At 28.6% G+C, this 72,089-nt stretch overlaps 5 protein-coding genes across 5 annotated transcripts; 4 read left to right on the forward strand and 1 right to left on the reverse strand.

The window, feature by feature from the left end:
* Positions 1-2,551: 2,551 nt before the first annotated feature.
* LOC132926545 (probable G-protein coupled receptor Mth-like 5) lies at positions 2,552-28,136 on the forward strand. Its single transcript, XM_060990906.1, has 6 exons — positions 2,552-3,226; positions 20,513-20,738; positions 22,453-22,753; positions 24,272-24,544; positions 25,951-26,086; positions 27,288-28,136. Exons 1-6 carry the CDS (start codon positions 2,910-2,912, stop codon positions 27,580-27,582), a joined length of 1,548 nt encoding a protein of 515 aa, XP_060846889.1. The 5' UTR covers positions 2,552-2,909; the 3' UTR covers positions 27,583-28,136.
* Positions 28,137-37,323: 9,187 nt separating this feature from the next.
* LOC132924786 (dynein axonemal heavy chain 6-like) lies at positions 37,324-44,549 on the forward strand. Its single transcript, XM_060989231.1, has 10 exons — positions 37,324-37,385; positions 37,461-37,560; positions 38,347-38,437; positions 38,527-38,864; positions 40,324-40,569; positions 42,322-42,765; positions 42,879-43,048; positions 43,843-44,069; positions 44,159-44,333; positions 44,408-44,549. The coding sequence occupies exons 1-10, from the start codon at positions 37,324-37,326 to the stop codon at positions 44,547-44,549; spliced, it is 1,995 nt and encodes a 664-aa protein (XP_060845214.1).
* Positions 44,550-44,653: 104 nt separating this feature from the next.
* On the forward strand, positions 44,654-46,934 carry LOC132924787 (dynein axonemal heavy chain 6-like). Its single transcript, XM_060989232.1, has 4 exons — positions 44,654-44,709; positions 44,789-44,938; positions 45,360-46,169; positions 46,272-46,934. The coding sequence occupies exons 2-4, from the start codon at positions 44,900-44,902 to the stop codon at positions 46,932-46,934; spliced, it is 1,512 nt and encodes a 503-aa protein (XP_060845215.1). The 5' UTR covers positions 44,654-44,709; positions 44,789-44,899.
* A 49-nt stretch (positions 46,935-46,983) lies between these two features.
* LOC132927682 (dynein axonemal heavy chain 6-like) lies at positions 46,984-59,027 on the forward strand. The gene is made up of 24 exons (XM_060992263.1): positions 46,984-47,615; positions 47,692-48,116; positions 48,190-48,328; positions 48,396-48,932; positions 49,006-49,257; positions 49,348-49,783; positions 49,861-50,533; positions 50,771-51,220; positions 51,330-51,502; positions 51,606-52,503; positions 52,839-53,084; positions 53,762-53,999; positions 54,075-54,569; positions 54,939-55,111; positions 55,215-55,395; positions 55,484-55,663; positions 55,724-56,497; positions 56,565-56,805; positions 56,884-57,186; positions 57,251-57,402; positions 57,483-57,833; positions 57,892-57,984; positions 58,046-58,364; positions 58,481-59,027. The coding sequence occupies exons 1-24, from the start codon at positions 47,193-47,195 to the stop codon at positions 58,708-58,710; spliced, it is 8,382 nt and encodes a 2,793-aa protein (XP_060848246.1). The 5' UTR covers positions 46,984-47,192; the 3' UTR covers positions 58,711-59,027.
* An 8,730-nt stretch (positions 59,028-67,757) lies between these two features.
* On the reverse strand, positions 67,758-71,719 carry LOC132927564 (uncharacterized). Its single transcript, XM_060992116.1, has 4 exons — positions 71,512-71,719; positions 71,155-71,433; positions 70,792-71,071; positions 67,758-68,548 (listed from the first exon to the last, which is right to left on the reverse strand). Exons 1-4 carry the CDS (start codon positions 71,622-71,624, stop codon positions 68,402-68,404), a joined length of 819 nt encoding a protein of 272 aa, XP_060848099.1. The 5' UTR covers positions 71,625-71,719; the 3' UTR covers positions 67,758-68,401.
* Positions 71,720-72,089: the final 370 nt, after the last annotated feature.

Consider the following 72,089-nt stretch of genomic DNA (forward strand, 5'->3'; position numbering starts at 1 on the left):
CGAATGATATTAGATAAAATACAAAATTCTGAGTAATATTTAATATCTGAACAATATGATATTTTTTTATTAAACGATTATTTGTTTTTTATGAAGCTTATTAATATTTTTTTTATACATTTTTTTTTAGTCTATTTATTTTTTGTATACGTGTTTTTTTACGTATATTATGTATATAACTGCGAATTCATTTTATCAAGTTCATTTTGCATCATCTTACACATTTTTTATTTTTACATTTTTTTAGTACATTGTTCATGGTTCTTTTACTATAGACATTAACTTCACAACACTGGCTATTTTCCATTAAATAGACTAGAAGAATTGAATCAATTAATGTTTAAGCATTTAATTAATTTCACGTAATTGAATCAAATTTTTAATTTTAAGTTAAATTTATCCACGTTCCATTACTTGGTGGAATCTTTCTTCAAGACTGAAGTCATTACCACACCCATACAATGTGTTAAAAACATATTTGCAGATTGTATAATAAATATTTGAAAAAAAAGATAAACTTACTTTGTGCTTATAAGTTTTCATTTTGTAAACAATAAAAACTTTTTAATTTGCACTTTAAATTCTGAATTGATGATCGATGTGACGATGTACAATATATTAGTTTTACAATGAAGAGTAAAATGCTTTGATTTTTAACATCAATATTTCTGTTGATAGAAATGTGAATTTAATTTGTAATTTTTGAAGGTCAATATTAAAAAATTTCATTACTTTAAGATAGTTGAGAAACATTATTAATATAAAAAAAAACGGAAATTATTATGCAAATATTTTTACCGAAAAATTATACTAATTTTTTATGAATATTTGAATTTTATATAATATTATTTAAAACGTTGGATATTTATCCATAAATTTACTAGGTATTTCTTCTGTTGATTTTTTTATTTTATGGTTGTTTTTCAAAGTTATGACTTCATAACTTTTGAAGTTAGTATTCTAAGTATTTCGAAATATTACAATTTAAATAATTTGTTTATTCAGATATTATAAATTGGTTAATTTTATTTAGTAACTGTGAATTTCAAGATACCACATGTTTGTATTATAGTTGTTGATGGTAATATGTCATATACCTACTGTGATATCTATCGTGTACCTATTATTACTGTAGTCGGAAAACGTAGAAGGTATGTTTCCGTTGTTTAGATGCGTTATCTTGTGTACGTGACGTTTACCAGAAGTTCAGAAATAACAATTTGTTATCATTATTCACGAAATTATCCAGATGACCTTAATTAAACCAGCTGCCGTACTTACTCGCCGGTGATAACATCTCAAATACATCCATTGATTTATCTTCACCCCCCATCATAATAAAGATAACGGATATAAACTACATCTATACAGGTTCGCCATTTTAAAACAACTCAATTTAATTATTTTCATAAAAAAATATTTAAATACTATTTATAGGACCTACAAAATGTAGGCAAACACAGTATAATAATTATGAACTGAGTGTTAATCGTCAAAGTTCACATTAACATCATAAATTATTCTAATTCTCGAGAAGAAAAAGACATTGCAACTCATGAGTACGATATTTTATGACTATTAGGCGTGATTATAGTCGATAGGTATAATGATAGTCAACCGTAAAATTTTTACAAATATTTGTATTGCCGGAAAAAATAAACACTATTATTTCAAGTAGAATTATATAAACTGTGTGTCCGTTACGACGTTACCTACACGGCTACACGTCCATTGTCAATATATGCCATTAGTCACAACTTTATTCTCATAAGTTATGTGTAGGAATAATTTTTCGTGTATACATATATATATGTATAGACATTTGCCGATTGTCGTGTATAATAACGCATTTGGCAATTGACGGGGCGAACAGCGAAAACAATCACATTTCAAATTCTGTTGAAGTGTTTGAAATGTCACAAATATATCGCCTAAGAGACTCGGGTCGTATTGATCGGCTGTATATACCCTTAAAACGTCGCTACGAAATTCACGAAAATAGAATTTAAATAATGCAAACTGTATAATAAAGAGATGTCGCAGTAGGTAGGAGAAAAGGTCTCGGGATAAGATTTTATTCGCGTGAAGTCAGAAATTTAAATATTCCGTATGTAATAATGTAAATTGTTTATTATCGCACGTCTGTACCTATACACAGTCTATACAGTTGGCAGTTACTAGTTCGGTAATGCATTGGTATAATAGTATAATATGGTCCGTTTTATATAGTTTTTGAAGTTTCGTTAACTCGTCTTCCACCGGCACTCAATCTCCGGAAGGAACTTAATTTTTATTTTCTCTTCTTCTTCTTCTTCTTCTTCCTCCTCCTCGTGAAAACGAAACGCTCGAATATTATACTCGCGACGTCACAACAAACACGTTCAGCGAAGGTATGGCGCGAAACGTGCTGCGGGTGCGCGCGCGCGCCGCGTCCGGCTCGAACACCGTCACCACCACCACATGACGGCGGCGTCCGGTCCCCACCACTCGGAAACCACTACCGTCGTCCGTTGCCGGCGTGCCACCGCCGCCGCACCACCGCCGCCACCACACCGGTTGACGACGGTTAACGAGAGCGCGTGGTGGCGGCTGACAATGAAAAAAACGTAACGAAACCCACCTGAAAACTACGGAATAATAAAACCAGACCCGCGGTGACCGGGCGCCGAGCTCGGGCGCGCGCGCGCGCACACACACGCACACTCGAACCACAACCGCCGCGCAAGGCGACACGATCACACGCGCGCTCGTCACGTTCTCCGCAACCGTCTGTCCGTCCGTCCGTCCGTCCGTCGCCGTATCGTGTGTCATCCTCTGCGCCGCGAACGCGTGTCGTCGTCGTCGTCGTCATCGTCCACCGGTCCCGAGGCGGCCGCTCGCCATGTCGCCGTGAACATGCGGCGGACGCGATGCGCATCATCAGCAGCCGGTCGTTATTGAACGGCGGCCGCGGCCGCGTTCTGCTGCGGCTGGTGTTCGCGGTGCTCGTGCAACTGCACGCCTGCGCGGCCGGACTGCAGCAGAACGCCGCGGCCGCCGATAGTGCGGCCGCGGCCACGGCGGTGGTGCACAAGTGTTGCGGCCGCGACGAGATCGTCGACGTCAACCGGTGCCGGCACGCCAACGAAACCGGCACCGCGCCCTGGACGCCCGAGTTCAGCGCCAGCCACGAAGACGAACCCGCCGCCGGACAGAACACTCTGCCGGCATCGTCCGTGTCCTACAAGTGAGTCGCTTACACGTGAATTCGTCTCGAAATTACATTATTATGTCGTATTATCGTCTAATAGTTTATAATATAATATAATATTGCGTGCTCGAATTGGGGGGGAGGCGCGGGCGGACGGATTCCGCTTTCATTTTTTCATAGATTTCTGCGCCCCCCTTCGATTAATTAAGCGAGGAAAAATATATAACTTTATAGTAGTACCTCACTATATGTGCAAGAGTTGTTTTCTGAACAAAACCAGCCCGTGTACCTCAATGTTTTGTCCAATTCGAGCACTGAATACATTGCGTGTAACGTCCGCGAGTCGCGCGCGAAGTGTCCATCTCCGACGTTAATACCCATGACGACGGCGTGATGGTCACATTCCTACTGCACACAAACCGCGTTTGAATTTAACGGCGAAAAGACTTTCGGGTTGCCCCGCGATCCCATATAAGCGCTGCGTTGGTTATTGTTGTTTGTCTTTTTTCTTACCCCCAAACGAAAAACCGTTACTAAATCGATAACAGAACCCTCCCGCTCGACCATCGACCCCCGAACATCCCCCTTCGAGTGTCCCCGCCGCCAATTATCTGCAGCGCACGCGACGTAGGCGCACACGATAACGACACTCGGAAACGTTTCCGGCGCGTTTTTTCAGCGCTACGCCGAAGTCACCACTTCCTGCAGTAGTTCATTTCGACGGTATACACCTACTACGTTACCTATTACGGTATACCTATACCGCAGGCGATATGCAAATGACAATGACACCACGTCCCGGCGGTACCCGCGCGCAGCTGCTGCTCGAGTCGACACGTTTAATGTCACGGCGGAGAACATTCAAATTTCATTTCAACCGCAAACCCCCTCGTATGTGTTGTAATAATGTGCATAAAATCGGTGTGCACGACGCAGTACTCGCGCCACTATATACGTACCTACCGGACATTCGCTCTCGACGGAACGTGTTGTATAGAATGAGAATTTAACGGTACTACGCCGCACGTGTGTGTCTGTGTGTGTGCGTGCGTGTGTGTGTGTGTGTGTGTTAGGTAGATACTCTGCGAGCTCATCCGTTGTTCCGGGCTGTATATTATAACAATACGGCGACGGAGCGTAAGTAGGTACTATATTATATTATGTATATATGAGCTATGTGATGTACTCGACGGTGTGACGACGGCGGTTTGTATAATAGTACTGTGATTTAATAGTTTATATTTTACGCGCGATAGTATCATCATCGTGTGCATGTTATAATAATAATATTATGCAATGATGCAATCGTATCGAAGGACATGACGTAGTCGCTGCAGCAGCGTATACGTATATTATAATAGTAATTAATATTATTTTGTCGATTCGTAATATATTAAAAAAAATAATAATAATAATAACAATAATATAATAACCGGCACACATGAAGAAAACCGTCGTCACGACGCGGTGCTACAGACGGTGAAACGGTGACGGCAGAGGAGGTAGGGTGAAAGAGAGAGAGAGAGAGACGGGCACCACGCACTCGTACAACAAACACGATCATTGTCACATTATACATTAGATACCTATCGCATACACCATAATAATATACGCATTGTATATTTGTATACATATTATTTATACATGTAGTACCTTACAAAAGGGTAGCGCGTCGAAAACCGAAATAGCGAAATAATAATGATGTGTTCAGACTGCCGCTAAGAGTGTGCGATTATCGAACTGCGTGCAAATAATATTATTATGTTCGTAGCAACCGTAGCTATAACATTTTAAATAATACCATTAAGTAATACTTAACCTAACCGATAATATTATACGTTCTTAGAGCTGTATATTTATACTTATTATCTATGTATTGATCTGATTCCATCATATTTCGGTATTCGTCCGCTATTTATATGGTTTGAACTTTTCTGTGCGACCCTTTCAGCCTTGAAATTTATTTTTATTTTCTCCTACAAGGAAGGTATCTCTATTCTCTATCTCATATTTTGGTACACGAAAACGATAATAATTGATTAATACTTACCGACCTTATTGACACAATCGTAATTATATCCATTTCATTTGTTTTTATGTATTATAATATTTGGTTGAATTATTGCCAGTTGCCACAGTATTGATCCATATTATGTGTTTTGTATTATAATTATTTTATGCTTACAGCAACTCATTTTTAACGTTCACTATATTGGTGCTCGAGTGTTGCTGTCAAAAATGATTTTTACGTTCGAATGATTCACGTTCGTTGTAAACGCTTATTATGTTCAAAATACAAATACATGTAATACACACAATATACGAATATACGATATTCGTCATTTAAGAGTCATCGGAAACAGGTGAATGGAATGGCATACCAATATCATATATTACGTACCCACACGTGTTCGTTTTTTTTTATTCTGAAATCCGGTGAGCTATACCAACGATGATTACCTGACTTAACGTTTTAAATTCACACAACTATACACAAGCATATTTTAGTAGATATAATAAAATAAATTTAGTCGTTGGAGACTACAGAAATTTTAATTTTAACTTCTTTTGAATCTTTTTTTCTCCGTGACCTTAATTGAGGCGGAAAGGAGGCTCAGTCCACTTCATGTAGTAGCTTTTAAGCACACATTTTAAAATGTTGTCCGAAAAGTACGAAGGAACGCTTGGAATTAAGCCGGTAAAGTAAATAGCTGCTTCTGCCAAATGAAAATGTTAGTGCTGGGTTACATAAACAATCACTGAATATTTAATGAATTTAGCTAATGTGTGCTAATAGTCCCTTAAACATAATTTAGTGACTTATAATTGACTTAAATTTGAGTGAACCGTTTAATTAATTAATTTTTTTGCAAACGAGTATATGTTATATATATATATATATATGTAGGTATTTTGGAAAAAAATTTCAATTTTATTAAATTTGAGTTAGAGTTTTGATACATAAATACAAATCTTTGTAGCTTTGTAATTATCATAAATTTAGGTCATTTTTTTTATATTTTTTCGATGAGATATTATTTTTAGGTATTATGTTTGATACTAGACGATACCTGATATCTTGTGAAACCGATATTTTTCTTCAAAAAAAACAAAAAAACTGAATTATATAAACATAAAAAATGTTAAAAATGTAACATTTATAAATTATAGTTAAACCTCAATAGTCAATACCTCATATTGTTCTCGTTCTATTAATTGCGTTCAACAATACATCATTTTTAACTCAAAAGTCTTGTATTAAACCTCAATTTTCAATTCACAGCCCTCTTTCCCTTAAGTTTTTCCACATTAAGCTTTAAGCTATAATATTTCGTTAGCTATAACACTATAATGCATTACGTAAAGACATGTGCAGCTGGACAGTGTGCGCCCGAAATCTCGTACGCTTATTCCGACCTACTAAATCTTCTTGAAAGTTGAAAATCCGTAAACTTAGCTTAACTTAGCTTAAATTTAAATTATAATAATATTATTGTCGTCGTCAGACTGTTGTGATCTTGATTGAACGATATGGTTCCAAAAATGTCCTATATACCAAACGGAGCACTGAAGTCTATCATTATTGAGTATTATGGGTTAGCTTTCCACAGCAGCACCGCTGGTTGTGTGACAACGACGATAATATGTCAATAAATATGTATTATTTAATAATAATATAATTCACACGCGTAATAGCGATTCGACATTTTTACCAGATTACACAACACCGAGTCGGGGGAATCATATAACTCGATATTCAGGGCGAGCTTTTTTTAACACGCTTCCTCGTCATAGCACCGCAGTGAATGCACTTTGACTGACATCTATTTTAATTTAAAATAAATCGAAAATATATTAGGTTTTCGTCGACGTCGATCAGTGATGACGTGCATTGCCGCGTCGGTAGATGATTTGTATGGTAAACCCTCGTTCACAACAAACCGTTTCAGCACATTTCTTCAAAACGCGTGAAAAATAATTTAGGTGACACGTTTGAACTGAGTAGATATCTTGCGATCGCGTACAAAAGGGTTTGTATATTTTCACTCGTTTCGTTTTGCTGGTTCTTTTGTCGAAGAGCCGACTATCCTGCCTATAAAACATATAATAATAATATCGCAGGCGCTGCGACCATAGGCGAGTTGGCTGTGAACACATTAATGACGATTATAATAAATAATAATAATATACTCCGCCAATATAACCGAACACCGTCGTCGTGCCGTGTGTTTTTTCTTCGTCTCGTTTATGTTTTTTATGTACCGAACCTTATGTACTACGCGTATATGTGACTGCGTATATATGGGCATTGCGAGCCGGCATTCCGGAAACCGGTTTTCAAAAACGTTCGCCGATTCGCATTGTTTTTCTGCTATTTCTTACGCACTACGTCCCGCGAATGCGACGTACGCGACAGATATACCTATTGCTATTATTTTTCCATCGGGACGGCTGACCATACGCGCGGTAAAAGTACGTTGCCCGCAGCGCCGCCCGACTGTATAATATTATAATGATGAGCGTCCAGACTTTAATGTCCTCGAAAAGCTTGAAATATGATTCGTTCGTCCGCCGCCTTAGTATTATTAAATTGTGCTATTTAAATTCTTAAAATATGCAAAACAGTGACGTTTTTTTTTTTTTTGGAAAAATATTCTAATTTTTCTCTATTTCTCGGTATACCTATTACGCGCAAAAATGTTTTGTCCTAGAGTTTGTAATAAAATAGGATCTCGTGAATCTAGAATTTTTGACCACGGGATATAGAAATAGTGTATAGAATGGATTATAATTAGTCATCCACATCTTATCTCAGTACATCATATAGATTTATAAAAAAAAGTTGCTTTCACACAATATATAATTATCTTTTTGAATAAAAAAAAAGCCAATATTGTATTATAGTTCTAGCCATGTGTTATTTTGTTATGGGAAATAATAAGAAAGCAAAAAATGAAGGAAAAAAAGTATTGACTTGATTTATTATAGTTTTATAATTTAATATATTGATATGAAAATGTTAGTGTATTTATTCTTTTACTGTTTAGTTGTACGATTACCTAAGTCACCTTAACCAGTGTCCAGTACCCAGAACAAAAAAATTCTGAATACATCACTTATTTAAGTCGTTTTAAATTTATGATTTTTTTTTATGACAATTACTAAACATTTTCCATTTTTCTACAAAAGTCAAAAAGTATTATCATACTATAAATGTTTATTTTACAAAAAGGAAAACAATTGATTTTTTGTACACATTACACATATCTAACACGTCATGTGTATTCACAGATATGACAAATTCTTGAAATATTCCGTCTACCTTAAAATATGCTTTCATATGATATTTAAAATAAACGTTTTGGTATTTGTGTTGACACATCTTATACTCTCTTCAATCGCATACATACTTACACACAAAATGTATGTAAAAATCCAGACCCTTTTGTGCGTTATAAACGTATAATATTATGCGTAGGCAATATCGCCAGATAAATAGAAAAAAGCTTTATGACTTTTATTTTTACTCTTTATTTAAAAAGGAAGTAATAATAATAATAACAATTATAGAACACCAGATGGGATACAAAATATGGAGAAAAAAAATATATATATAAATATATTATAGGTACTTGCGGCCAGCTGCAATTGTTTCTGTTCAATTGCTACAGCTCAAGACTGTTTATTGTTAGTGTGGTTATTTTATGACGACGATGGCATAACCATAATTTATTTCCTTTTTGAACGTAAAACTTTTATTTAAACTATATATTGTGCACTCTTTTATAGTTAATTTAGCAGGCTTATAAAAACAATCGTGTTTTTATAAAACTTACAAAGTTTATTATGAATATAATTTAAGTTCGTAGTTTTATTCAATTAAAAACTTAAATACGCAAAGAATAGGGTGTAAAATCGTTTGTTGAAAAAATAAATTTGAAAGTTTGTTGTTATATTGTCTTTTATAAATCGCAATCAAAAACTTTATAGATTATTATTCGAACAAATAGGTATATTGTTAATCGTTATTGTTTAGATAAATAAATTCATTTCACTGAGTACCTAATAATATTCAAACTAAAAAATATTATTCAATGGACCATTCGATTAGCGGGATTTCAATAATAATTGTATAATACATCGTTTTATAGCAATAGTAGCATATATTATACTGGTTTTTGATACATAATTATGGCTCGTAAGATACTACATTTGAATGTTTACTTTTTTATGCAAAAATTAACTCATTCATTGTTTTTTTTTTTTAAATTCAATTTTCATTCAAAAATGTGAACGCCAATATTGTTATAATGTACGTTATAGTATATATATAATATATGTATATATGAATTTTTGATACGTAACCATGAAAATAACATTATATACTATGAAAAAGAAGTGCGATAACTTTCGATCCCTAAATTTGTATTTATTATCGAAATTAAAATCTTAAAATTAGATATTATGGCCTATCGGATTCTGGCGGATGGTTATATTATGTTCGTCACGAATGAGATACGCATTAAGGGGGGGGATGGCTTCCGCGTGTACAATACATACTCCTCGCGGCGCTCAACAGTGTATTGTGGCACTGACCTTAACACTGACGAATCGCTCAATACGACATAATACGTCTTATTATATAATGTACATTATTATAATATGAGTGTGTAACGAGTTATGTGGAATCGTACCATACAAGGACGGTTACTGCAGCCATCGCCCTCTTAGAATTTTTTTTTACTGAGCCAATATCATATAATATATATATATATATATATATATATATATAATATTAAGTATATATTATATACTGTTGCACGGTAGTGGCGCCGAACTTTAAGTGCAATTATTTTACTCGTAATCTTAATTACAAAAAAAAAAAAATTATCATTATTGGTACATAATAAAAGATACGTACCTATATGACGGTTATGTCTGGTTGAGTGACTTTGGTTTCTTTGTTATTATATAGTATTTTATTTAATATTTATATATTATACTTATATAATTGCCTTACTCCGTATATTATTCATTATCTAGTTCAAAGATTCTCAATTTTTTTTGTTTTTCGTGTACCATTCATGTTCATTCGTCATTCATGACCAGTGATATACCACTAATGACTAAAATGTATAAATATTCAATAATGCAAAACATTTATAACAATAATAACGTATAAACATAATCATTATAAGTACATTTAACAGTGTTATGTGTAAGAAGATTCTAGCTGATTCTAAAATAATATTACACCTGTTACAAATATCAGTAAACATATTTATTTAATAGTTTTCCGTACTAGCTCCACGAGTGTTGCGGCGTACCACAGTTTGAAAACCACTTTTCTTAATTCAATATAGGCGTAGGTACATCGATATCGCTATTGAACGGTTATAGGACAACGAGCAAACAGAAGGGCTAATTATTGTATTCCAATCAATAGGTATCACAGAATTATTAATAAATAATAATGACATGACACGACATTTTAATCATTTTGATATTTGTTTTAGATTATAATGTGGTGTAATAATTTATTTTTTTACTATCAAACAGCGAAGATTAGGGTAGGTGTATTGCGAGAGAGAAGTGATCCGTGGGAAATTTAGGACAGTCCGAGTTTCGTATTGCTGTTTGCATAGAATTATTTAAATAATGTATAGCTATGTTTGTATAATTTTCAGTTTTAAGTGTTCGTTGTTACTGAGAATTTATTGAAATTTACTCCAGTTTAATATGCTATTAGTTATAGTGTTGTTGGAAACATATAGGGAGGTTTATTGTTGAGAGTTGGGTGGATTTGAGAATGATACGATATATGACCAGGAAGATTTTCGACACTAAAACATGTTTGGTATCTTAGTATTGAAAATATATATAATAGCAACTTTTTAGTATCGAAGTTGTAACTCAATTAGGTATTTAACTAATTATTAAAATGCTAAGTTCTGATGTTGCTACATCATTAACAAAATCTAAAATTTACATGATTTTATTTTTCGTTATTCCATAAAAAAAATTAGTTTGCCTGTAATTTGTTTTTCTCATATTATTGTTTATTTTCGTCGAATATTCTTATTTAATAAACATATTTTATTTATTTTTAATAGTTTATCGATTTTAGAATAAACAGTTTTTTTTTTGTGAACATCGGTGTTTTAATAATTTGACTTTTATTTTAATAGCGTTATTATGGTAAATAACGCCTGGCATACTGATTATCATCTTTCAACATACAGTTAAACATTAAAATATAAAATGGATAAAAAAAAAAAGAGAATAACAAAAAATGTAATAACGAAAAAACATTATTGTTTTTAACTTTAATTTTTAATTTTTAGTAAAACTAAAATTATTTTTATAATCCTTCTTATTCAAATTTACAAAAAAATTACCTAAATGTAAAATACTATTTTTATGGTTTTAATTTAATTTTATACATATTCATAGTTCATATTGTGATAAACGATAAAGCTATACAATAGCATAATACTGTACCCATATAGTGTTTATCTAAAACCCACGTATTTATGAGAAAAAAAATAAAGTTACATAATTAGAAAATTATTTAAAAATGTATACCAAATTCCACATCTCTACTTTATAACGATTCGTCGAATTTAGTGTAGGTATATAGGTGTCCAATTCCCAAATATTACTGACACTGGTTTTAAAAGTAATTATTTTACTAAAAATGGAAAACAAAATGTGTGACTTATTTTCATAGAACTATTTTTTTACAAATTTAAAATATACATTTTATTTATTATAGTACTCGAGGCAGGTTAGACTGTAAGTGACTATTGGGGCTGTTATATTGTGTCCAATTTGTCTGAGTAGTTTTTTTTTTAAGTTCGATGGCTGTTGCAAGAGGTCAAACTCTTATATAAATAATATCTACCTCATTTATTTTTTTTCCATTTCGTTGAATTGAGTTGTGTTATTTTTTATTCTGTAGAGTGAATTATATTTTATTTCAATGGTAGGAGGTGATTTAATAAAGCTCGTTATCGAATACTGCAGCCAATACCGATATAAAAACACGTGAGACCATATTATTTTTGTTACTTTTACAATACGTATGCACGATATATTATATAAACATTTTTATTTAATAATTTTCACACAATATATTTTTATAAAATATATTTTAGTTGATTATAATTCATAATAATAATCTATTACAAACACCTTACAATGCCTTTTAATTAATTATTCTCATTTCTTTATCTGCAGTATTGATAATTATATTATGTATAACTTATTTAAATAATTTATAGTCCGTCAAGATTTTAGATATACAAATTTATACCTCATATACTATAATTATGATATAAAATAATCTATTTTTAATACATTTGTAAAGCATTCGATTATTTGGACTTTATTTCCCTAATACTGTTTTTTAAGTATTCTAATTCAATTATTGTTATTACTGCTTTTATATACAAGTAATTTGAGCACCAATTCATTTAAAGAAAAAAAATAATAATATTATGAGATACAAGAAAAATATTCGTATTATTAGAGATAAGATCTATAGTGTGTTTAACAAGATTGTTCTAGGCGAATGGCATTCAACTCGATAAGCCTTTATATACTATCATACAAATACAATATATGATTCATAATCACTTATCGTATTACTATTATGAGACGTTCACAAACTTAAAATGTATTAACAGTGAATAATAAAAATGATTATTATAGTTATTAATGAAACATGTTTTCAAAGCAGTTCTTTTGTTATTTCATTATTTACCAATCGTGAATCGACCAGCTGATGCATTATTAAAGATTTAATATGGATTCGACCAAAAGCAATAATCTCCCGTAGGTCGAATTTAATCTGGAGATTTCTTATTTGAAAACTTGTTTCTTAAAAGTCATATATAGTAAAATATAAACATGTATAATACATTAGCCACTAGTGCGTTTTGAAGTTGTATGACTTCAATTTTTACCAGGGTTGGGCAATCGACGGACCGCGTACCTTTTTTATTTAGACTGTGCTACATTTTCAAATTACTTTAAACAATTTTACCTGTATTTTATTTTTTTTTAAACTTAAAACATGTTGATAATATAAAAAGTAAATGTTACTTATAAATTGTATTGACCTTTTTCTCCCTCTATATTCTTTCCCTAGATTTTAAAATTCTAAAAATTGGCACTCTAGTAACTTTGAGTTTCCCATCACTGATCTATACTGAGCGTTTCATGACTGTATATGTTTATCTATGTTTATCAAAGATACTAAGATTATAAGATATTTTCTAAGCATTTTACAAGAGAAGATTTAATACATTTCATTCGATAATTCATAAAAAAAAAAACTTTATCAGTTCGGTCAACCATATGTTTTCCTACGTATAGAACCACCTATCCCTATAATCTTGCCAACGTAATTATTCATACATAATTGTTGTAATTAATTAACTTGTATACAATCATTATCTTATAGAAACTATTATCATTATTGTCTTAGCGCTAAATACAATAATTGCCGATTGTTATAGTATTATAGTCTTAAAGTTTTAAAAACTTCATAAACACTTCATTCCTCTTATACAAAACAAATAATATTTTGTATATTAATATCATTCACACACTCTGATTTAACGAACAAAATATCTAATCAAAATATAAACAAAAACAATTACGAGATACCCTGTATTGTTTTGTTGACTTACATAAAAAAAAATTGTTTTCTTTTGCGTTTCAATAATGTATAGATATTCTATTCGTACTGAAACTTAAAGTAAAAATACGTCTTTTCGAAAAAGTATTCTATCGTAACAATAAGAAAACGCACAATAATTTCTATCGCACAAGATCTTGGTTCAGTACTAAAAGTACCTATACTCTTTAAACATTGTTTTTCTATCTAAATTCTACAGGCTTGGTCGTGTCCATTTGTTCGAGGAATACGAGCAGTTGGTTTCGTGACCAATCCTAAGATTCCAATTATAAAAGTAAAATTTCATTCAATATTTAAAAAGCGCTATACATATTAATAACTTTGTATATATATACCTATACGCGTGCGTATGACAACCAATTAAGTAAATTGGGTTAAATACCGTAGGCAATGTTATAAAGATCAAATAGATACTGTAAATAATCTTACACATTTGAATAATTAATGCTTTTATTATTTCCTGCACTAAAGTCTGCTGCAGACTACTACAACTAGTGTGCCATTATTACTCAAATAGACACATAATATTTAATAGGTTTTGTATTTTTAAATTGTATATATGACTTAAACTTTATAATGTGGTGTTAATATAAAATTCATAGATTATTGAAGTATAATAATTTATTTAGGTGCATGTAAATTATTTTGATTTTAATGACCTAAAAACTAAACCTGGTTGAAAACTATAGACTTTAAATCACTTGAGTACCTATATATTAATATAATTTCGTTTATATATCATAATTGTTTCATTATAATTTGATGTTTAAAATTTAAAAAAGGCAAACTATATAGATTTTAGTAAATATAATAATATAAATTAATTTTTTTTAGCTAAGAACTTATTGTCGAAATAGCGGCATAGGTACTAGTTAAGTATACATAGATATTAAATTTAAATATAAGTCGAGAATGTAAATTGTACTGTTCCAGTACACCAAATTTGGACTTATAATTTAGTGATAAATTTTGTTTATTAATTATAGTGTAATAAAAACTGCCGGTAATACATTACATTTAAATAAATAAAATTGACCCTGGAAAGACTATACCATCGGGAAAATTTAGTAATTTTAAAAACTAGAAGAGTTTACCATACAATGTGGAGAGTTTATAACCACCAAGCATTTATTTTATCAACTGGATGAGCTATGAGTGCTATGACACATCAAATAAAATGGTTTTTTTTTATCCAAACACATTTATTATTTTTTGCATCACGTTTTAAAAAAATATGATGCTTTTTGTGATCATTTGTAATAAAGACCCAAACTTCGCATTAAGTAATTTTTTTCTTGAAAAATTATGATGATAGAACCAAAAGTTTTTCTAATAGGTACCAGGTACCCATCGCTACTTCTTTTTATTTTTTAGCATTTTGTGTTTATTTATTTTGACTTTTTTTAATTTATGTGTTTTCAACAATTAATTTTAAACTGAATATAAAATTCTGTCGAATTTTCATCTCTCATTATTTACAATATTGTCAAGTATGATAATTGATAATATAAAATGTATTCAGTGTGAATAACATAGTTGACGTCCGCGGTTATTTATTATTATATGCAATGACAATAGAAAATAAATAATTGTATAGGTAAACGTTTTTTTGACATTCACTGAAATGGTATACAAAATCCATTTCGATTGGTTCAGCCGATCTCAACTTTAAGTACCTCTTTATTGTTTGCATGCGAACAATATATGTTTTAATATATTAAAAAGAACGTTTTCCTAACGCCTCATAAAGCTAGGTATAAAGTATATTATATGTATTATCATTTGTAATATGATACCATATGCAATTATTCATTCTAAAACGATGTCCATGTTAATTTGAATTGTTATATTGACAATTGTGATTTACCAAAAATAATAAAAAAAAAAAAAAAAAAAAAAAAAAACGTGAATTTAAATTGCTTTTCTGATTATTTTGCAAAACGAACATAAAAGCGAATTGATTTTGTTTTAATAATGCAAACCAATATTGTTTCAAATACGTTTAGCCATTCGTGTAGGCAGCACGTTTTACGAGAAGAGGGAGGTATCATGAATATATATATATATAATTGTTCTCTCTCTCTTATTGCCCGGGATAAGAAGCCCTAAGGGTGGTTGTAAATTGTATCAAAGTTTACTCAGACGCAATTAACCAACCGACATCGGTGTTTGTAACTTTATGGAAGATAATAATGAACGTAAAGTAAAATAATTTATTATACTGCTTTCAAAGGAATACAAACTCCCATACAAGCACGTCATTGACGTAGAAATAAATAATTGAGTAAACAATATGTCTTAACTCTTTGACTCTTTATGGCTTATGCACATGATAATAGCTGTTAATATTACATAATATGGTGTTATATTGAAAATTATTATACGAATTTAACACAAATAAATACACCTTTGCCACAATTATGAACATGTAGGTACCTAATACGTAACGAAATTGGGTTACTTGTATATGCAAAGGAAACCAAACTACTTTTTCGGAATGAATTTACATATAAAATACAATTAAACCGTTTAGATAAAACACGAAGTAACATATATATATATATTGTAATATATAAAGGGCACTGCAAAAATTCCCAAACTTTTTTCGATGTGAAAAAGCTTCAAAATTATATTGTCCTTAGGTTATAGTTTCGAACAAAATTAAATCAAAGTAAATACGTCATAGTATGCAATTAATTAAAATAATATCGAATCCCTTGCGCATAATAAAACGTCAATCTGGGTGCAATCGAAAGCAATCATTAATACAATTATTGATTATTATTATATTATTATTATTATTATTACTATAAAAACCTTACCATAGAATTTTTAAATTTTATTCTTAGAAATGTACAATTTTGTTTTTGTTCATATCGTGGTAGGCAAAGAATCATTATCAAATAACTATATAGGTATTGGTCGAAATTACATCCGAATTTTAAAAAATGATCTAGTAATATGCTACATGCATCTAAATCCCTAATAATATTATACAGGTACGTATCGAACAACTTGGGCGTGTGTAAATATATAGAATTGAACGAATCGTAATTTGGATTTTTATTTGCCATTATAAAAAACGTATAAAAAATATTTGTGAGAAATAATTCATTCACTTTCTTTTATAATAACGTATATACTATTTACCCTGTTTTCTACTTTTGTGTTAATTGTATTAGCTCTGCAATTATACGAAACGTGTCGAATTTTATGTTATTTTTAATTTTATTATTGTAAAATAGTGTATTGCCAAAAAATTAATATAGCAGCCATATAATCACATAAGTGTAATGATTGTAATGTTTCCCAGAACAGCGGACAATTCATCTAAATTTACTACAGCTCGCGTCTGGTGGATAAATTATTATTAAATATAAAAATAAAATAAAATTAGTTATTTTTGTTATTATTTGTTGGTATATGTAACTGGACAATCACTGTTAAATTAAAAAAAAAAAGAGATAACACAAAAATGTCCGAATATGGAGCTATATTGAGCATATGTATCAATATTCATTATATAAACAATAATGAGTAATGCAGAACGGCAATCTCGATTAAGAATAATTTTGATTACGCACGGAGACGTAAAAAAGTATTATTTGGCACATTGCATTTATAAGAACAACTATATTCGCATTCTTTAAAATGAAAAAGGAAATCTTTTTGATTGTTCTTTCATTGCGTGTAGGTATAACATGCACCCTAAAAACTGCACTAATCATCATTATTCACTACCCGTATTTAAATATATATGTGTAGTGGGTACTTAAGTATTACGGATAATTTTATAAATTGTAATATATTATATAGTATACGTTTAACATGTTACGGCAAACACGTGTCATGGATGTATACCTACAACATATCTTATGATAATTTTTATTTTTTATTTTATTCTAACATCCAAAATGTTTACTGTGCGTGTAGTTGAAATGATAATACATTCATCTATAACTGACTGCTGTCAATTAATGTTAATATATTATGATTATAGTAAAAAATTGTATGTATAAGTATATATAACTATACGTACGTGTCGCAAACTTAATGAGCATCACGATCATCATAATAATTATTAGGTAGTTCTCATAAGTTACTCGTATTTTATTATTTTTTTTCTTTTTTATCAAGCACAGTAGATACTGACGATAGAGTGTAAGACTATAATTATATCATAAAATGATATATAACCATTTTAAGAGCCTAGTGCTATAAATAATTACTCTTTTACTCTGTTAAGTCTGTTAATATAAGGTCGTTTACACATTTAGTGTACCTATACCGTGTGCGGTGTGCCACACTGCCACCTGCCATCTATATTGTCTATTACCGTGTTAAGCTTACCTATAACATATTATATTATTTGTATAACTGTGTGTGAGATGGGCGGTATTTTTTGTGTACTTATTCATACTATTGCCGAGGTGAATGCTCAAATACCGCTTTAATAGTAAAACAATATTATTATTAAAATATCAAAATAGGTTAGGTTAGGTACCATTGTACCATATATAATACTAAAATATTTAAATACTGTATAACAATTAATTAAAAAATTGAAATTATTAATTAAAAAAGATATATATATTGATGTACGAGCACTCTAAGAAAATAACTATTTGGCAATGATTTTTTTGAACATCGATTTACGTATATCTTTTATTATTTTATAGATGTGCCAATGATTTATAAAAGTAATTAATCCTGCAATAACTAGATTCGACATAATTTAAAAAAATAAAATTACATCTAATCTAACTACTTCACAAGCTTTTTAAAATTTAATTTGGGATTATTAACATTTTTATCACGAAATATATTATTATTAGGTACCTACTTTGTTTTACTATAAATTCAACTCTATTCTGAGTTTACATAAAATCATCTAACAAAGTTTGCGGTTTATGTACTTTATACCGCAACCTACCTAATACAATATTAATTGTTGTGTTCGTATTATATAATAATATCTTATTTTACATGTACGTATTACAATGAATGTATCGAGTCCAACTCGAGCGTTTTTATAAAGGACTATTACTGCCTTTCTGCAGGTGTACATAATTTTTACAGTGATATTTTAGTTATAAATAAAAATAAAAATGTTTTTGATTTTTGTCTTCTTCGCCAAGTTCGTATAGTGCAACCGTTCGATTATGTACGATAATAAATATTTTATAATGTATTTGTACCTATATAATATCCATCGAGAAATAGTATAATATCATATGCTGTGTATATACTCTGGAAACGAGACGACAACGCGCAAAAAGTACCTACGCACGATGAGTGCTTTGAGCGAGGTCTCCGGTCGGCATCAAAACCCGGGATCAGTGGGTGGGACTTAGGGCTGGGTGGTTACTGGATATATTATATATATATATATATGCGAAAGAGCGAGCTGAAGCCGACGACGACGACGACGTCGACGACGGTGATGTGTGCGTATACGAAATGCAATAAGGCGAGGATGCTCAATCATGTTGTCGTTCGAAAGGTGCAGATCGATACGGACCGCACTCGCTTAACCGTAATAATCCATCGTCCCGAAAGATATACGTAGGTGTTCGTGCGGTATATTATGTTGATGTTGGGGCTGTGCAGCCTATGTATACAACACTCGCTCTGTCGAATAAAATAATACGGCAGCATTTTTGGAGAAAAAACATCTAATAATTCAACATTACTTATATACATCATATAATAAATAGACAATACCGAACATGAAAATCTAATTCGCGGCTTATGGGCAGGTCGTTTAATCATAAACAAATAAATGTAATAATCAATACAAAAATACATAATATTATTTAATATGATATTATTACATTTAAAATACTGTAATATTGATTTAAATATTACCAATAACATAAAAAAAACGGCTGTTGAAATCGTTTACTAGACAATACTTCATTTTGCATTACATCATATTGTATGATATTACAGTGTTATTGTAACATATTCGATCACGCCGTAATGTATTTCCGTTGCAAGGACTTCGGGGTCACGTGTGTAACACAAAGGCGGGTTTTCGAACATTATTGCTGTTACTGCAGTCATTTATACCTATCATATAGTGCACGTCAATTGTTTGTCAATTATTAAGTCTATTTTATAATATTATTATTGTTAAACATTATAATATATTATTTGATGTAGATTCACATTTCTTAAGACAGCAACGGTAATTTATTTATAGCGACAGTTATCTAATAAAATTTAAAAACAATTACATTCGCGTCATATTTTCGGCCCCATCCGAATTACCAAAAAAAAAAACACGTCCGATTTGCATATAACCATATATGCAATTTATTAGAATATTATATGTTCGTTGGTATGGAGCTTATAAACTTTGAAACTAAAACAAATGTTTTTGTACTTGAATATATAATTTACAATTTACATAACTTGCTAATTTCGTAGACTGCAGTAGCAACGCAATATTTTTAATTATTTTCGTTAATTTACAGAAAATAGATTTGAATGATTGACTAATATAACCATTAGGTATCGCCTAAATGTTTCCTACGTAGAACCATTAATGTTTTAAATTTTGAGACTGAAAATACATTATAATTAATAGCTATCTTTTTTAAAAAAAATTTTAGATTAGCTACCGGGTTCCCAAACTGTAAGACCCGTCAACAATGGTTGGTGTACCATTACCGCGGCTCTGGCGACCGTTTGGTGTTGTATCCGAGCGGAAAACTCAGACACTACGTCCTCAAACACCAACACGGCAGCAACGAAGAACAACAGCAACAGCAACGAGACTTCATCGTGGATCACGAACGGTCCTTCGATTACGAACAAGGATTTTACTGTTTGGACAAAGTAACGATATAATTATTATTAAATATTGTTTGGCCATTGTGATTCTGCGCCTGCTTCGACAAGCGAAATATAATGGTTTTCGACTTTTGGAACGTTTAATTGCTTGTGCACAGTGGCGTATTTACAACTTTTTTGTAGGGGGGAGGGGGGTGAAAAGTTTATTACCTTATACATTTATATGTATAGGTAAATATAGTCAAGTTATAAAATGAAATCAAGCTTTCCGTTCTTATTTGCTAAATCATCAATCTCTGTGTGGGGGGGGGGGAGTGAAAACTCCCAGCACCTCTCACGTAAAAATACTATTACTTGTGCATATTAACGGCATGATTATAGGGCTCAGTTAAACAGGGAATATGAGAGAGGAAAAATAAAAGGACAATATTATATTTATAATTGTTTATACATTTCTGCTTAGCATTTATTCTGCTGCACATGAATTTAGAATTATTTACCTAAAAATGTAATATGTGACAATATTTTTCAATATTAAGAAAATTTATATTTTTATACAATTTGTATAAATCAACTCCCAGGAAAATGTTTGCACACATAAAATTATGACATTATTTCGATGTATCAATGTTTTAGTGTATCTCAGTTAACGGGCAAATCAGCAACGGTGTACCTCGCTTTGTGAACTAATTCGACTGAGGTGGGCAATCCACCTGTGACGTATTGGATCTAAAACTTGGTATATTTTCGAAAGTGTTTTAAACTATTCCCTAAACTTTTCTGATATATTTAAAAACAATCTTATAACTTCCGTCAAAATCGGTTAGTTTTTGAGTCTATTATATGAGCTATACAAACATAATAACATTGCCTTTGGTTGTACATTTATATAACAAACAATAAATTAAATATATATTTTTTTTAACCCCTATAGCAACAAATGGTGGGTCATCTAGTCCAGTGATCTTCAACCATTTTAGACTCGTGACCCACTTTTTTAGGCCTACATTTTTCGCGACCCACGTAAGCTTTGTAAAAAAGCTAAAATTGCTTAATACCTTGCATTAGTACTATTAAAACTGAATAAATAAAAATTACATTTTAGTAGGTATTTTCATTTATTAATTAAAAAATTATTTATAAAAATTATTAAAAAATTATAAATTTAATTTTTATTTTAAAAAGAAGACTTATCGTGACCCAATTTTAAAGCTTACGCAACCCAAAAATGGGTCGCGAGTCTCAATCTAGTCTATACCAATTTTTATTTTTAATTTATAAATGCAATCAATGTGAAACCTTATATTATATAGACAAAAATTATTTAATTATCGTGAACTAAAAAAAAAAAAAAAATTTATAAGTGAACCAACCTTTACCAGCCTATAAGGTTAAAACATTAAAATAAAAACACCTTCCAAATTTCAAAGAATCTATTGATCTTACTGAAATTGGACTAGTAGTTTCTAATATCAACGCGTTCAAACATACAAATTCTTTAGCTTTTTAATATTAGTTAATATAGATATACTCGTATATAATATATATCATCCACATTTGAAGTGTTACTGGGGGAGGGTTTTTTTTATTTCAAAACATCTTTGGCATTAGTTCAAATTGCTTAGCATTTAACTCTTTATACAATAATACATTTATTAATTAAAACTCATACAATATGGTTATAAATAAAACATTAGTAGTTTTTTGAAGTGTTTAATGTTTTTATCACTTAAATTGTTATTATTAATTTTTCTTGCAGGTCATTGACATTGATCGTCCGGACATAAACGCACAAGTGGCCGTCATCTGTACGCCACAGATCCCGTCACCCTGGACGGACTCTGATTTCGTTATGCGAAGGATCGTGAACCCGATTTGCCATGCCATTGCAATGGCTTGCTTGTTACTCGTCGCTGTCGTCCATTTCGTGTTGCCACAACTCAGAGACTTGATCGGAAATATGGTCACAACTCTAGCCGGTTGTATGATCGTAGCCCGAATTGCAAATGTCGTTCGCATATTCGTCGAATACAACGGTCCCATCAGCTATTTAACAGCTGGTATGTGTATTGTGCATAATATGTATTAATGTATTATATAGGTATATTACGTATATTTACCACACATAGTAAATAGTTGTACTGAGACCATTGACTGGCACCTTTGGATTTATCCCGTTTAAATTAAAATAAATTTAATAATGTCAACTAAATGTATTCGTTTTGAATTACGTGCTGATACAAACAGAAGAGATTGCAGAGTATATTATTTAAAATAATACCTATATAGGTAGTAATAATAAGAAGAAAATTATAAAAATCATTAATAGATTTCGTAATAAAAAAGTACAATTACTACCAATAATTATTGATGAATATCTACTATAATATTAAGTTCTGCAGACGGTGAAATGGTCATTCGTTTTACATCTATGAACACCGGGCACCTTTAACCCTATACAACATTAATATTAACACCTTTACTCCGACTTGTCGACTGACGATGATGTTATGATATATTTTATAATTCAAAACATAATAGCATATTATATACAATACATGCAGTTCTGTAACAGTGTTAAGTGTGTGCGTATTACAATCAATTCATTGGCAAGTACATTGCCAAGATAGATTATAAATACTCCGATAAATACCATTATCTACGCCGAGCAACGCGTAAAAGTATAAATCCGTTACAGTGTAATCACAAAAATGTAAATTAATAGTTAATATGCTCCTCGGATAAATATAAACGATATATTGAAATTCACAAACGCCAAAATCATACAATACTATAGGTACGCAACCCTAAGTATCGTTGTTTCGTTTTACTGCGGGTGTCTCGGTTAAATATACGCATAATATTTGGTAGGCGTTTGTCATAAGTCATAGTCCATAACGTTTAAACTCTTTAGCAGTGTATATTATAAATCATTTCGCGTATACCTATACATCAATACGCATTTAACGTTACATTAATCACCGTCGACGGACGAGTGCTGTTGCGTGTTATTTTATATTTTTATTTTTTGTTGTAAATAAAAATGGTATACCTACTCCTTTTTAATACTTACCTACGGATACTCTATAACTTCTCAATAGTGCGTGCGTAATCGAAAGAAATTATTAAATTTATTAGTAGACAAGAGGAAATATTATTTCAGCATTATTTGTGACCATTTATAGGTCGTGTAATATGACAATCGAATACGTTGTATAATCAGTGGCAGATCGCCCCCCTCCCCCCGTTCTCTGAAAAAAAAAATAGTTTGAAGTCCCTGATTTTAGTTTTTGACGTAATTATAGTTTATACTTCAAGGGTAACAAAATTATAGTGATATATTTTTTTATTACTATTACTATAAAAAATAATTGTTTTTTGTTCTGTACGAGACTGCAGTGGAAAGTAACAAATGTATGTACCTAAATAAATACTTTATTAAAATTAATGTGTGCTCTTTAAAAATTGCCCCCCCCCCTGTTATCTTGGTCTGGATCCGCCCCTGTGTATAATTGTATTATAATATGTATATCCATTATATCCATGTATATCATGTATGATTTTTATTTTTCCTTTAGACGCGTTCCTTTACACGTCCACGCTCGGTTCGTTCTTTTGGCTGAACGCGATGGGATACTACATTTGGCGTACATTCAAATCACGGAACGTATTCCTGCGCATTACCGATGGACGCAAATATTGTTATTACTCGCTGTACGTGTGGGGTTGCACGTTAACCATGGGTGGCATGGCGCTTTTTGCACATCTAATATTGGATTCACGTCACAACAACGTTAATAGAAACTATTCGTCGCATCCGTCCACGACCACGTCAATAGAAGGGGCCATAGGTAAGTCGAATCGAATAAACAATATAATTACTTGACAATGAATTGGGCCGTATCATTATCCTCCAAATCGTGTCTATTTCCTTTCAAATATTAAAGTTATTACAATTACGAGACAATTTATTTTATTTGTATTCATGTTTTTAAGAGTTTATAACACTCCTAATATTAATAATATATCAGGGACATACACAGGGGGGGTGTTCAAACACCCTCCGAAGAAATTGGGTTTTTGCATGGTTATTTACTTATTCAATTTTTATGTTAATTTTTTTATATCAATGTTTGGATTTAAAAAAGTTTTTTAAGTATACATAATTTTCATAAATTTTTTTGTATATTTGTTAATAAAAGTTTTACTTTTCAATAACTGATTTTCAAAAACACCCCCCCCCCAAAACTTTTTTTGCGTACGTCCTTGTAATATATTTATTATAGGTAATAAAAAAGTTATAATTTAAAAACTATAATTCGTACATTATATTTTAATTTAATGTTATTATAATTCTAAATTATTAAAAAAATATATATTTTACTGTATTTTATCACAATGATATTTAATTTTAATTTATTTTATAAATTATATTTTGATTGACCTATGTAAAACAATAATATTGAGCAATACTTTTGAGTTTTTACCAGAAAATTATAGTTATCTATTTAAATTAATAAGAGTGTAACAATTTCTTATTTTGATAAAAAAAAAAAGGGATAATAGTCACAAGCTTTTTGTTTTAACGATAATCAATAACAGTGGATTATTACGGTACCGTGTTTTTAGAAAAAATAACTACAGCCAATAAATTATGTGAACATATTATAAATCTACCTCACCGACGTGTTTTCTGTATGAGAATCTTCAGTTATAATTTTATAAATTATAATTAACATGATGACTAATAATGTGTTCGATAAAAGTTAAACATTTTCCAATAACGTACATAGCTACACATAATAATCAAACATTGTTGCATTTGCCTTTTTTTGTCATTATTTGAATTACATTTATTTATAGATAATCCATAAATGTATCTATGACTTTACAAATTCAATGACATTCTTTTTTTAATCGTCTCCATTCAGAAAATTGTCTATCATATTATTATACAATATTATATATCGTTGAATCCAAATAAATTTAACACATACATTGTAGTGATTCATTCTACATCTAATGTACATTAGAGTAGTATTCACTTGCCCGCCTTTTTTGTGTTTGAAATATATTTACTAGAACTCTCAATGTAAAATATGCAAGTACATCAATAAAAACAACCCATATATTTGGTGGTTCTCTGTGAACTGCGAAAAACTATGTACAAGCTGTCTCAGCAGACGTTTAATATAATTACTTATACAGAAGTTTTTATGTCTAAAAACCTAAATTTTATGTTTTTTTTTCTTCTCAGGGTGGCTCGGAATTGCAGTCATATTCGTCCCAGTCATATGTACGATTCTAGTCAATTTATTCTTTTACGTTTCCACCAAGACAGTTATCAAACGGATGTCGACATATGGTCAAATCCATCACAAAATGAAATATAGGTAAGAGCAATATTATTGTTACAGTAATAACTAATAATATTAATTAATGTTCAAAGGGTACATTGATGTCGATGGAGTGTGTGTAAAGTGTATAATATACGGTAATATATTAAAACATATTAAAAAATAATATTGTATTCGTTGTAATAATAATGAATTAAAAAATATAAAATTCAGTGGTAAATTTCTTCGAACAGTGTAAACTTGATTATTTACTTTCAAACTGCCTTAACAATTCATCCCAACTGTAATTACTTTTAGACAAATTATTTCTCAACGTTTCAAAAACTTCTTGTGAGTCCTTGAAATATTATTTTACTAAAACATAAGCATTTTTTAATAAACTTTCTGAAAGAAATTATAATGTTTCGAAATTTAATATTAAAAACTTTGTAATCTTACAAGGAGTCTTTAGAACTCTTTTATTAGAAATCGTTTAGATATGATGAATAACAAATATAAAGTCCTATCTTAAATTATTATTTTTGAATCAAATATTTACTTAACAAAGCTTACAAAAATTTAACATTTATTAATTTATCTTAAAGATGAATATTAAAAATATTAACTAAAAGTTATACACACAAATATTAAAATATAAAAACACTGTACTTTATAGATTACTGTCGTGTCTACTCGATTATATTTACAACGATATTCAAAATGTTTTATTTTTCACAAATATCTTGGAAACGATTTCAATAATAAATTAAACAAGTATTTTATATTTTAATTTTTAATAATCATACTAAATAGAAAGCATACACATAAGTATTATCATGTGATATACATAACCCAATAAGAATAAACATTATAAATAACTTTTAGATATTTGATACTCTAGAAAATGTACTTACAAAACTTGGATTATGGAAAAAAAAATGTTTTATACATGCAACAGTTGTACGTCATAACGGCTGCTAACAACGGATAAATAAATAAAAACAAATAATTGAAAATGTGTTCTGTTGAACACGAATTTGGTATGTTGTACATTTGCAAGGCACCGAGAAAACACACGCGGAATCGGCGTCTTATTAATTTAATACACTTACCCAGTGGCGTAGCCAAGGGATGTTTTATATGTTGAAATTAATCGTGTTTTACTCGTAGACCTAATATACTCAGTCTACAACTAGCATAGTCGATAGTTTTATAACGGTTTTAATGAAGCTTAACGACATTTTTTTCTCGCCCGCAGTTTCGACATGTTTTCCAAACTGTTCGCGATCATGGTGGTCGACCTGACGCTGTTCATATTGTCGTGGACTCAACACGACTCGCTGTTCTACGTGCACGTCGTCTTCAATCCGATCCAAGCGGCGCTGGTACTCTACGTGACCGTCATCCGACCGAAACGCGTTAAGTTTCTGCTGCGCAAGGCCTGCTGCTACGAGCGATGTATTTTGCCGTGTTGCCGACCAAAAGAAACAGACGTACAAGCTGGCACCGAATGGGGAGAGGAAATGATGGCATTCAACACTGCTGACTATTAGCGATTTTTTTCACCCCAATTTCATTTGACGAAACACGTATTACGTAATATGTTTTATAAGAATGTACGTACTCTGTGTTAGTCAGGTCATCTTGATATTATTATAGGTACTAATAAAAACGAATGTCATCGTATTTATATAATATTATGTCCTTATTCGATAAATATTACAAACTATAATAATTAGATTTTACATTTTTATAATTTTTTTTATTATATATTTTTTTTATATATATATATACAAATCGCCATTACAATAAATGCAATAATAATATTTATACAAAATATATGTAAGATTTTGCGTGTACTTATTATAATTGCTGCTATTTTATTTAAAGTGTCTACCTATTCATCATTCCAAGCGAAATATTATAAGCAAATATACTTTACTACTTTTACTATATGATATAGGTACAAAACATTCAATACTTAGTGATTTTGTTAAGTTATTAAAAGTATTCAAATGTGAGAAGTACTCCAATTATTTTTTTTATAAACAAGTACAGTTTTGAATACTTAATATATTTGCAATAAAGTATTAACGGCTGCAACTTATTTGTGCATTTTTTTTTTTTTTTTTACCTGAAAAATCAAACTTGTTTGGGGGCACACGGTGATATTAATTGTATAACTAGTTTGCGCACACAACAATAATTGTAATTCTCAAAATACAATCGGAAACAGAATTTAAAATAACATCAATCAATAAAAATATAAATAATTATCGCCGAAAGAAGTCAATAGAATCAATTGAACATCGTATAAACTCATAGACAAAATATCATAGTGTAAAATAGACCAAATTAAATACTTGCAAATAATGGGAAACTGTTATTACGGAAAATAATAGACACGTAATTCTTATGAACAAATTATATATATTCAATTTATTAAAATTAACAATTATTAATAAATAAGTATTAACATGCATTTTTAACTTAAACTGTGAGTATTAAATATTAACAATTATTATTTAGTGATATGCAAGTATCAACCAAATCTATGAACTGGATACAATCATAGACAGTCCTATAAGTCTGTTAAGGGGGAAAGAAAATGTATATAAATACTTTTAAACAAGTACTAATTATTAACAATTATTAATAAGCAAATATTAACATGCAAGGTAACTAAAAAGTAACTGTGAGCAAACCATGTGTATGGTTTAAAGCTCAACTGTTTTTTGGTATTTGTGCGCAAACCAGTACCGCCAGTACCTATTTAATACGTATTCTACAGTATTATTTTTAAATTTTTTAATCATGTAAAATACTTTAACCAATTAAACTGATTCTATAAATATAATAAATATCTAGTTTTTTAAATTACAAATTATTAAAGGATATTATGTTAAAATAATTATTTAAGTTATTTTTCGTTTTAAATATTTAATTTTGTCATAGTCTAAACTTCTAACAGTTATGAAACAAAAAATTGGACCTGTGTACTTGTATATATTTAAATTGCAAAAAAAAATTAAATTGTAATTTTATAAGTACAGTTCAGTATAGGAATCTTGTATGTAATATTTTATCATAAATTAATGGAAAACTTCAAAAGTCAAACATAAAAATAAAAATATAAAATAGTAAATAGAATGTTTAGAAAATACTAATGCAAATATTTGGTCATAATTTTGAGTCTCTGTGATTATTCATTTTTGAATATTTGTATTTATCATCGCATTTTAGAGATTCTGTAAACACGCTTTGATTTTCAACTTGGATGGTGATTTTTAGCAGAAAATTCAATCAGCTAGACTGCTAGAGCTTTGATAAAAGTTTTAAAAATCACAGTACCTACTAAACAAAAAACAAATAGATGAAAACAATATTTCTTAGTTGACAATTCAATACACATTTTTTCATAAGTTTTATTTTAAGTTACAAAGTTACTGAAATAAAAAAAGGAGTTAAACATATGTTCACAAATAAATTATTTATGAACTTTGAAGTTTTAAATTTTGACAAAATAAGTTAAAACCGTGAACATTTTCAAATGTTTTTGTACTTAAGAAGTTTTGAATTTCGATAGTTTTGAAAATATACTTTACGTAAAAAGTTTTTACCAAAATTTCAAAAATACAAATACCTGATTTTTTTTTAGACATAGTTTAAATTTTCATAAAAAAAATTGGATATTATTAAACAAAAAATAACAATTTTAATTATTTTGTTTAATTGAGAAAACATTTTTCATTCATAGGAACTTCATAAAGGAAGAAAGTTCAAACTTTTCACCACTTTAATATAGAATACATATAATAATTAAAAACATTTAATTTATGCGATCTTATTGATCTTTTTTCAAAATTATTTCTATCTATCGTATATTTCTATAATATAAATAAATTTTGTTTATTTTATCTAACATATGCATTTTATATAATAATTTTAAATTACATTTATCAAATTTTAAAATGAAAAAGGGTGAAACCTCCAGGGAATTGGTGTGGGTTAGTAAGCTAATAGTCATTAATAGAAAAAAAATTACTCATAAAAATTAGTAATTTCATCGTAATATTGTATACAATCATTTATCATTGAATTGAAATTCCACAATTCCATTAGTGCTACCTATACTCGATTTGTATATACATGATTGTATTATGATATATCTAAAAATTGACGAGGTGTGTTGTCTCTGTCTTACTAACGTATACCATACCAAAATATATGTTCAGTGGTTTCAATTTTGTGTGTTCAGCTTAAATATTATAGTGAAATGACCTATTATAAAACTTAAATATAAGAACATAATCCGTGTTTTATCGATGATTTTACGGTATTTTAATTTTTAAGAAAGTTAGGAGTATTGTATATTAATATTTAAAATAACAAAAGTACTTCCCCGATTATGATTTTTATATTTCTTGATTATTTTGAAAATGTATTATTTTCTTTTGATTATACCTAAGCTTAGGTAAAACTTGTGAGTCGTGGCCGTATTTTTAATATGAGTATAAATTACTAATAATTAAAAATAATAATTTAATTACTTGTTTCCTTGATTAGTTAACGATATTTTACTTGTTCCTAGCTATTGTATTACCGATTACTCTAGCAAGTGCAGAAATAAAATTCTCAAAACTTAAATTTAATTAAAAACTATCTCAGAAGGACCATGTCTCAAACGCAACTTATTGGGCTTGTGATGATTTCAATAGAAAATTAGGGAGCTAAAAAATATAAATTATGATAGTTGGTCAAGCCATTTGCTCATAGAAGCAGAAAAAAAATACTTTTATTGTAATTATATTATTCAAGAAATTATTAATTTACTTTACATATTTGATTAATTTTTTTTATTGATTATTCTATACCAATTATAACAGACCAGTGTTTAATAAATTTTGTTTTCTGATAAAATAGGGCCTTCAAAGAAATAATATCCACGGAACTCAATGAACGTAATCCCACCATTGCCTATAGTCATTACTACTCATTGATAATGAACAGTTAATAGAGAATACAGAGCATTAAAATCTAATAACTACGTCATCGTCATAGTAAATAATAAATCTGTCAATTAACTTTTAACAATTATAATAATTACGTATAGTATAATACTATAATGACGTATATTATATTCTCACAAAAAGACTTCGGTGTTCCAAATAAAATATAAATGAGTAGACTGTTAATAAATAATTGTATTTAATTAAACATATTTCTACTTAGCCATTAATTTCTAATTATCGAAGGTCTTGTATGTTTTTGATCACACTTTTTCTTTTTCACAGGAATAGCGTTTGATTATCTACGTATGACGATTGACTTTTAATGATCGTTATATAAAATTATTGTTTTGATTATGGTTATTGTTTCATTAATATTGGTATAGTATTATAATTTAAAATAATATTTTCAAAGTTTATATTGTCTAAATCCAAATGTTACAAGAAATTATCACACTCGAAATGGAAGATTGAAGTTTTAAGATGTAATGAAAATAAAAAAAAAAAACACACACACACACATTGATTGTTGTAATGTTATAAGACGTAAAACACATAAGTAGGTAATATAAAAAAACTAACAAACAGATAAATAAAAAAATATTTAATTCCTCTTTTTGCTGTTTATATGAATGATCGAATAAAATATGATTATTGTATAAAAGAGACCCATATGCCATAACATTACCTCGTGGTACTCCACAATTAATTGCCATCTCTTTACTAGCGATGTCATTTATCTTAACAATTTGTTTTTTGTTATTTATGTAGCACTTGAAATAATTTAAACTGATTTTTTAAGCCAATATTCAGTAATATGTTGACAATTTCATGATGATTTATCGAATCAAACGCTCTCGCAAAATCCAAAAAAATTGCTATAACCTTATTAGTTATTACGATTATTAAATGCGTTGTATGTTAATTTATTAGCATTTTACAAGACATTTTTTTGTTCTTAACCTTGGTTTTCTAAATTTTTTTAAAACTTTTAATCTAGCTTTTATTATTTTTTTCCAAAATGTGAGCAAAATTGCTCATCATAAAAAATTATACTTATAATTATTAACACTCGTAGTAGTAACTCCAATTTTTAATAGTGGCTTAATAATTGCTAGTTTAATTTTATGAAGAAATAAACCTACTTTTAAACTTAGATTATAGATATATAATGTTAAGGAGTATATTTTATATTTTCGAATATAGACTATTAGACTAACATTTTTACTGAAACTACCATCATAACCTGCATAAGTATCATATTTTAGATTTGATATCATTTTTAGAATTTCGTAAGATTGTGAGAGTTAAATATTTTCTTTGAAAAACAGATCATATGATTCTTTTGTGATTATTTAATTTATATGCTAAATAACTACCAATATTAGTAAAATAATTATTAAACATATTTGAAACTCTGGCTGGATCTTTTGATGAAACTATATTATTTTCATTATTAAACAGTATTAATTAAATTTAGTCTTAATTTCTGTTTTTAGAGATTGTGATCTTATTCACCAGTTAATTTTGTGCTATAAACTCATTAAATTTTTTTTATAAAAATTAATTTTGGCATTCCTTAAAATTTAATATTTAATTATTATTATGATATATATTTAACCATATTATATAACTCAACATTTAATAACATCTTTCTGTAAATACCAAAAAATAGTAAAAATAAGATCACGGTAATATCTTAAAACAAATCAAAAATGCCATTTCGTTTAGTAAAATACACAATAGTATAAGATATTTAAGTTTTAAGTTCCCACAAATAATGTTTTTTTATTATAACAAAATAATTAACATCGTTTAAATAAATAATTGTAATTCCGTCAAATGCATATAAAAAAAATTGTGTCTACGTATTCTTATATAATATTCATAAAGGTATAAGAAAAACTAATGTTGAATCTTATATTAAATTTTCTAAGTTTTTGATTAAGTAAAACATAGGTATCCATATGTATATCTTATAGAAATAAAACTAAAAATTGTCATATAAACATTTGGTGTAATTTTCAAGTGTATCTATACTGTTATTCGTTTTTAAATAACAACAAAAAACGTTTTACGAGAAATATTATCATTATATTGATGAATATCCAATGTCATTCAAACTTGAACTTCAAACAATCATAAGAAATAAATGTGACTTTCTTGTAAACTTTTTATTTTTTTTATGGATAAAAAAGCTAATGAGGAATTTTGTATTACATTTTTAAATCCTATAAATATTAAAATAACATTTTTACTATATTATATATAACAATGGCCGTACATCGTTTGCGCATATTACTCACTATTGTTCATTTCGACCTTTTTGTAAGACTGTTGCGCTGCATCATTTGAATTTTGGGTTTTGCTTATGCATCGTTTGCATATAGCCCATATAGGTAGCCCGTTTACCATAATATCATATATAATTTACACATCGGTATATATTATTTAAAAACAAAACTAAAAGAGATTAAAATTATCCAAAATTCCAAAAGCGCAAGTTGTTTAATATAACTTTCAACTTAAAATGTATGTTTGTAACATTAAATTTGCATATATGAGTTGCAGTAGATATTTCTAATATAAACGTATATAACAAGATCAAACAACTTGAATGTTCGAGTCTCGGGTGACATGTGTAACCACGACCATTCCATAGTTTTAGTCAAAGAAAAATATGTATTAAATACGATGTATAATGTATATTAAATACAATTTTTAAGCATTAATGTTCCGTTTTAATTTAATTTAAACGTGATAGGTAAATAATTTTACAGAACACAACAATATACACGAGCACACGACTGTACTGCACAAAAAGTATTAACAACTTTGAGGTAACATACTAATTATTATTGTAGATAATGATTACGTAGATATAAATACACAATATCTTACATTACAAAATATATAGGTAATATTACAATATATTATAAGCTAAACTGATTTAATGTTCATTAAATTGTTGTGTTTTAAACTATTTTGATTATACATATATATATTAATAATATTATTGATGTTGTAAACGCAATAATTTTGGCACTTAATCGATAACTTATCATTTTTTTTTTATATAAGTCAGTTACGTGTATTTCAAATAAAATAGAAAAAGCGAAAAAAAGTTATGTATTACTAAATACTTATTATAGTTTTTAGTTATTATATAGTTCTGCGTATTATATAATAAAAATACGTGAGCAAATTCGTCAATTACGTATCTACTATATGTTAAAAGTAATAATTATATATCTCTATTTAACCCTAGAATGCTATTGCCTTATTTGCAGGTCTCGTGAGTTCTAACAAACGCATACTTTTTTAGTAAACCATACAATATCAAAAGTAAGATACAAATGTGTTCCACGTTTTCCCGATGTCGTATAAAACATTTTGTTTTACTAATTTATCCATATTTACGGTTTCTAGTGCTATTTTTGCTAATTTACAGTTTTAAGTGCTATTTATAAGTATATTATTTATATAAGAAAGGAAATAAACCAGCGGTTTCCAACCTTTTTTAGTTGCGTAGACCACCAATTTTGTAAAAAAATCTTTGAGGCTCACTAATAACACATCTATATAGTATATACCTATATATTCACGGGTGTATCGGAGCGTATATGCGAGCATACAGCGTATACCAGCGTATACAGCGTACACATAACAATGTATACGTAAAAAAAATATTCATTTTATAGGTATACGGTGAATGGTGGCAAATGGAAAAATAAATTGGCTTTTTAAATTATATTGCATAAAATTAAAATTAATATTTTACGATTGAATATTACTTATCTGGTCATATACCTACGCTATACTCGTATACAGACAGTGATCGAATATAATATAATTGTTACGGCTGTTATTGTTAGTACTATATTTTACATTCTATACAACGGTAGATATGTTTTATATAAATTTTTGGTACGATATTGACTAGCGAATGAAGTAAGAAAAAACTTTTTGAGATACATAATTTTAAAAAATATGGAGTATACTCAAGTCATTATTTACCAATACATTCCTATATATATATATGTGTAAAAAACAATTGTTTATTAATAAAAAAATTATTGAACCTAATTACAAGTTAAACAACTTAATATATTGGTAATAAGATTGTTTACATTGCTTATCTCCAACGAGAGAGTCAATATCTATGTATAGATTGAAAATTTGAAACTGGATAGTTTATTGCGTTAATTCTGTAATATTATATTATGGTCCACGGCCTAGTCCCACGCTACTCATGGCCCACTTGTAGGCCACGGCCCTTAGGTTGGGAACTGCTAAAATAAACGATAAAACTCCAATAAAGCATACAAATATGTAAACGAAAACATATATTTTGATTTTTAAATAGCAGGTGCGTTATTGGTTGCTATCGCCGATGACATCGGATAATTTATTTCATTCATTTTCAATAATTTGATTATTTTTAAAATATTAAAATATACTGCAGTTATTGAATTCGTCGTATTTACGGTCCAGAGCTGACCAAATACCGATGGTTTCTAAATGCCTACTACCATATTCTAAAAAAAATTTTGTTGACAATTATATTTTGCATATTTACCAATTTTTAATGCTAATTTTTCGCTTATTTTGGTGTTTTTAAGCGCTAAAAATATATTTCTGAATTTTTTAGTAAAAAAATATAAAACAAAATAAGTATTGTTTCAGATCATTCTAGATGTATTTATTATTAACAATAAGTTAAAACATCAACGTGAATTTTGCGGACTGAACGGTCACCGACTAACTGCAGATGACTCATCACTCATAGCAATATTATGTTTTATTTTATTAAATAGTAAATACTTCTAATACTTTAAGTATAAAGTCCATTAAAATTAACAAAATGCTTAAAATATTTTATAGAATAAATTGTATAACATAATATTTATACTTAAAGTTAAGCATTTTAATACAAGCTTCATTTTAAATATTTTAAAAAGGTTGAGCTTTATTTAAAATATTTGTTATAAGTGTTTGCAGTTTAAAATTATACGAACTAGGATACCTACGATTTATCATCAAACGAATCATTACTAAAATATTGAAACCAAAAAAATATTTAGACTACTTTTAAGCCATTTTTTATTTTATTAGTTACTCATCATTTCAAATTTAACACATCCTTTGCAATTACTTGAAGCTGTAAAGGACATAAATGAGATAATAAATTATAAGTTTATTTAGTTAATTATTTAAAACTTATTATCTTAAAATAATTTTCATTGAGGTGACCTACTTAATGTCGAGGTTCCTTCAAAACATTTCATACTTAAAGTATACGATTAATTTGTTTTGTTCAATATTACATTTGATTTAAAAAAATTAAATATTTTTTAATTTCCTGTTACAATATTATTTTATTTAATAAGTATAATAATATGCAATGCATTAGTGTGATAATTATATTTTAGTTTATTATTATAAACCGTGAATATCAATATACCTTACTAATTATGTTTTAATAATAAATTTTCAATTAAAAATACATAAAATTACATAGCTATAATCAATTTTTAGTACAATCATTTTTCAGAGAGTTTTCTAACATTGACTAATAATCTAATAATTCATCTCCAAAAATAAAGTTTAAAAATTAAATAACATTAGGCCTCTTAAATTATATTATGGTCTACGAAAGATATAAAAAATACAATATAATAGATCATTATTCTCAACGTCCCAAGTATAAGTATTCTAATATCAATTTTAATATTTAATCGAATTTGTGTCAAAATTACCGTTATAACTATTAAAAGTTAGTACGATTTTTATTTATGAAATACGATCATTAATCATTATGTTTTTATTATCATTCTTATAATTTATCTGATTAACTTCCTTAACATAAAGAAATATATTATTATTAAATAATTTATTGTACTTTATAATTTTTAGAAACATTTTATTGAGTATTGTATTTTTGATAAGGTATACTAATTATTGTTTACTTGTAGAAAATTCTTTAGCCTTGGATAAAAATAAAGTTTAAATTAGGTTTTTATTGTATTTAAGTTAGTACATAATAATTTATATTTGGTCGTTTTTGTAACGTGATTTTTTTTAAGTAAATAATATTCAAATATTTCTATACAATCCATCAAAGTTTTACTACGGTTCTGGAATGCTTGTTAAGAAACGTATCCTTAGCGACGACCTTTGAATCGATACAAACTAAATAGAGAATTAACGTAGGTACATTCAACCTATTGGTATGTTACAATGTTTGTCTTGTTAGTAGGCCATCGCTATTTGGTAATGCCTTAGATGAGTGTTGGTATGTCAGCTCAAAAGAGTTCGTCAAAAAAAAAATCAAAAATAAACAGAAAGTATGATAATCTATCTTTTTATACCACTGTGTAGGATCGTATAACTGTAATTTTTATTTTTATTTTGTTTGTTAGTGATTTAAATAGTCTTGTAGAAAACAATTTCACAATAGAAGTGTCAAATGCTAAATATTTGCAGTCTGCATTAAACGAAAAAGAGGAACATGGACATTCAGTGAGTTTCCATAATTTTATTAAAAAAATAACAAGTATAGTTATAACTTATAACCTTATAAGATAGTTCTTACAAGTATCATTTTGAATGTTATATCATTAGGGCTAGGATTACTATGCAATAAAAAATTGTAAAATATGCATTTTATTTACCAAAATATGCAATACAGAATATGCAAAAACAATTTTTTCAAAAATATTAGTTAATATTATTACATGCTATTATTAAATTATTTTTTTTTTTAATTTTCAAATGTGAACGATCGGCGATGAAATCAAAGATTTATATTGGTTGAAACTTCTTTCCAGATCACACAATGTTGTTAGAGCATATTTAAATGACGTGATTTGGCCCGGATTTAAAGTAGATAACAATAACATATTTTTCTTCTGTTTTATAATCACCGTTTATAATGTTACACATTTTTAGAAATGTTTTGAATCCCTTATTTTTCTTTAGTATTAAGTCCATTTTAGTTTAGATAGGTAATATATTTACGATAATTCGACAAATAAATCAATAGTTATAGATGTTCATCAAATAAATACCATTTAAAATTAACAAAATTTCCAAAAATGTATAAATATGCGCAATTACGTATATGCATTATGTTCAAAATATGCAAAAAAAAATTGTACTATTTAATCAAGAATAAGCCAAATCGTGGCCATAACTGACAACCAATCAATTTGTACTTAAAGAAAAAAACATGCAAATGCATAGAAATTCTAGCACTAGTTATCATTACTCACATGATGTAGCAATTATTGAATTATGTTTTATTAGTCCATATCTGAACGGTATACTAAAACGAGAGAAAATTATGCATTGTTCTGCAAGATTGATAAAGAAGTCGAATTAGACGACGCTAATTATTGTAAGCATTTACTATTATTTCCTAGATAATATTTGATTGTGATTTAATACAATTCGAGATTATACCATGTCGAGTTGAATGTTGTTTAGTTGTCGATATGAACGAGTCTAAAGATAACACTATCGTCGAAGATGGAAAAATGCTGGTTAAAGAAGAACCACCCGAAATATTAAACCTAGATAAGACCATCGAAGAATTTAAGACGACGATGGAATTCAAATTTATTTATCTAGTTTACGCAGTCAGCAAAAAATCTAAATATTTTTCACCATATGATTTTAAAATTGTCTTGTTTAAAAATATCAATAAACATTGTTTCTTTACACTAAGTAAGGAAGGTATGCTGTCTCACTTTCAAAACGAAGTGTCATTCACGCCCTTTGCGCAATTTGAAGAGGAATATAAATTATATAAGAAAATCGTAAAAGTAAGTGTAGGTTTTTATATTAAATGGTTATAATATAATATGCACAGTTAAACGTATTGGTATACGTTATAACAAGTATTATCATAATATAAAATTTATTCTAATATTAGTAGTAAATAATAAATTATAAATACAAATTAAAAAATAATAAATTATCTTAAAACAAATTATGTATGATGAAACATTTAAGACTATTTTTCAATTCAGATTTTGAGTAAACTTTTAATAAAAACATACAAAATTAATATTTAAACAAAAAAAATGTCATTAAGTTTACGTAGTAGTTGGCGTACCTACTTGCGTATGTAAGCTCTAACTAAATACTAAGGTATAGTTACTATTTATTTAGTGACTTTAACGTTGTAGGTATAAACTTAATACATTAAATAAACAACTGTTGAGCATATTTTATTATATAACATTAAAATATATTAATTTAAATTTTATAACAATTTTATAAAGTATAAATAAAGACATAAAGCTCAGAAAAACTACGTTGACATTTTTTAATTTCAACTGAGAATCAAATAATTTACTTCGTGGTAGAGGCGTATTTAACTTATGTCTATAGAGGAAATGGGTTGTTAATTTAATAAAAAAAATTAAATTATCTATTGAATAGAATATATATTTTTCTTTAAATAAAGCTCTTGTTTAACAGTGCAGTGTGTCAATAATACTTTTAAATTTTGAAGCTTTTATTTAGAAACTTATTTTTAATTTTATGATAATTTTACTCCTACTTATATGCATATTGGCAACGATGTTTTTATGGCGTAAGCTAGGGTTCTAAATTTGAAATATTTCAAAATTGAAAATTTCACTGTTTTTGAAATATTTTTCTTCTTTTAAACATGATCGGTTATAGTTGATTAGATATAATATATTGATTAAACACAAAAAATATTCTTAGTAAATATGCAAAAATATGCACTATACATTTTTGATATTTTTTTAATTTATCACTTGTATTATTAATTGGATCCTTATTGGTTATTATTATTATTCTGTATTATACATAATTTCTTTGTTTCACAAAATAAACCAACTTTTGAAAATTTTCACTTGTAAGTTGATGTGATTATAAACTTTAAGATATAATAATTTATATTTTATTTTTCATTGCAATGAAATATTTCATGAAATTTTAAAACCCTAGGCGTAACTTTAGGATTAATGCGATTTCTATGAACCTATAAAAACTTTGTTTACCTTTGAAATCCTCGCTAATTCATAAAAATAACTTCGCACTGTACTAATATACATCTCTTTGTGAAAATACTACAAATATGAAAATCTAAAAAAAAAATATATTTTATCAACAGGTGAGAAACGACATTAATAAAAATGTATTTATCTGGTTATTTGGTCAAAAACAATTTGCTAAAAAAAACTGTCATCGTTGCAGCGATGAAAATGATGATACTAAATATAATTGTTTATATTATTTTGTACACAGATACCGCTGTTTAAATACTACCTACAATGGAAGTGTCTACACTTCTGGTATAAGTACATTTCGCAAAACAAGTACTGTCGGGCGAGAGAAGAACTACAAGGTCCGCTGTCGTTATTTATGCTGTCCGGTCCACTGCGGGACGCATCGTTAAAGGTATATGACCTGATTTATCAGAGCGCGGCAATGAGCTTGTACAACGGTTCAGTTACGGAAGAAAATACCCTTCAAGCGTTTAAAGAACAACAGGTTAGTCTTAACTGTTAATGCATGCAAATTATGAAAGGCGTGTTATATTTAGGTATATTTTAATCCAACTGTTATTGTACCTACATTATTCATATTCAAGTTAGCAAAGTTTTTAGTCTTTAGATATTAATAAAATAACAACGTTTCAATGATATAATTGAACAGTCTGCTTTATGTTGTTTAAAATTAAGAACACAAGATAAATAAATGGGTATAATAATTCATTAATATTTGTTCAACTTTTTAATTACCCACATAGATCAATTGTCATTTAAAACGTAGACATTTTTATACAGCAATTATTAACAAAAATGAACAATATATTGTTAATTATACGCTCAATTTATTTGAATATATTTTTCCTTCTCTTTATATTTATAAGTTTTAGTGAAATTTATAAATAATATTCAACAATAAAAAATATCGGAATAAAAACAAAAAAGAAAATAAGTGTAGTGGTGTACCTAAAAATAATTTTATGAATAGGTAATTATTGCTGTTTAAAAAATAATGTATAAAATATTAATTCACTCTAAAATATAACAAACAAATAACATATAATACAAGTAAGTACTAAATATTAATTAACTATTTTTAATTTAATTTAATTAATAAATATTCACCTAGTTATAATGAAATGACTAACAGATACAGATGTAATGAGTTACAAATACTCAAATCCAAAAACGTTTAAAATTTAAAATGTTATTTTCAAACAAACTACTGTAGACATTAATATTTAATTATTTAATTGAGAATACTCTTTTAGGCATATTATATTTTGTTTACACGAAAAATTATATAATTTTTATGTAATGGTACTCGTATAGGTACCTATTAATCAAACAATTTAAAAAAAAACCTGCTCTGTTGTATTTTCGGTTTTATCCATATAATGGTTCAATTTTACATGTTTATACAATTTTTATTTTCTTAATTACATTAAAATACCGAAATCGTTATTTTTCGTTTATTGTCCAATTTTTTCAACATTTTAACTTAAACTAAGTATAAAAAAAAATTAAAGTATTTATTTTTTAATAACGTTTTGAGAAAAAATAACTTATGAGAAATCTTTAACTAAATTTTCAAACGTTTTGATTAAGAAATAAAAAAGTAATTAGGTAATACCTAAATTTTATCAACTGACTTCGAAAAAAAATCTAAATAAAAGTCTAAAACTGTAACTATTTATAATTATCATAAAGAGAGCAAATACATTTTTTTTTAAAGTTAATAACTAATATAAATGTTTAGTAAAATTATTAAGTATCTACGGTTATCCCTTTTGGAATTAGAGTGTTAGACACAACTAAAAACAAATGTATTATTTTGTTAAAATTTGTGTTGCGACTGTAATATATCTTTTGTCATGTTTCTCATTTATTCTAATTTTTTAACAACATCGCTTCCTTCAGTATCAACTAGCTCAAGTATTACACTAGAAACTTAAATCTTAATAACTATAGGTACTACGTGGAATGTCTACGATTTATTTGTGTGTTTTATTTTCAGATTGTTTATAATAACATGAGTACCTATAATAAATCCTCAAATAGAACTAATACCTTAAAAACGTTTATTATTTTTATAAATTGCATAAATACCTACGTGCCACGTTGCTACGTAGAATCTTATCTTTGTTTTCCAGCGTATTATACACACATAACTTCATAAGCTAAGATAGCTCAGAATTTGAATCATATTTTTATTATTTTTTTTTTGTCGATATTCTGTGTGTATCTCGTGCAGGAGAATAGCACTGAGGCGGCCGTCGGACACTTACAGGGCCTACGCCTGGCGGTCAAAAACTTGGTGTTGGCCGCGTGTTCCAGCGTCCTGGCCGAGTGCGGATTCACCGTGGACGACTCAGAATTTCGTGTCACAAAGACCTCACGTATAGCACAGTCCCGAGGCGGTGGTGGTGGTAGTGGTATCACCAGCTATACGATGCCGTTTGTAAAACAAAGGACCAAACTGAAATGTTGTCAAAGGATATGCCGGTTCATCGCGTTGGTAGATTTCCAGCTGCAGTCACATCTCCACAAAATAGCCAGCAATCAGATCGTTCATTTTGAAGCGGATGTGCGCAGACACTACAAGAACGTTCCCGGCGAATTATATCAACTGAACGGCCACGACAACGACAACGTCGACAACGCACTAGAAAATGACAGGTCTTCGGACGATCCAAAGGTGAGAATAAATAATAATTATTTATCCGGTCGAATAGATCGTAATATAACAATATCATTATAATCATCGATTTTTATGAAAACTATATAATATTAAATATTTCCAATACGTAGTCGCCGTTGTTCATACTGGAGGCGTTTTTAACGAAAAATGGTATCGAGTTTGATAACACGCAAAGTGATTTTATTGCTTACGTGACGTTTTTAATGGAAAACTGGAAATGGATCGTTATCACTCACGTTCCACCGCTCCTAGACGACATCGAATTCAACGATTTCACAAAGTAAGTTTTAAATACACTTAGGCACCATTACGCAGTGTTGGGTAAACTGTTTTGAATAAGTAATTATAATTATATATATTATTATACACCACATACATGATACTTACTCGTTTCGTTACGTAGAATTTTAGTGATTGAGGATAAATGTATAAACATTTTAGAAATCAAAAGAATACATATGAAGTTGTTACTTTTAACTAAGCAATTCTGACACTATCTTTATGTGATTCATATTTTAAATGTATAAATAATGTATTTTTATGTAACCGATTCGATGGTAGGTACCTACTGGATTAAAATCATTCGTGGCACGATAATATATTGCTCCTAATATATATAATAAAAAAATAAATCTTATAGACTATATTATCTGATTGTAAATCTGCAATAGGTATGTCTGGTTTTAATTATTTCGAAATTATCGTCATTGATTCTCATAAAATCTGTGAATAAAATAACAACTAAAGATAATGTGAATATAATATATTGAAATTAAATTAACAAGAAACGGGAGATAATGAGGATGTTATGCGTCATTGTGCTCATTAGCTTATCGAGACAGCATGCCTGTAATATTAATCTCATCACGATGAAATTCGATTAATACGTCTGTTGTCTTGGCGTGATGAACACCTAATTTTAAATAGTAGTGCTAAATAAATCGCTACTTTATTAACAACTAGGTAGCTAGATAAATGATTTGTATTACTGTATTAATTGTATAGGTAACTAAAACTTTAAGTGCCTGTTTAAAATCAAATTGAAAACTTAATCGATGGTAATAACAATTTTAGCCCGTCGATTTGCGGTAATAAAAATGATCAAGTATGCAGTGATGGTCCATCACTGCAGTTTGTGTTCGACATTGACAATGCGTATCAGAGCTACGCGGAAAAGATATTGAATTATTTCACTACGAATTTTGAGGCGGTACATAAGTACTTGAAACGTCTGGAATATGTTCACATTATTTACAAGGAAAACGAAGACATCGATCGAGAAAGTATCGTAAACGAAACCAGTAAGTATTTAATCACTCGAGTGTATAAGTACTTGCATAAAATCCAATATTCACCGTATTGAAATGTACATATCGTTTTATTTTATTAGGCATAAAGAATTTTCAACAAATGTTAGAGAAATACAAACAACAAATAACCGACGTGGATAAAATAAAGACCACGCATATGTTAGGCATGTTTCATTTAAAATTACATCTTTTGAAAAATGTTGCTAAGCCTACCTGCGAATATTTATTAGATCTAGTGGAAAAAACGCTTGTAAAGTATGTGCAAGATCATACTATACTAAACACGTATGCAGAAAAACTATCTTATAATAAAATATACCTTAACTTAGAGCAGGAAAACGGTTGGTGAATGAACTGTCAAACGAAATAACTGACTCACTCAAGTACCTTCACACCTCGCCATCTACTGCTGCGCAATATGTAGATTATAAAAAGTTCTTGGAAAATTTTTCCATAAGGGTTTGTGTTTGAATAATATAATAATATTACCTACATACTACAATATTAAATAAAACATTTAATATTTCAGTTGGATGAAATAAATAAAAATCAAAATTACATCAGAGAACTTTATGACTTGGCCGAAAAATTTGATGTGCCCGTTCCTGATGAAGATATCGACAATTATGATGTTAATAGTAGTACTATTGTTTTGTAGTTTGTAGTTTAATAATACTAATATGCGATTTTTATGAAATATTTATTTACAGAAATTTTTAGATACGCTTACTACTTTACAAACAGCGTTTGAGGATATAAACAATGAACAAGACAAACTCATTGGAGAGTTCGTCAAAAAAATTGATATTCACATAAAAGACATGATTCAAGATGTAGAACAAATAAATACCGAGGCTAATGTAATAATATATATATATATATATGTATATATACTTGTATAATATTCCAAATACAGCACACCATTTCAAATATTCGGAATACTTTTGAAAATATTTCAAATAATTTATTCAAAATTCTTATATACTATTAAAATTAAACGTTTTATTTTTAATATTTATTGTAATGCTATAAATAATTAACTATCGCAGTTATATATACAAATACGAAATACAATACATTTTCACATTAGCTATAGCTTAAAATATTTCTGAAGACAAACATTACTTTTTTAATATTTTTATAGTATTTTAAATACATTAATTAGAATACTATTTTTATGGAATATTCAAATATTTATTCCAAATACTTTTTAAAAGTATTTTCCAAGTCTGTAAATATTTGAAAATATAGTTCGTATCATTTAATTCATTTTTTTTTCAGGAATTGTGGTTAACTGATATTAGTAGTAATAAAGAAGAAGTAAAATTGGCCTTATCCAAACTTAATAACCGATTAGCAGAACGCCAAGAAGAATCGATTTTGTATGAGTCTTATCAGTGTTTCTTTCAAGTGGAAATGACCAAATTTGATATACTAAGTAATGCAAGTGAAGCTGTAACACTCAGAATTTTGCTATGGGATAGCTTAGATGAATGGGAAAAAAAGATGTCTATTTGGGAAGAAGATAATTTTCATAATCTAGAAGTAGAACAAATGAACACGTTCTTAGCACTAAATTTAAAATATGTAATGCAATTCAAAAAAATTATTCCTGTATGTAAACTCGTTGATCTTATTGACAAAAAAGTGCAGTTATTCAAAGAAAAAATGTCGATAATAACTATGTTAAGAAATCCAAATCTTAAGAACCATCATTGGATAAAAATCGAGCATATACTTGGGACAACATTTCCAACTAATCAATCTCTTACTCTTATTATGCTCGAAAAGTTAGGTGCTTTCAAATACGGTTCTGAAATAATAGATGTTTCAATTCAGGCCAGTTCTGAAGCTACTTTAGAAGCAATGTTGAAGAAAGTTGAAGATTCTTGGAAAATTGTAAATTTGATTGTACTTCCCTACAAAAATACTAATGATATTTTCATACTAGGTTCATTAGAAGAAGTTCAAGTAACATTGGAAGAAGCAAATATAAACTTAAATACTCTCATTTCATCAAAAAACACATTGATGATTAAATCAAAAGTTGAAGACTGGATAAATTCTATGGCCATTATGAATGATGTTATAGTAAGTAATTTTATAAATTTATAATTATATATAACAATAAATTAAATTCTTTTTTGAACTTTAAAACCGGTGAAAAATTTTGAACAAAATTGCATGTTTTAGATAGAATGGAATTTGTGCCAAAATAATTGGATTTATTTAGAATCGATATTTGCTGCTCCGGATATACAAAGACAACTTCCAAATGAAGCTAAATTATTTAATCAAGTAAATAATTCATGGAAGAGTATAATGCAAAAGGTTGTAAAAAATCCTTTAGCAATAAACATATGCACTGAAACCGACCTATTGAAAACTCTTATAAAAAATAATCAACAATTAGAACAAATATTGTTATATTTAGAAGCTTATTTAGAATCAAAAAGAGTTGTGTTCCCGCGATTTAATTTCTTGGCGAACGTTGAACTATTAGAAATAATCGCTCAAGCTCGAAATCCAAGAGCCGTACAACCGTACATGAACAAATGTTTTGAAGCTATTTGGCGAATTCAATTTAAAAACGAAGACTGCGAAGGAAAGCAGTTACAGTCAGTGGTTGAAGAAAAAAATAATACAGATGTTATCGCCATGATATCTCCAGAAAGAGAAATCGTCCAATTCGTATCACCGATTAAAGCCACCGGGAACGTTGAATTCTGGCTGTCAAGGGTAGAAAAAGAGATGGTAAATACACTACGAACTCTCATGTCAATAGCCATCGAAGATTACAACACAACTTCTAGAGAAGAATGGGTGTTATTACATGCTGACCAGGTTAAAATTTGAATACATTTTTAAACTGAAATTTGAAACTAGTCATTTTTTTAGCTAGTGATTGTGGTATCACAGATAACATGGTGTCGCGACGTACACGAAATCTTTAAGATGAAGTCCAACGTACAAGAATCATTAATCAAATTTGAACAAAAATGTTTTAAATTAAGTATTTCTATCACAAAATCACATTAAAATCTGATTTAGGGTTATTATGTTTATCACAATAACAAAGGCATGTCATTTTAGGACCTGAATAATTTAGCAGCTATGGTTCGACTAGGAAATTTGACCAAACTCCAATGTTCTGGAGTACGTGCATTGATCACCGTCGATTTTCACGCGAGGGATGTGATATCTACTATGGTCATTCGCAAAATTAATAGCGACGCGCACTTTGAATGGTTGAAACAGCTTCGTTACTATTGGGATAACGTGGACGGTTGTGTCGCGTACTCTGTCAATACTCGTTGGTTGTACGCGTTTGAATATCTTGGTTCCTCTCCTCGATTAGTAATAACACCTTTAACAGACCGATGCTACTTATGCTTGATGGGTGCGCTTCAATTAAGTCTAGGATGTGCACTGTCTGGACCTACAGGTACCGGAAAGACTGAAACTGCCAAGGATCTCGCGAAAGCGTTAGCTACACAATGTATCGTATTCAATTGTTCTGATGGATTAAATTATAAGGTACAGAGATACATTGTATTATAACAACTATATTCATCTAAAAAAAAACTGTTAATGATTCCCATCCTTTATTTAGACGATTGGCAGATATTTTTCGGGCTTGGCTCAATCGGGAGTGTGGTGTTGTTTCGACGAATTCGACCGGGTAGGGATTGAAGTGCTATCGGTTATTGCGCAACAGCTAATTACTATCACAAATGCGAAACTGACTAATGCCAATAAGTTCACATTTGAAGGTAGAGAGATTAGGCTTATTGGAACTTGTGCAGTATTTATAACAATAAATCCGGAATATGTGAGACGGAGCGAATTACCGGATAATCTACAAGCGTTGTTTAGACCTGTGGCTATGATGATACCAGACTATAATTTAATTGCTGAGGTTGTATTGTATTCAGAAGGATTTCAATCATCAAAAATATTGTCTCATAAAATAGTAAAAATGTACCAATTGTGTAACGAACAGCTTTCCATTCAAAAACACTATGATTTTGGAATGAGGTAATCATTAATTGTTTTAAATCAAGTATTCTATTTCAATTTTCAATTGAACAACTATTTTGTATTACTATAGAGCTATAAAAAGTGTTTTGATAATGGCAGGATTATTAAAACGAGAAAATCCTATCGTTGACGAAAATTTAATTTTAATCAAAGCGCTGAAAGATAGTAATTTACCGAAATTTTTAAAAGACGACGCAGTACTATTTCAAGTATAGTATACAATTTTCAATAACATTTAAACTATAACACAAAATACTTACATGGTTGAAACTTTAGGATATATTAAACGATCTATTTCCTGGAGTTTTCTTACCAGAAAATAATTTTGAAATATTCTTATCGACTGCCAAAAGTGTGATGGAAAGTGAAGGATATCAAATTAAAGAGAGCTTTTATATAAAAGTTATACACTTATTTCAGACAATAGCTATTCGACATGGTATCATAACTGTTGGTCAAACTGGAAGTGGAAAGACTACAATTTTAAAAATACTTAGTAAAACATTAACAGAGCTTTATAATAAGAAAATAGAAAACCGACATTATAAACCAGTGAACATATACCGTCTGAATCCTAAAGCAATTTCTATGAACGAACTTTACGGCCAATTGGACCTCTTAACGATGGTATGGAAAGACGGATTACTTGGAAAAATCATTAGAAAAACAGTTCAAGCGGAAAAGGAAGAATTTCAATGGGTGGTATGCGATGGTCCCTTAGATGCAATATGGATAGAAAATCTTAATTCCGTACTTGACGATACCAAGATTTTGTGTCTAGCCAACTCTGAACGCATAAAACTAAGCTCTTGGGTAAGAGTTTTATTTCTAAATTATCAACTTAACATTATTATTTTATAAATTAATGTAAATCTACAATTTATAGGTTAGAATGTTTTTTGAAGTTGGTGACTTATCGCAAGCCTCACCCACCACAGTTAGCAGATGTGGAGTTGTTTATATAGACACATCGGACGTCGGGTGGTTACCATATGTACACTCGTGGATAAATAGATTACAAAATGACGTAATTAAAAGTAGTACAGAATTAAAAAAATTTATGGAGTTTCTATTTAAAACTTATGTCAACGATGGTTTTTCATTTATAAATAAGTATTGCTTGGCTCCCATTAAACAGGTATTTCTATACTTCCATTTATCAGTTTCATAAAAAAAAAAGAAAAAATAGAAAGAAAAGCATTGACACTTTAACTATAATTTGTTTCAGGTTGAAATTAGTAAAGCGACTATGATGTGTACTATTCTCGAATCTCTATTAACTGACCCAGCTAGTTTTGATGCGTCAACAGAAATTTCCAAAGTCCAATCATTTATTTATCAATCATTTATATTTTCGTATTTGTGGTCTCTGGGATCAAATTTAGTCGATTCTTCTCAAATAAAATTCGAAAATTTTGTTTTTAATCAATTTTCAGACAAATCTGAATATGGTATTCTACCTGAAATGAAATTATTCAACGTACACTTAAATACAGAAAATAAGAAGTTTGAAAATTGGAATACCATTGTCCAGAATTTTGTGTATAAAACTAATACACCTTATTATGAGTTACTAGTGCCCACAGTAGATAGCATCCGGTATACACATATTATACAAAAGATAGTACAAATGAACCAACCAGTGATGTTAACTGGAACAACAGGTGTGTAATAATACGAAATTAAATTAGAGTAAATTACAAGTTATTTTTATAGTAACATCATCGTATTATAATCTTAGGTGTAGGTAAAACTTCGGTAGCAAATTTAATTGTGCAAGATTTGACATCTACGGGCGATTGGATATCTGCAACGATCAATTTTTCTGCGTACACCAATAGTAAAAGGACTCAAAAAGTATTAGAATCAAAATTAGTAAAGAAAAAACGAAACCGTTTCGGTGCGCCAGTAAACAAACGTTTGGCGCTTTTCATCGATGACGTAAACATGCCGATACCCGAAGTTTACGGTGCTCAACCTCCTATTGAATTACTACGACAGCTTTTGGATTTTGGTGGCATATACGATAGAGATAAACTGGATTGGAATGATGTAGAGAATATGATTTTGTGTACAATCTGCACACCTCCAGGAGGAGGACGACATCTATTGCCTCCGAGATTTACAAGACATTTTTCAATAATTTATATGCCCATTACTAGTGAAAATTCTATGAAAACCATTTTCACATCTATTTTGGACGGGTTTCTCAAAGATTTTCCTCTAAATAGAGCCAATTCTAGTTCTGAAATAGTGCAAGCCAGCATCGAAATATATTTGCGTATTTCAGAAGACCTGTTACCAACTCCGGCAAAGCCGCACTATGTATTTAATCTTCGAGATTTGTCAAAAACCATACAAGGAGTGTTGCAAGCCAATTTTGTCACAATACCAGATCAAACATGTTTATACAAGTATATTTCAATTGTCACAACTTAGAATCATGAATTAATTGCTCGTAAAATTATTAGATATTTTTTACTCCCTTGTGGATTTAAAATTATAAAATTAAACTTCAAAATAAAAATAAAACAAATCAATATAATATAAATAAATGACTCATGTCTCACAGCTCAAACGTTTAATCATTAATATTTCTTAATTTAAGTATAATATTTATTAATAAAATCTCTTATTTGATTTTCTTGCAGACTATGGTATCATGAAACATTGCGTGTATATCACGACCGTTTGATTTGTCAAAAAGACAGGTCATACATCTTTAATCTTCTTCAGGATGTGTGCACACGTTATTTCAACACCTCCGTGTTAGACATTTCCAAATATACAGACAATAATCCATCACGTCCTCCTGTATTGTTATTTGGTGATTTCATGGATCCAGTTTCAAAAGAAAACCGGAATTACAAAGAAATAATAGACATCGATCAATTAAAAACCACGTTGATCAAAAACTTAACAGATTTCAATATGACTTATAATAAAGACATGAACATCATATTTTTCATGGATGCTATCGAACATATCACACGTATCGCGAGGATATTGAGATCCGAAAGAGGAAATGCTTTACTTGTTGGAGTTAATCTTGTCGGCAAACAATCGTTAACTAAATTATCATCACACCTTAATGCTTACAAGTAAGTGTATATTATAGTTATATATTTTAAAAACTACAAACACGAAAAACAAATAATGTATATATATACTGAAATTAAAAATGTATTTTACATAATTTTACATATCCAGGTGTTTTCAAATTGAAATAACAAAATCATACAATCATACTGATTTTCGTGAAGACCTACTAAATCTTTATCATAACACTGGTGTGAAATTTGAAGATACCACATTTTTATTCACAGACAATCAGATAATTCAAGAAGAATTTTTAGAAGATATAAGCAATATTTTAAATTCAGGTAAATCGATGTTTGTTCAAGCAAAATACTAAAATTAATAATATGATGATTAATTATTATTTATTAACAATATGAATTTAATGGTTTATAATACCAATTCAAGGAGAAGTACCCGATTTATTTAAACACAACGATTTGGAGAAGGTGATAACTGCTTGCCGGCCGGCAGCATTAGATTTGGGAATTGATGGAGCGAACCAAAAAGAGATTTTCAGGTTTTTCATACAGCGCGTACGCTCTAAACTCCATCTCGTCGTATCCATGAGCTCGATCGGTGATGCATTTAGACGGAAATGCCGGCTATTTCCTTCATTGATTTATAATTCAACAATAGATTGGTTTGATGATTGGCCGACAGAAGTTCTCTTGTCTGTTGCCCATAAAAGCTTAGGAGAAGCTTTTGGACGACAAGATAATCCTAAACTAGTCGACAGTTTAACAAATATCTGTTGCAATATGCACTTAACGATTAGTCAAGCCACTGAAAAGTTTCGCAAGCAAACGGCGAGGCACTGCTACGTAACGCTCAAGAGTTATTTGGAATTTCTGAAGTTATATGTGAAAATGCAAGGATCCCAAACTGATAAGATTAAAAGCGATTCTGACCGGATTTCATATGGTTTGCGCAAGTTGTACGAGACATTTGATATGGTAGGAGATATGAAAACAAAATTAAAATCAATGGCACCGGCACTGTTGGAGAAAAATGAAGCTACTTCAAAATTGATGGAAGGCCTAACCAGAGAAAAGGCGAGCGTAGATGAGGTCCGTAAAATAGTCCTTGTTGAAGAGACAGCGGCGAAAATGAAAGCTTCAGCAGCGCAGGAAATAGCCGAAGACGCCCAAAGGGACCTTACTTTAGCCATGCCGGCTATGGAAGCAGCCAAGGCGGCTTTAGAGTCACTCAACAAAAACGATATAAACGAACTTAGACTGTTGAGCAAGCCACATAAACTCGTTCAAACTGTCATGGAAGCCGTGTGTTTATTATTTGGAAAAAAGTAAACAATCTAAAGATAAACATAATACATACGTAGTCTTATTAAGCCATTAAGGAGATAGTTTTTTCGGGTTACAACATTTTTTAAGATAGCAATTTTAGTAGCATCTTTTTATAATTGATAAGGAATATGAACCCCAAACAAAGTCAAAAAGGCTATAAATAATTTTTGCAATAACTTTAATAATAGAGTAATATGGGTAATAAAGTGCACCGTAATATTTTTCCACGGTGATAAATTTTTCAACACAGTGCAACACATACATAAATAGTATATATTATTATGTATTATACTTGAAAGCTATAATAATCGTTGTGATATATATTTTTGTTTAGAACCGATTGGACTTCGGCTAAAACCGTACTAGGAGATACCAATTTTCTAAAAGCTCTGCAAGAATATGACACAGACAGTATATCCGACAAAATGATCAATCAACTTAAACCTTACATCGAAGATCCGGATTTCAATCCACAGAAAGTAGCTACCCAATCAAAAGTTGCCAAATCTATGTGTATGTGGGTTCGGGCCGTTCACAGTTACTCTCTAGTATATCGAATAGTAGAACCCAAAAGAAAGAGGTAAAAATTTAATTTTTTTAATTATTTTTTTATTTTACCTATACACTCAAAACATTTAATATATAAAACATGGTAATCATCGTATAGGTACATTATAAGAAAATAAATTCTTCATATATTATTTATTAATTGACTATCATTAAAACTATATAGTTTGGCTAAATAAAATATATTTCCAGTTGTGATCGTTGGACATGAGTATGAAAAAAATGAGGACACATATTAATATTAATGAGTAATTATTATGAAGTGATAATTATTATACAAATTATACTAATTAGTTTTTTTAATTGAAATATTGTATAGATATATCTTAAAAGTTGTACAACAACCAATTAAGTATAATAATAATGTTTGGTCCGGATTAATATTCTGTTATTTTTATTTTCATCATAGTATTTATAACATTAATTATAACTAATTTAATCATGATTCGAAAAAATATTTATTTTTTCAATGTATGTAAAGTTTATAATGTATTACATATTTTTAAGTTTCTAACGCAAGTGACCATTTAAATATATAATATAAAAATATTACTATAGGGAAAATTTTAACGTAATATTGTAAAACAATTAATTATAACTATTGTTAATTTTATTCATTTTTCAAAATAAGTGTGTTTTTTATATAATTTTATATAGGTAACTAATATATGTATACCTATCTATTACTAGACAACAAGAAGCCGAAGATGAACTCAACGTCGTATTGAAAGAGCTAAGAACAAAACAAAAAATGTTAGCTGATGTAGAAGAACGTCTACAAAAACTCGAGGACATTTATGATCTGAGCGTTTCGGAAAAGAACAAATTAGAAATGAACATAGAACAAACACAATCACGTTTAAGCAGGTCAGACTTACTAGTTGCGGCTCTAACCGACGAACAGCAGAGATGGGAAAACAATTTAAAAGTATATTTTTTCACGCTGTTAATATATTGTAGTTATTTAACCCTAGTTTCTGACGAACACGTTTTATCGTTACAGACATACTCTCACCGTTTGTTGACTATAACTGGAGACACAATAATAGCGGCCGGAAGCATCTCCTATCTGGGACCATTTACAGATGAATATCGTAAGGAAATAACCCTTTCATGGTTACAGGAGTTATCACAACATAGCATACGACATTCGCCAAATTATTCCCTGAGCTATATATTGGTCGATCCTTTCGAATTGCGATCGTGGAATGTCTACGGTCTACCCCAGGATTCGGTTTCGACGGACAACATGATAATTGCGACAAGAGCAAGTCGTTGGCCGCTGATGATAGACCCTCAAGGACAGGCAAATAAATGGATCAAGAGTTTCGAAGCAGACAATTCACTGAGAATATGCAAGGTTACGGATTCTAACGACAACTTAACGGACGCGATTATCGACGCAGTCAGACTGGGTGGCGCAGTGTTGATCGAAGGCCTTGATGAGAACATAATCCCCGCACTCAGGCCCGTGCTAGAGAACGTCACGTTTTTACGAGTAACTATTGAATCAATTAAAATTAATAGATTCCAAAATGTCACTGAAATATTTTAATTTTCTTTCCAATCTAACAAATCATAAAAATATCATTTTCTATAACCTTTCATCTCGAGTTATCTCAGACCCTGCAAAAAATTTAAAACGTCCATGATACATGATCTGATGAAAAATATTAAAACTATTCCATGACATTGAGCACTATTGCACTAATAATGGATTTATTAACAAGTATACTTAATACACTTATTGTACATTTTATTCATATCCTTAACACATATTTACCAACTTTTTAGTTATTAAAATTAGAATATCCAAAAAAAATACTGATTGTGATTTATAAATAGTATAATGATAAATCGTTAATAGGATGGACGTTTTTTTATGCGCATCGGTAATATAGACGTAGAATACGACAATAAATTCAGATTCTATATGACGACTAACATTTCAAATCCTCATTATCTACCAGATGTATGGATACAAGTGACGATAGTCAATTTTATGGTAACAGCAAAGGGTTTAGAAGATCAATTATTAGTGTAAGTAGTAATTTAATACATATTTTAATACTTCAACGCGGTTTAAATTATAATAGTTAAGTAGTATAATATTAGTATAATATTTTAAGTCTAATTTCAACAGCCACGTCGTACGATTAGAAAGGCCCGATTTGGAAGATAAAAGGACTGAAATAAATTTGAGTTTAAACAACGACAATAATTTATTAAAAGAAATGGAAGACAAAACGTTAAAAATGCTATATATGTCTGAGGGAAATATTTTAGATGATGAAGAACTCATCGATGCACTGAACAATAACAAAGTGAACAAACATAATGTTTTATACATAATTTTATGTTATACTATATTTTATGTTAATATTAATTTGTTATCAAATTTTAATTTTTTAGGAATCATCAATTATCGTTACTGGGCGTTTGACTGATGCAGAGGAAATGGAAAAAACTGTCAACATAGCACGAGAACGTTATCGAGCAATAGCAAAACGCGGTTCATGCCTTTATTTTGTTGTGGCTCAACTGTCTAAAATCAATACTATGTATCAGTTTTCTTTACACTATTTTAATTCTGTTAGTACTGAAAACGATATATGTTAATATTATCTTCTTAACAAAAACTATTTATTTTAGATATTTTGCAATGCGATAAAAAAGAGTAACAAATCGCTTAAAATCGACGTAAAAATACCAACCATGGTCGAAGATATTACCATAGCTATTTATACAAATATTTCAAGAGGCCTGTTTGAACATCATAAATTAATATTCAGTTTCTTACTCAGCATCAACATACATTTACAAATAGGCAAAATCACTAATGCAGAGTGGAATTTTTTGCTTTACGGGCCTATAGGTATAGAAAAAAAAGACGTGCCAAAAAAACCAATGGTAATGGAGTTGTCGGAAGACGCGTGGACAACTGTAAATTACATGTCTAAAGTATTTCCTAAGTTTAATAGTCTTCCAGAAAACTGCACCCAACGTATACAAATCAAACTTGGTAACTTCGTTCAGGATATTCATTTAGATCCTGCAAACAATAACTCAGTGGTAAATTGGGATTCAATTTTGAACCCATTTGAAAAACTTATGGTCATAAAAGCACTTAAAGAAGAAAAATTGATTTGTGCGATTTCTAATTTCGTTAGCATTGAACTCGGAAAAATATTTATCGAAAGTCCGGAAGTTTCACATCGTTTGTTGTACACCAACACAACATCGACAGTGCCATTAATTTATATAATCAGTGCAGGTTCGGATCCATTTGAGTCATTCCAAAAGTTTTCCACGGAATTTGAAACGATAGACAAGTTACATGCAATATCTCTTGGCCAAGACCAGGGACTTATTGCAGAAAAGTTAATAAAGAGAGGCAAAGAAAAGGGCGACTGGATCTTTTTACAAGTAATAAATTATATTATGATATGTAACTATAACATATAAATTATATTGTTTTAAACATTATTTTAAGAATTGTCATTTAGCACCATCTTGGATGCCTCAAATGGAAAATCTAGTTCAAGAACTGATCGATAATCCATTGGATGTAAATCAAAATTTTCGACTGTTTTTGAGTTCAATGCCATCAGAAATTTTTCCTACTTTTGTCCTACAAAATTCTTTGAAAGTTGCCCATGAACCGCCAAAAGGCTTACGAGCAAAAATGAAAAAATCGTTCGCTGGCATGAATGTCGATTTCTTTGAAGATAATGGTAAATATAGTTATTTCACTAAAAATGTATGTACTCAACATTTCTATGAACTACATAATATAAACGGTTTTAAAATAGCTTTTGGATCTGATTGGCGAAAAATGGTATTCGGGCTATGTTTTTTCCATGCCATCATATTAGAAAGAAAGAAATTCGGATCACTTGGATGGAACGTACCATACGTGTTTAGTGACAGTGATCACGAATATGGTATGCATTTATTACAAACGTACTGCTTAACCGCTAATGAAATACCCTGGGATGCTTTGCAATACATCATGGTCGAGATAAATTATGGTGGCAGAGTTAATGATTATTGGGATCAAAAAACCATGAAGACAATATTTTTGAATTTCTTTGATCCTCGTACACTCGAGCCGAGTAATTAATAAGAACAAATAATTGTCAGGTATACCTATTAATAAACATTTAAATATATTTTCAGATTATAAATACTCTGAGTCTGGTATTTATTTTTGTCCGGAAACAGAAAACTGCACCACAATCAATAACTATCAGGCATTTATTAATAAACTACCAATAACTGAAGATCTAGACATATTTGGAATGCACAAAAATGCGAACATAGCGTACCAAGTATGAATTAGATTTGTGAAATAAATTTATATATTCATACATAAATAGTAATAACATAATATAATAATTCTATTTAAAAGACTAGAGAAACACAAGAGATGTTACAAACAATCGTTGGTGCGTACTCAAAATCACTAACAGGTGTTGCTAGTAAACCAGATGACGAAATCGTTATAGATGTCGCCGTCGATATTTCAAAAAGACTTATTAACTCCATAGACTTTCAACAAGCCCATTTAACACTATTGAAATCTGACGAAAAGGGACGATTGTCTCCATTATCTACAGTCTTATCACAAGAGATTGAACGTTTTAATACATTACTCGACGTCATGCACAATTCTTTAACTAACCTACGTGAGGCCATAAAAGGACATCAAATTATGTCTATAGAATTAGAAGAAGTTTACCGGTCATTTGTGAAAAATACTGTAATATAACAATAATAGTAATAATGTGTAATATCTAATGAATTGAAAAACTTCGAAGGTGCCGACAATGTGGCAGAACAGAGCGTATCCCTCGTTGAAGACTTTGGGTAGTTGGATCAAAGACTTAATACTAAGACTGGATTTTATTAATGTGAGTATTATATTTGATGATTTACATTGTGATTGTTGAAAAAATATAAATATTTTTTAAGATCTGGACAAAGTTTGGAAGTCCTCCTTCTTACTGGATATCCGGTTTATATTTTCCACAAGGTTTTATTACCGGGTGTCTTCAAAGACATGCCCGGAAAAACAGCATACCCGTCTATAGTTTAAAAATCGATTTTGAGGTTACCACCATTGTTCTGATACAAGAGGAAATTTCGGCCGTGCATGCAACCAGCTTGGAAGAAGAAACTCGCGTTTACAAAGGCTTGACAGAACGAGAAGATGGGATTTACGTCCACGGATTGTTCCTAGATGCCGGACGTATTGACTTGGTCAGCAAACGTCTCGTGGACCCCATTCCGGGTAATTATAATCAAATTCGATCGTCAAACCCACATACGTGTATTTAGTATCTAAACATTTTTGTTGCAACCTTTATTTATAATATTTGTAATATTATATTATTGATTTGATTTCAGGTGACCTGTATTCTCCGTTACCGGTTATACTACTAATGCCCTCCATAGATATAGATACAAATATTTTGCGATATAATTGTCCTGTGTATATAACCACCACTCGAGCAGGTGTTTCTTTGACCACTGGACATGGCGCAAATTTTTTGATTGGCATATTATTACCGACAGACTTTCCGGAAAACTATTGGACCCTTAAGGGAACTGCTCTAATTGCTCAAATAACAAATTAATTCCTCAACTTTATGCATTTTATATTATATTCGATGTTCATGAACGATAAACAGTTAATGGAACATATTGTTTTGTATTCACATAATCATATTATAAATTATTGATCTGTTAATCGCTAAGCCAATATTTCAATGACCCGATATTAAAAACAATTATTAATTATATAGTGATGGCGCTTAAATGTAGACAATGGCACATTGTTTACAAAATATACTGAATAATTTAAAATTTTAAAACAAATTATAAGATTATTATTAAGTAGTATTATTATAATACTGTTTTAAAGTTTTGTGTATATAATTTTATAAATGAAATATTGTCTTGGCTGTATAATGTATTTTAATTTATACATTTATCTAGATAATAATAATTATTTTAGATACTTACCAATTTTTTTTTAATGTTCAACCAAAAGATTTCATCCAATCGGTTTATGTTTAAATATTATTTCTATTAGTATATGGTATATAATAGAGTATAGACAATAGATTTGAGACGATTTTTGGACTTTTTCAATAAATGCTTATTAAATGCTATTAAAAAATATCATCAACATCGAAATAACGCCGACTTCATTTAATTCAAGTCTTATTATTTTTTTCATCATTTTTAAATCTTCAAATTTACATTGAATACGTAATTGACTTCTTTATAAGTTATCAAAATAATAAAACGCTACAATATCCATAAATGTCTATATGGTAAAAATTCAGTAAAGCTGATAATAGTATCTGCGTAAGTTTGTCCCTTGCAAAACCATTTTCATGGAAAAACTAATAGTGATGTGACGTCTTCTCAATTATTTTATGAATTATCTTAATATCCTACCGTGTTTTATACCATAATGTTAGAAGTCACCATCTATTCGCTGAACCTACTCATACAACTACTAATAAACCTGAAAATGTAACACTAACTCATTTCCTTACTTAATTTATTAATCTTTATTGGTATCTGAGTTAATTTATATACAATTTATTGCAGTATCTTATTTAAATTCATTTTTAATCATTCATTCTCAAAACTGACTACGGCTGTACTTGAAACAAGACAAAATTTACTAATTTTACTCAAATATTATAGGTATTATATATTTATTTAAAACTTTCGCCTCTGTTAACAGAGACAATTGTCTACTGGATAAAAATGTTCAAGTCGTGTCATCACTAGGTACTCAAAGTTTGTAAAATTATTTTGTGTATATCATGTTTATTTTTAAACAATTCACGAACTTGACAAGCAAACAAATGCTTTGCGATTAGAATCGCGTGCCATTTTTAGAAAATCAATAATAGAATTAAAATTTTGTAAAAGATAAAAAATGGTTTGTCAGTTGTCACTAAAAGTCAACGAAACAAACTATATGCTAATTCACTGTGAAGAGTGGAAATTATGTGATCAATAAATACAATATTTTATATCAATATAATGTACATATTATAGTATAGTATAATGTTATGAAAATAGTAATATGCTATATATGCAATAAATCCGTCAATAGTTCGCGAAACCAAAATTTAAACAAATAGAGTAAATAAATATTGTAAAAACGAATATCATCGTTAAAACACGATTTATTTTTATCGTCAATATTTATTAAGTATATTTAACTTTTATAATACAAAAATGGATACAATAACAAAATTTACGAATAGGTTTTAATATATTTTATCTAAGCTAAGAAAAAATAAAAATAAAAAACCTACAATGCCAACATAAATAATTCACAGTTACCTTTTGTTATCATTTTTTTTTTTATATTCACAATATGGTAGATATCTAACGTTTCAGAAATTGTCAACGTCGTTGTACCACTTATAAAAATTCAACGTAAAATGGTCTTTTAGCGGAAGGTAAATATTAAATAAAAAATGATTTTTAATACACTACATAAAAAAAATGTTTTTAATATTTCTTTTTAAGAAAAGAAAAAATATTATAGTTATGACACATAATCATAATCCGTATTTTAGATTGAACATGTAAACATTGTAACTCATTATTTTCAAAATATATATATTATATATGTATGTATTTTCTTATTAAGTTAATATTATTATGAATAAAGATTTTTTTTAAGCTATACTTTTGATAAAAAATTATTAATTAAGTACATTAATAGATGGTCAACTAGCTATTATTACACAGAATACTCATACTTTAAAAATTAAGCAAAGCTCATTTAGACTAGTATAAACTAGCTGTGAAAAATTATTTTGAAAAATTTCAACTCTTTTAAACCGATTATACCTAACCTAACCGTTTACATGAAAATAATTTGTTGTTTTTATAAAATTAAAATTAAATGTTGATCATTTCTTAATATTATTAATGTATAAGTGTATAACATAAGAGGTAATATATAATTAATATGAATAACTATGTTTGAAATTTAAAAATTTTTTAGATATTTTAAACAATAAATAATTTTTTTGCTTATATTTTATATACAGTTTTATGTACTATAATAATTAATAAATATAAGTACCTAGTATAAATAACTTTTTTTGATATTGTATTTTAATTGCTGGCATACCTATTATAATCAAACGTTTGTTTTGGATATATCTTTAATTTTAATATTTTATATAATGAATAATTTGTATGTTTAAATATTTTATATTCATTTTTGACTTTTTATAATAAATATAAATAGCTTATTAATTTTATTTACTGATTTATAATTTATATATATATGTATACATATCTATATTTGTTGGCGTCCATTTGTCCTAGATCGTAATAAAACACACTCACCGAAAAATATTTTATTACAATTTGTAAAGAAAAACAAGGAATTCGTTTTGCTGTAGCCCTGTAGGCATGATAGATACTAGATTTGAAGTAAAGATCCCGCGTCACTATACTTTGATCAAATTTGCTTATTACGCTTCTAATTCTATAATATTTTATATTATATTTAGGTACGTCAGTATTTATTTATTTTCCTTATTTGAAAGATTTAATTATAATTTTTATCAACACACCACACGACACACGAATAGTAAAATATTGTCAATGGATTCACGTATTCAATATCTTAAATTAAATCCTAATATTTTTAAAAATGTATGATGTATAAAAAAATATAATGATAGAAAGCTTCAAGTCTCTGGTTACACGTTATGTAAAATTAATTTACAATTGTTTGATTTTTAATCACCAATGTAAACAATTTATAAATATTTAGTTACATTATTATTTATTTTATTAGTAGGTATGTTGATTTTTATACATCCAATTGATTTGAATCAGGGACGACCAAACTTTTTTTGGCCGTGACCAACCAAAAATATACTATACCTTTGAGGATCGACTACCATTTATCGATAATGTTGTTAGCTAAAAAAAATAAGTTATTAAAAGTTAATACACTCTAAACTGTAACATAATGCAAATTAGTATTAAATCGTAATTAATTATTTTTAGTTAAATTACATGTTTAAGTTACAATTTTATATTTTAAGATATTATTTGCATCATTAAATATATTAATACAAAGGACGTGTTAAATTCAAATTTAATGAATAACAATTTTATGCAATAAACGATTCTAAGCTGAGATATTTATTAATTATTAAATATAATATTATATACCTATATATTAATGTTATTCACTTATAAGTCGTCCCGGAATACCTACTAAAGAATTAATTGTGCAAGTACGTCGTACGTGGTATACATAAATAAATTAAAATTAGTATAAATATGTTGAAAATCTGATTTTATATAAAAAATAATAATAGCTCTAACAATTGCGGAAAATTGAGGACCAAGCCACTACGATTAATATTTTTTGATTACCTAGAGCTGAAAAAAATCGTATTTGTAGTTTAAAAATCCACGTTTAACATATATATTTTACATATTTTTTAACTGCTCTATAATAACTGCTAACTTGTATCATATTTACAATCTTTTGTATGATAAAAAACAATTTTATCAATATCAATCAAATAAACTAAAATAATTAAAATACTTTAAGTGCCTAATGCCTATAGATAGTTTAAATTTCGTCTAAACACTTTCAATAGTTAATTAAATACATTAAAAAATTATCAATTTAGTAATACTTTAATGTTTCATATATTTTTGTAGTAAACGTATTTTTGGTATTACCTACAACAAAATAAGTAAATTCGTTTGAAGAACAATCATTATTTTTCGTTTAAACTTCAAATATCCAATTTTGTCAACACTTGAAGTTCAAAGTCAAACGCTATTAAAAAAAAAACTCGCCTGTGTGTTATAATAGAATACACTCCCAACTTAAAAGGATTTTTTCCAGTATCACATTTTAGCCTTTGATATTGCAACGCTTTAATATAAATCTGAAAATTTTATGAATTTTTATCTATGAAATAATTTGTAACCTCGTATCATAATTGTTATTCAAAATAAATAATAATATAGCCACAAAGATAACTTTCAGTCCACATTTACTGCTTACCAGCATATTATGTTAATAACTATTATAGTTCCAAAAAAACGATGGTAAATCGTGAAAAATATTTACAACAGTGGACATGATAATTTTATTATCTAAACGCGCATAATGTGTATAATATACGTTCACAACATATAATAACAAACTGTTCGATAGAAAAATATTTATTCACATAAATTACTGAACAAATAAAATAATATACCGTTATAAAGCTGTATTTATTTGCTTTCCGTAAACAAAATCGCCATATCGTAATTAAAAAATAATAATAATTAAATAAATGTAGCACTCGTTTTCTTCTCAAGCCGATAAAATTAAACATGAAATAATTAAATAATTAAATATTACTGATTCGTCATCTCGATGTTCACATTGGAAATTCTCTGTATCATTTCAACAATTGAGTTAATTTTACCATATTAGTAAGTTATTATTCAAATAGCTACAGCCTAATATTATATTAGCATAGATAATTAGCATATTTAATATCCGTGATAATTTTAAATAGTGAGTTTCCCGTGAATCTGAATATTATAATGTTGATCATAATAATCAGGTTATAGACGAATTTTCAAGTAGATATTAAATTTGTATTGATCAAACGTAGTATAACGCGTATCAAACGTTTTGATTCAACTAACTAAAATAATTTAAAAATTATGACAATTTATGGCAATTAGTAATATAATTTTAAATACCTAACATTTATATTCTGATTTTAAATTGGTATAGTGAGATATTAAGACCAAGAATCTGTGTAATTAGTAATAATCAACATACTTCATACTTCATAATAGAGCAAATATTTTTTAAGGTATGCCTATTACCTACGGTAGATAACCTACCTACATATTAAGTTTCTTGAAAATTATAAATTTCTGGTATTGTATTAAATAGAAGCAGATAGGCCTATGGTAACATATGGATTTTCCCTATTGTCCATATACTAAAATTGAATGGTTTTATTTGGGGAGGCTCACTACTTAAAATTCAACAAAAAAAATTTGTCACTTCACTAGAAATTTAGTTATTAAAATTTCAATATAGATAAAGTTAAAAATTATTCAGTTTTAATTTGTTTAATAGTAGGTACCTAAGTAGGTAATCAAATCCCAAAAATTCACAAATTATTTCATTCTTAAAATTGTATTCCATTTTCATTTTAATAATAAGTATCTGGTTTGAAAATCTTATAAAATGTTCCTCTGAAGTTATTCTAACAGACATTTAATAACTATTGAAAAGACGTACCTAAGTAGGTAAGTATAATTTTATTCGATAAACGTTTTAAGTTCAAAATGTTTAAATAATTGTCCATCTTCACTCATATTTTTTTTTTGTATATCTACAGAATACAATGGTTTATTGAATTCAAATTTCAAATATATTTTATATCAGATGATGCAAGCTCTCTGATTTTTATAATTTATATTTAAGATAATGATAGTCGGTTACCATTTACGAAGAACTTCAAAGAAATTAAAGAATTTTTTCATTCAAAATATTTACCAATATAAAAGTATTCTATTTAGATACGTAATTTTTGGATAATGTTTATGAAGAAAAGTACATTGATTTTTTTTTATTGATTTTTATAGTAAGACTTGAATGACTTTTAAGAAAGCTAATCATCAAATTTCCACAAATGCTATGTGCCCCAACTGTTAGTGAGCAAAGGCTAGAAAGGCATAATGACTTTTTTTACGAATTTCATTAAACAATGTCGACGTATTTTATATTTGTATATAAGTACCTAACAGTAAATTGATAATTATTAAAATTATCTTTTATAATATATAAATGTATCAATGTATACAAATATGAAACATGCAATCAAAATATTTATGGAGAGTGACTATTGTTGAAATATTTATAAGTAGTAAAATAAAAAATGTGTTATAAGAGCGGTGTAACATGCGAAGCAATCGGATTTAGGTGTTACCATTAATTATAGAATAGTCTATTCTATAATCAATGGTGGTACCTATATGGCTTTTTAAACATTTTCCTCAATTTTTGATTGATGAATTGAGTAAGTGGATAGTTCTCAGTCAAAATTGAACCAGATTTTTAACTGAGATTCTCTGCAGACTGCAGGTTATCACTTCACCTTCGTAATTACGAGATGTTATACAAATTACTTACGAATTCTAAATTTAAACATACATAAAATAAATATTGTGACATTGTGACTAATGACTATATTAATTCTCATTACTTAATATTTCATTTCTTCCCTTTACAAAATCCTAAATACACCAACGTTTTAAAATATGTTTTGCGTGGTAGAAACCACGGTCTTAAAATAATAGGTCTGGCAAGGCGACGCTTGAGTGGTGTTATTATCACGGTAAAAATCCGGGCTAGCATAGTACTGCGCTCTAGAAGTTTATTGTACAAACGCTAATGTATTGATTGTATATAGAACTATATAGTAGATGGTGCACTAAGCACTTCAATTATAAATAAACTTTTTTTAGATGTTTTGATAAATAAAGGCATCAAAATACATAGATACAATTTAATTAAATATATTCTATGTTATAGATCATGGTCTTTGAACATTGACATTTTAACATTTGTTTATGTCAATGTCATTGAATAATATAATACAAAGTTAAACAGAATGTATTAACTATTAAGCTGAATAATATAATACAATTATTTCTTAGTTACTATATTTTATATCACTTCATTCATTTAAAATGCCCCAATTATGTTGTATATGTAAAAAAAGTACTGAATGTATTACAAGTTTTGTGGTGACTAGTAAAAGATTAGAAACTTGGAGAAATGTTTTTCAGGGATTAAGTGTCGTACAGAGAATCTGTGAAAAACATTTTTCACCAGCAGATATTGTTAGAGAAAACATTGTGAAAGATTCTACGTGCAATATTTTGATCAAGGTAATAATTTATAACTTCCTCTTAAATTGGTACATATGAGTATTATATATCAAAATGTATTGATATTTTTTTTTAATTATAGGAAAAATATAAACATGCTATTATTAAGGAAGGAGCTATTCCCTGTATGAATAATGTATTTTCTTCTTTCAAAGAACTTCATCAAAATACGGATAATGACGTATTGACTATTGGCTACTCCAATTGTTATACCTATAATAGTAATTAAATTGATTGATTTAAATATGTTATAAGTTAAGATTACCTAAATAAATTACTTCAGTGAATTTTGGCAAGATTTCAGAATATCAACATTTATACTTAATTACCTAATGTGAGTTTAGCAAAGTGGAAAACACTATTAATTAAACTGGCAAAGCTTCTATATTTCTATATATAAAGACATGGAGTGGTTGTTACCATATACAGTAAGGTGTGATAGAACATAGAAATGTAAGTGATTCCTTACTGGATAAACAGAGAAATTGATGAGAATAGACGAGAGTAAAAGAATGTAATTTGATTTTTTATAATAAATAAAAAAAAAATTATTTTAGTAATCTAGTGTAATTATGTCTAATATTTAGACAACAAAGATTTTAAGAATAAATTACAAAATGTTTGCTTCTGTAATTATGTACCTATTACCAGTGTTGGGTAGTAACGTAACGAAAGTAACGCGTTACTGTAACGCCGTTACTTTGTTTGTAACGCGTTACGTAATTTAATTACAATTATTTTCAAATAACGAAAATGTAATGAAATTTACTTTTGATGAGTAATTTACATAGTATAACGCGTTACAGTTTTAAATTATTTAGTACCTATTGCGAATTTCAAAAAAAAAAAAAAACTTAAAAATAATGCGGGTATTATTTATACAAGTGGCTAATGATTATACGTTCCTAATGTTATATGTACATCTTCTTCAAATTATACCATATTTTCTGTAGGAAGTGTATTTCTAGTTCCTTTGCTTTTTAAATGATAATTGCTAAGCAATTAAAAAAAAAAAAATTGTAACGAGAAAGTAACGTAGTTACTTTTATATTTGAAAATTAAAGTAATTTCATTACAATTTTATTTAAGTAACGAGTAATGTAACTTCATTACTTGTATCTTTATGTAACGAGTAAAGGAACTTCATTACTTTTTAAAAGTAACTTACCCAACACTGCCTATTACTTTCATAAATAAATGTAGCTCTCACGTTAATTTTTTTCTTAAGTACAAAAGAAATAATGTTTGTTATTTATATTAATGTATATTTTATTATTTAGAACTTAAAATTATTGTAAATTTAATTATTTGTTCACAAAATACAAAATATTCATAAGAATTTAGTTCAATAATCACTTGCTAAGTAAAAATACCTTATTTTGTTTTGTGTAATAGCAACAAATAACAATAGAATAAAAATTAAATATTTATATTAATGTGTTTTAATTTCAAGTGTAGTTTGTTATTTTGATTCATGTTTATATTTTGTACTTCTTATTTCAATTTGTTAAATTGATAAATGAAAAGATTTTGCTAAGCTAAATTTCAATCATTCATTAATTGTATTAATACCTACCTATTAATTATAATAATACAATATGTATTTTATGCATAGGTAAGAAACATAAAAACACTTTTATTTATGACTATCAGTAAGCAGTAAGTGTCTATCCAAATAGAATTATTACAAATATTGAAAATATATATATATTTATATATATTAATACAGTGTATATAAATGGTATAAGACATTACAGTGGTACATAGAATTACATTATTTTACAAATGTTTAGAACATATTTATATGTGTTTAAGTATAAAAACTTACAGTAAAATTAATTATTAAATAATTGTCTCAGTCAGTTGTACCTGTTTCTATTATGAATACAACTACCCTAGTTCCTAATAATACGGGTCATTGGTAGGAAATATATAACAATTAGTCGGCCAACTAATTATTGTCCTTTGAGAAAAGGTATAATATTATAGTAATACTATAAGTGATAATTATTTTAAATGTTTACATGTATTACAAATGATCAAAGATAGGTAAATTTATTAGTTTGCTAATACGTTCATATTAAATAAACTACAAATGTATGATGATATTTATTTAATTTTAATTATAATTTATACAATTTGATAAATACTTTTATAACAAACAATAATAGTATTGAAATATTAATAAAAAAATTTCCATACAAAATTATTAAAAAATAAAATTAAAATCAAATATTTAACCTAACCAATACTTTAATTTTTACACATTTTTACATGTTGTTTATTTACAAAGAACATAATGTAAATATAACAGCAACTACAACACAACATTTTAAATTATGCATCACTGTCATTATCAAATATGTCATTATTATCATCACTATCATCTTCAATGTTATCAAAGTTGAATAAACTAGTATTTCGATAACTACTAGTGTCGAACTTTGGAAATGATTTTTGTTTCAAATTCTCAGCTTTTAGTTCCTTAAAAATAAAAACATAATTCAAAATTTCAAATAAAATATTATTATAAAATAAGTAATGGATATTTCTAACAAAACCATGTTGAATACATTAATAAACTAACTACAGCAATAAAATTAGTATTTTTATAAATTAAAATAAATCTCTTAATAGTACCACAATTGAACTAGTTAAGGTCATAGTAAACAAAACCAATAAGCTCTCTGATATGAGAAAAGTATGATATACTTGTAGAAATTATTTTACATGAACAGTATAATATGGACTTTCTAAACTATAACAAGCCACATGCCATACAAGAAAAAAGCTGATGCAGTCTTCCAATATTGTGTATATAATAATAATAATTAATAATATATAGATACATTATAAAATTTATATTATATAGAATATAGATGAAAGTATTTAGAATAAACTCATATTATTTTTAGCCACAGTGAGTCCAATTTAATCCTTTCGCCCTGTGAGTCATGAATGTGTATAAAATACATTTAAAAATTAATTCCAATTTCTGTTCTTTTTATGGTTTAAAAATAAGATATTTATAGAAAATCAATAAGTTAAAAAAAATTGTGTTAAGAGGACGTAGTACCTGTATGTGTTGTCTCTATCTTACGACATAACAAATTTTTGTTCATTAGTTTCAATATTGGACCGTTAGTTTTGATATTAGAGTAAACTGACCTATTATAAAATTCAAATGTAAGATTATTATCCAAGGACCCATGTAGACTTTTATTGGTATTTTTATTCTTAAGTAGGTTATGACCTTTTTGAAACTGTACATTTTAAAATAATCATAACTTACTTAAAAATAACAATATCAATAAAAGGCTACGTGGGGCTCTGGATAATAATCTTGCCTTTAAATTGTATAATAGATCAGTTTACTCTAATATCAAAACCAACAGCACAATATTGAAACTGGTTAATGAAAATTTGCTATAGCATATGTTTGTAAGACGGAGACAACACATGTGGGTTCTACATCCTCTTAATTTTTTTCATTTATACCTTTATAATCAAAGCCCCCACCTTCAAACTGAGGTCAAGGGCCTTTATGTTTGACACTGTTTTTGAGCAATGTGCCTCAAATGCATTCATAAATATTTAATGAATTTAATTTCTAGTCAAAGAAGACTGAATAAAGCAAGAATTAATGATTCAAATGATATGGCAATTAATCGGATAACTAAGTATATTACAAAATAAAGTATTAAATAAAATAATACTCCATCAAAAACAAACAAATGTCAATACTTAAGTTCATTAGGAAATTGAAGAATTAACTAAAAAAATAATACATTTAAAATAGTATACGTTGAATTTATTGCGTCAATTTCATATGTATTATTTTCGATGGGAAACTGAATATACCATAATATTTGCATTAAAAAATTGATTTTCAGAAGTCATAAAATGTTTAATGCTGATAAGTAGCAAAAAAATAAATTACCACAATATATGTAAGGCACTCTAAAAGAATTTAGAATTAAACAAACCAGTACTAATTGTTTGTGTACAAGAAAATATCTTATGTCATTTGACTGTTTGCTATTTAACATTGTCAATTACGGTAGTATCTACAGAACATAGTTAACTAATTAACTTTACCTAGGTCCTAGGCAAATCATCAAGTTAAGAACAATGAAGAAGTATAAGCATATCAAATAATATAGAGAGCAAACAAACAACTAAAATTAATATCTAATAAATTATTAATATATTAACTAATGCAAAAGTAAGAATGTAAGTATAAATATAAGGAATGTGGTTAAGAAATAAATGTTGGTTCCTGTTTTTTTAAATATTTTTAACTATGATTATATGCATAATATATAAAAAAAACTATCAATGATTACTGAATGTGTTTTTTATTTATATGAAATTATTATATAATACTTTTTTTGACAACTCTTCGTACAAGTATTATTTTTAAACAAAAAAATATCGCTTATTGGCTATATTATTTTTAAAATTTATTTTTTTTTTTTTTATGTGTTCTCTTCTACATGATAATAATAGTATATAATGTATATCTTTATATATACATATATGTGTAAATGTGTAATGTAAATAGAAATGCTACAGGTAAATGTGTCTTAATTATAAAAAATATACCTTAATAAACTTATTAATAGATATTTTAATTGAATTGAAAAAATTTAATTTAAATTTTTGGGAACCACATTAAGAACCATTGCCACAAGCTTCATTATACTAAGTTAAAGTACTAAATTTACCTTCAATTTACTATCGTAAGTGACCTGTAACTTGACAGATTCCTTGAGGCTTACATCTGCTATTTTAACTGTACTATGTTTGTTTGGTACAGCCGGTTTATTTAATAAAAAATGTTTTTTATCTGTAGACGAATGATTATCAATACGGCCACACAAATTTTTAGCATAACGCTCCATGTTTTCTGAAAATCCTATAGAATCGTAATCTTGCTGTTTATTTTCAATAGGATCTTCCTCAATTAAATCCGATGGTTTAATCAATGGTTTTTCTGGTTTTTCTCTAAAAGACAATTAAATATTTTAAACTCACTGCATATGAAAAAAAACACTTAAAGAATAAGTATTGAGATTAAAAATAAATACTTTATGATTATTTTATCTTGGTAAACTCCCGAATGTGAAGCAAACATTTTCAACACATCTTCATCATCGTCAACGACATCTGACTGATTATTCTTATGTATTGCCGTGGCATGTTTACCAGTCCATTCGAGGGTATCCAATTGGTCTTTGCCAATTTTCAACGCCAACATGTCTGTGCACAGCTTTTTGTGAACGTCACGAATGTTCAGTTCAACGTCCAGCTGAGCAATGAATTGTTTCAGTTTCTCACCTTTGTCAGGTAATCCCTCAATGAATCGTCTAGAGGGAAAACAAAAAATTCAACATTTTAGTTGCCGTTTAAATTCGCCAACAGTTGTTTTGGGACAAAATTCATACTTGTTACTGAGGATCTTGCGTTGTCGTTCATACAGTTCCTGTAGTTCCGCGTAAGTTTTCTTTTTAAAGTTCACTTTGTTCTCATTTTGAGTTTGAATTTTAGACGCGAACATTGTGCCAAGAGAATCGAATACAAACGGATAAAAAAAAATTTAAATAACGAGTAATGTATCGTTGAAGCGGTCGTTTGCTTATGTAGTAGTCTGTTATCTATAAGATAAGAAAGCGGCGGTGATAACACTGACGAGTGATAAGCGAACGCCGTCAGGTGATGTACAACAGTATACAGACTACGAACAATGACGTTTTTCTCAGCTGCGCGTGGCATGACTAGAACATTCGGAAATCAATAATATCGTGCCGGCACGTCGGTCGAGCATAATGTACTTAAATAATGTTCTTTTATATCTGCCGGTACGTCAATAACGCGGCGGGTCCTGAATTCCTGATCCCTAGCCCTGGGGGACGTGGGTGCGTTATGTAGGTCAGCTGCAACCTGAGCTCGTTACGATTTTTGTGACTGCCGAAAACTGTTCATCGTTTATTTCCTCACTCATCATAATCTCCAATCGTGTACG

This window comes from Rhopalosiphum padi, chromosome 3, assembly GCF_020882245.1.
Source record: "Rhopalosiphum padi isolate XX-2018 chromosome 3, ASM2088224v1, whole genome shotgun sequence".
NCBI lineage: Eukaryota > Metazoa > Arthropoda > Insecta > Hemiptera > Aphididae > Rhopalosiphum > Rhopalosiphum padi.

Coding starts and splice junctions, on each gene's coding strand:
- LOC132927682 (XM_060992263.1), top strand. CDS start 47,193: ATGGTTCGACTAGGAAATTTGACCAAACTCCAATGTTCTGGAGTACGT. Junction 57,834..57,891: donor GGTCATTTGTGAAAAATACT/GTAATATAACAA, acceptor AAAACTTCGAAG/GTGCCGACAATGTGGCAGAA. Junction 58,365..58,480: donor TCTCGTGGACCCCATTCCGG/GTAATTATAATC, acceptor ATTTGATTTCAG/GTGACCTGTATTCTCCGTTA.
- LOC132927564 (XM_060992116.1), bottom strand. CDS start 71,624: ATGTTCGCGTCTAAAATTCAAACTCAAAATGAGAACAAAGTGAACTTT. Junction 71,434..71,511: donor CGCAAGATCCTCAGTAACAA/GTATGAATTTTG, acceptor TTTTCCCTCTAG/ACGATTCATTGAGGGATTAC. Junction 71,072..71,154: donor CAAGATAAAATAATCATAAA/GTATTTATTTTT, acceptor ATTGTCTTTTAG/AGAAAAACCAGAAAAACCAT.
- LOC132926545 (XM_060990906.1), top strand. CDS start 2,910: ATGCGCATCATCAGCAGCCGGTCGTTATTGAACGGCGGCCGCGGCCGC. Junction 3,227..20,512: donor GCATCGTCCGTGTCCTACAA/GTGAGTCGCTTA, acceptor AAAAAATTTTAG/ATTAGCTACCGGGTTCCCAA. Junction 22,754..24,271: donor CATCAGCTATTTAACAGCTG/GTATGTGTATTG, acceptor TTTTTCCTTTAG/ACGCGTTCCTTTACACGTCC.
- LOC132924786 (XM_060989231.1), top strand. CDS start 37,324: ATGAGTGTTGGTATGTCAGCTCAAAAGAGTTCGTCAAAAAAAAAATCA. Junction 37,561..38,346: donor AAGAGGAACATGGACATTCA/GTGAGTTTCCAT, acceptor ATGTTTTATTAG/TCCATATCTGAACGGTATAC. Junction 38,438..38,526: donor ATTAGACGACGCTAATTATT/GTAAGCATTTAC, acceptor AATGTTGTTTAG/TTGTCGATATGAACGAGTCT.
- LOC132924787 (XM_060989232.1), top strand. CDS start 44,900: ATGATTCAAGATGTAGAACAAATAAATACCGAGGCTAAT. Junction 44,939..45,359: donor AAATAAATACCGAGGCTAAT/GTAATAATATAT, acceptor TTTTTTTTTCAG/GAATTGTGGTTAACTGATAT. Junction 46,170..46,271: donor CCATTATGAATGATGTTATA/GTAAGTAATTTT, acceptor TGCATGTTTTAG/ATAGAATGGAATTTGTGCCA.